Raw genomic sequence first — 72,089 nt, 5'->3', positions numbered from 1 at the left:
CTACCTTTATTTTAAAATTTAAGCTAAAGCAAGCAATGTTTATTGGTATTGATTGTTTCCATGATATTGAAAATTGACAGAAGTCAATTGCAGGATTGTGTCAAGCTTGAATGAAGATTTAACACAGTGAGTAAGCATTTGCAGATGTTGTTTAGTTGGTGTTAAGCCTAGAGAATGAGAGCTGTCTTTGGGTGAAACTGGAGAGGTGAGCCAAACAAGAAGTTGCCAGCTTCTCAAGAGGTCAGGAGCTGGAAAGAAAAGTTGTTCTTTGCCCTTCTGTATATTTCCAAAATACAGTGGAAGGATTCACAAAGTTTTCTATTGCTACCTAGCCAATCATCACAAAGTTAGCAGCTCCAGGTAACATCTGTTTGTGACTAGACAGTTCTGTGGCTCAGAAACCTGGCACGGTATGGGCGCAGGCCTCACAAGTTTAAAGTCCAAGTGTGTTAGCCGAGCTGCATCATTGCCTGGAAGCCTGGGGTCCTCTTCCAAGCTCACATGGATGTGGCAGAATCCATCCCTTGTGGTTGTTGTGGGACTGAGGTCCTGTTGGGGTTTGGCTGTCAGGTCATATAAGCTTCTAGAGCACGTCCACATTTCTTAAGTGGCCCCTCCATCTCCAACCAGCCTGGGCACACTGAGTCTTCCTTCTGATGTTAATCCCTCTGTCTTTTCTGCCACCAGCCAGAAGTAACACTCTGCTTTAGAGGGTCTACTGTAATTAGATTATTCCTCCTTGGAAAATGTTATTTTAAGGGGAACTCTGCCCCATAGCATATATCATCCCAGGGGTGGTAACTCGGCATATACACAGGATCTGGGTTTGGAGTAGGGCATTTGGGGGACCATTGTTGGAATGCAGCCTGCATCTCCAGGTGGATCATCAGTACAAGAAGGAAGACGAACATGGAAACCCAACTGGGAGGCAGAGGCAGCCAGAAAGGAGGATCTGGGGGTTCTCGTCTATTTGTGCATAAACTACCCAGAAGAGGAAGGCTGCTTCTAGCTACCAGGCCTTCCTTTTCTCCAGAGGCCCTTTTCTTTTCTGCTCTTGGGTACAAACCACACTGCTCCCTGAAATGAATTTTTGCACACTTCAGTACATAATTCCTTCTGCATTACATGATACATGACTGTCGTAAATCACCATTTTGTTTCATCATAATATTTGTGGTCAGTGAAGCATAACTGCCAAGAGTATTCTTTAAGGAGCAACCTTTTTATTTTTAAATTTTTTCCTTACAAGGTCCTGGGGATCGAACCTGGGACCTTTTACATGGGAGGCAGGTGCTTAACCACTTGAGCGACATCTGCTCCCCAAGAATAACCGTTTTTATTTTGACAGATGATTAACTTGACCAGCCACCATATTCTCTGTCAAAACGAAAACCTTCTTTTGCTATGTTTTCCTGGGGGGGAATTAGAGAATGATATTGCAGTGATAAGGACAAATTAAGCTTTCATTCATTCAACAGATATTGTTGAGTACCATTTTCTAAATACTTAGATTGCAGTCATTAACCTGTAGACCAAAAATGCCTGCCCTTTCCTATGGAGCTTAAATTCTGGTGGAGAGGCAGGCAGACAAATACACACATCCCAAGACAAGTGGTCAAGATGCGCTGAAGTAAACTAAAACACAACAAGACAGTTGAAACTTGAGGGAAGTGTAGACTTTTTCTTGACATATTGTGTGCCTGTTACAATAGCTGTCACCATTCCCAAGAGAGCTGCTTTCTCAAAGCAGATGGTTGTAGATGAGCCAGAGTTTGAGAACTCCATCTCCAGGAGGAGGCCCCCAGGAGTTCTGGCTCTTTGTTTGTTGTTGTTGTTGTTGTTGCATTCTCCCATAGGTGAAACTGCCGCAGCCATGCATAGTGAAAGTGGGTGTAATCTGTAGTATTGCTGTTAAATGCCCCCTTATCTCTTCCTTTTGTGCACATCAATGTTTTGTAAAAATGTTTGATGTCATAGGGGACCAAGACTTCGGTGAGCTCTGTAGGGGGATATAGAATTGATCTTTAATAAGATCCTCAATTCTGATTGTGATGTTGATGTTATAGATTCATTCAGAAGGGAAGTAAGATTCCAAAGCTCTTGTTTTCCAAACCAATCACTTATAATCTCAGCGCACATGGTACTCTCGATGTGTTTTCCAAAAATCAGGGCAAGAGCTTGTGGATGGGCTGAAGACCTGCTTGTGTGGTCAACACTAATAGTTTTCAACTGGGGCAACCTTCTGCCCTCCCAACCCCCATCCCCAGAGGACACTGGTCCTTGTCTAGAGACTTTCCAAATGTCATGGTTCACAGTTTGGGGTGGGGGTGTGCCTGGTGACTGGCCTCTAGTGCGCAGAGGTCAGGGACGCTGCTAACCCTACAATGCATAGCGCAACCTCCTGCAGCAAAGAATTATCTGGCCCCCAAATGTTGACAGTCCTGTGGTGAGAAGTCCTGGACTAGACTGAAGGTTTAGGCTGTGAAAGACCCTAAGTGCTGTAGTGTCAAAAAGGAGCCTCAAATTTGTTGAAACTACCAATGGTTACTGTTCATTAACACAGGTGTCTGGTTTCTTTTCAGCTGCCATGAAGGCCTGGACTAAGAGCCCTGCCATCTGTTATTATCACGTATTGGTATAGGGTGGGAGATGGGCAGCTTCAAGCATTGCTAGATTATGGAATACCACAGCTCGACCTCCTTAAAACTCGTTGCTAAGTCCTTTGAGTAAGTATCTACATTGCAAAGGGCCACCTTTATGTGTATGTGTGCATGTGTGTATGTGAGATCTGCACTTGAGTCTTTAACATTTCCAAAGCAAAACTAAAAACCAAAATATATATATATTTCCAAAGGAATTCCAAGTGTTAACTATGAGGACCAGGAACTTGACACCAATGGTGGGCTTCAGGCAAGGGGAGGAGAGGAGACCCTACTGCTTTTGACTTTGAGCCCCACACCAGAGTCAGAGGGAAAAAAGGCAGAATTGGAATATTGGAGGAGCAGATATTTCTTTACCTCCAGGGTAAAAATTTTGCCATTTTCAATCTCCATTCCAGCCCTGAAGTAGGAAGGCTTGGTGGCCTCAGATTTCCACAAGATCCATGATGTTAGCCTGGCCAGTGGTTTGCACTCCTCTCCCCTTCACCCAGAGTTTTGCAGTTACCAGGAGGGGGAGCCCTCCCAGCTGGCTTCTCTAGCCCCATCTGTGTGTCTTTTGGCCCTGCAGTCCTGCCTGAATAGCAGGAATAGCTCCTAAGGCTGGAGGAAAGGACCTTTCCCCTGGGGAGTAGGTGGCTGGACCAGAGTAGACACCTTTTTATTTACATCTTGAAATAGACACATGAACCTAAAACAGTGATATTGGGTACCTAGAGTGCTGCTGTCCCCATATGATTATTATCTTTAGGAGGTACTGGGGATTGAATGGAGGACCTTCTATGTGGGAAGCAAGCTCTCACCTATGAGCTACACCCACTCCCTGCAAACTCTTTTAAGAGATCCTATGTATATGATCTTTCACATATTGAATGCTTCCATGATAAGACTGAGTAGACACAGTAGCACTTATCACAGTTTTTTAAAGTACCAAACTAACTGTAATCGTGATGAAGAAATGTATCAACAGATTTTTTGTTGAGTCTCAAGGAAGAATTCAAATTCCACTTCCAGGCATGATTGCCCAGAAGGGAATGATAAGCCCTTTTGTAGTTTTATTTTCATTTTTTAAAGATCTGATTGTATAATTTTCTTAAATTACTTCAGTTTAGCAAAGTCACTTAATTCAAATAACTTCTTCTTAAAAAGTATTTTTGGTTCTTTACACCAATTTGCGCTTATATTATTACTTTTACACTGTGGGTCTTTATTTGGACATAGGAATTGTGCTTGGTGGTCTGGCCGGATTGGTTTCTTAAACTCACTTTCATAGGAGTCTGCGACCCAAAAACATTGTTTTTTTTAGTGGGGCCCTAATTTGTATGTTATGATTATAGGAGAGAGTAAATTGTGTTTTATATTGACACTCCTCAATCATCAAAGTCAGGTCTTAGCAAATATAACCTAAAAATCACAGTATTTAATTAACACACTAAGGAGGTTTATTCTTTTTAAATGTTTTCTTGCATTTCTAGGGGACAACATCTAAACTAAACTAAAGCCCACTTTCTCTTATGTGCAAACCTTCTGCATGTAATACCTATCCCCTCTGAACCGGGGTGATTCAATACCAAAGTAATAGTCACAGTTATTTGGCAACAAAATACAGAGTTTAATTTTTAAAAATCAGGACTGGATAATATGGACATCATGAAATAATTGAAAATGATATTCAGAAATTGCTTTGTCTTTTTTTTGAGGAAGCAACTCTTAGAGGGAAGCTGCAGGCAATACAACATAGGGTTAAACACACAAGTTTCAGGTAAAGTGTTAGAAATAGTTTATATATGTTTGCAAGTGAAACAAGTTACAGGAGAGAAAACACACTTACCCTAATAAAAAGAACTAAACATGAAAAAAATAGTTTATATAAATGAATTTTTAAATGATTATATATATGTATAATGGAACAGAGCATAAGAGAACTGATAAATGTTGAATAGAAAGATAACTTTGTAATTGAATATCTAGCAATGATAAAGATGGTAGAAGTGAGAAAATTAGAAGGGTTAAAGGGCAGATTAGACACAAAAGAACAGAAATAATTAAATGCAAAATCCATTCAAAGAAATTCACAGAACTCAGTGCAGAGTCATGGAGAGATGGAAGGTATGAATACAGATTATCGAAATGTAAAACTAAGTGAGCAGATTTGCTATAGGTTGAGTAGAAGTTCAAAAAGATGGAGCTAGCAGGAAGGGGGTCAATATTAAAGAGAGAATTGCTGAAAACCTGACTCCTTAGATTCAGGAATAATAGAACCTAAGCAAGAACAATTAAAATAAATCCATACCTAGACACATAGTGAAACATCAAAATATCTAAGACAGGAGATTTTAAAATCAGAAGAGGAAAATATATTATTGATAAACAATAAAAATTCCATTCAGCCATAGAAAGCAGAAGACATTGAAATAATATCCTCAATACGCTAACATGTAACTCTCACCCTAAAATTTGGTACCCAGTTAAACTATCATTCAAAGGTGAGGGTGAAATAAAACAAGATTTAGATAATTATACATATTGTATATGTCCATCAGACCCTCACTGAAATATAACTACCTTAAAGTATATATTTAGGGGAAAGGAAAGTGAACAAATAAAGAAGGAATGAGATTCAAGAAGCAATGCTATCAAAAATATTTGGGAGTTTAAAACACTGACCTTATAAATGTCAAATTTGGGCAGTATGTAAGAACTAGGTAGATATAAAATATTGGACATAAACACCATTTGCATGGGAAAATAGGGATCAGGGCTAAAGAATCCAGAGATCCTCAGTTGCTAGGTACAATGGTTAAATTAAAGTTTAAATGATTAACTTTAGACTTGCTAAGTTGACTATGTAAATTAAAATATATGGGAAACCATAAAGTGAAATAAAACTTGACTTCCATCTCAATAGAGTGGGGGGAGGGATAAATGAAAATGAAAGAAAGGCAGAAATATTGATCAATCTAGTAAAAGACAGGAAAGAATTAAGCAAAACACAGATAAACCATAAATTTAAAGAACAAAATAATAGGGTCCACATAAAATAAACCCGATAATTTAAACAGATTAACCTTGCCTCTTAAATCAGAACACAGGTTGGAGAAAAATCAGTAAGTTAGTTGTTCTTTAGAAGAAACACTCCTAATAAATCTTAAAAGTATGATAAAATTGGGGGAAAAAAGGGATGGAAAAATACACCAGAATATTAACCCAAAATTCTGGCCTTGGATATATTGATATAAAGAAATAAGTGAAACTAACAGTTCACCAGAAAGAGAGCAATTCTGAATTTGTAGGTGCTCAACCTAAGCTCCAATCTGGCTATATACTTTAGAGAAAGACTTGCGTTTTGTGCCCAAGAAACCACCCATTAGAATCTTCCTCATGTCTTTAATCTGGAAAAAAAATTAGGAGGAAACTATCAACAAGAGAATGGATAATGAATTTTGAAGCCTGTGTATGATGGGGAATTACTCAACAGGCAACAGAATGGACTAGGAACACTTTATTATGTAATTCTGGATAATAAGATCTATCCAACAGTATGGGTAAATCTTTAAACTAGAGTAAATAAAAGTTCTTTTGACATATACAACATACAGCATATATATATACACACACACAATATAAATATAAATTTTTGAAATGTATGTTGTTGAGAGATAATATGTAGGTAATAGCAAATGTGCTAATTTTATTTTTCTGTCTAGATATCTGTGTATACCTTATTCGTCTAAAGCACCTGACAGTACCATCCCAATGGTTTAAATATCCTTTATGGAGTTGTGTCATTGTTTACCTGTTCAACAGACTGTCATTTAAGGAAACACTTTCTGCTTGGGGAATGCGTTTCTGTTGAGTAACAGACTAAATGTTTTCAGAGCCTCCACTCACTACGTGCTTTTTTTCTACAATGAGCTGATTCTCATATGTTGTATAATTCCAGGTATGGTTTCTTCATTGTGAGTCAGCCTGTGAAACATGGGACTGTTACTCCCACACATTATAATGTCATCTATGACATTGTTTGCTTGACCCCAGACACAGTGAGCATTTGACTTACAAGCTGTGCCACATGTATTATAACTTGCCAGTAAGGATCTTCTGATCCCGGTTTTCCTCCAGATCTGTAAAATGAATGGGTCAAACTTGCATGCCTATGTTTTAATCTGTGATGTGACAAATGTGAAAATGTAAATCTAGAGAAAATAGATGTAAATTAAATTAAAAAAAAAAGAAACTTCCTCTTAGTTTTCTTCCTCCTACAGAGTGTGATTTGTGTTCCTGTGCCTCGCCACTTTGCTCACAAACTGTCTTACCTCGTGGGTCACAGGATTCAGGCACAGCCACACAATTTACTGTCAGAATGTCTCTAATACCTTTGATCTGCCAAAGATTGGGCTTTGTACATTTCAATTTGTAAATTGAAGCTGGACGTTTGCATTATTCTTCTAGATTCATGTTTCAGATTTGACTCATTCTTGATTGGTCATGGGAGAGGCTCAGAGGGATGTATTCTATTTTCAGTAGTATCACTCACTTAAACAAGGCTTTATGCCCCATTTTCCAGGAAGGAAAACCAACAGTGAGAGTTTTGTCTTACAGCTTAGCTTTCCAATATCTTACAAAGTGCATATAATTTAAACAGAGATGAATGCTGCCCTCCAAGAAAAGAGACTCAAATAGAAAATGGTTGACCATTATTCACATGCAAATGGCAATAATGCACATCTATAAACAAATATATTGGAACACTAACATATACATAGTTTCCCAAGTACAATGTATATGTGCATTGCATGAAACACTCATTGCTTTGTGAAATATTTATTTTGCTTTGGAAGGACAGGAAATATGAGATGGTGATGGATTTCTGTTAATATTTTCTATTTTTAAATAAGTGACCTATTACTGATATATTATACATAAAATGTTTATGGTATTCTCTGCACTGGGGTGGGAGTTGAATATATATGTTTGGTATAAAAAGATACCAGTGATTTGAAAGTTGGCAGCTTAGAAACATAAATGCATTTCATCATGTTTTTTTGCAGAGAAGGAAAACTAAGACCTTGATTGGCATCTCTAACTTCATTCTATTGCACATGTGCCAAGTGTGATGATGTTTATTTTGATAGCTGCACCATCATCAGGAGGAAATTTTGGATAATTTGTTTGAATGAAGCCATTTTTCCTCCTGAAAGCAGACACATTTTTTTCCTCTCAATATAAACCAATCTTAAGTAGACTCAGAATTTAATGTGCCTGGTATTTGAGAGTGCCCTATTTTCTGATATTCATAGAGTGGTATATTTTAGGGAGTACTTTGTTTCAAACATGCCAGAAAGTGTTATGTCTGAAATTGATAGAACTACTTCAATCATAAGTTAAGTAAATTTGATTTGATATTTAAGCGAGTCTTAGAAGAAATACAATTAAGCAAGAGTTACTTAAACTTTGCCATCCAGTTAAAATTCTAGTGATCAGTACTGCCAATGGTGATCAATCTATTATAGGAGATTGGCTCATAATGAAAGACAAGCAAAGGCAAAACGCTCTTTTCCGAAGCCATGAATTAGACTTAAGGTGACACATTTCTAGGTATCTACAGAAAAAGAAACAAACTTAAGTTAGTATTGAAACTTTCTGTATGTTCCTATTATGCAATATGTACAAATATAATTTATCCATAACAGTATTCAAATTTGTAAATTTAAGAGATATGTTTCAATAAAAGTATATAAACTAAAATAATTAAATCAGATTTCCTTATTTTAAAAATTCATGTTGGCCTTCATATTCTTCACGTACTGTTTGGAGAAAAAAATTGTTGCTTTTTCAAACCAAACGGATATATTTTCTGGACTAGTGGGGAATCTAAACCTTTAGCCTATAGGCTTTAAAAAAAATTAAGTGAAGGGAGACAGGTATTCGATATTTCTAAGAGAAAACCTATGATCCCAAAGGTCTAGGTAAAGCTTCTGTAATTTACCACCATATATAAGTATCCAATTGCTGGGAGGTATCTAATTAAAGGACAATCAGGAATGCATTTGGCCTAAGTGGAAACATTATATATATAATCGAATACATTTCCTGATTCTGCCAAGATTGTATAAATTATCCATCAAAGTGATAGCAAGGCAAAGAAGAAAACAGCTTCAATATCTGGCAGGTAGCCCTGATATTTGAGACAAATTTTATGTTTCCTTTGAGATGTCTTCTTTGACACATGGGTTTTTTAGAAATGTGTTGTTTAATCCTCAAATATTTTTGGATTTTCTAGTGGTCTTTCTGTTACTGATTTTTACTTTAATTACATTGTGATCTCAGAGCATACTTTACCTTATTTCTATTCTTCTAAATTTGTTCATGTGTTTTATGGATCAGGGTTTGGGCTATCTTTGTGAGTGTTCACTGGATGCTTGAGAAGAATGTGTATCCTGTTGTTTTTGGAGGAAGAATTCCATTAGTGTCAACTAAATCTAGTTGATTGTTGCTGTTCATGTCAAATGTATTCTTCTGGATTTTCTGCCTACTGGAACTGTTTGTAACTGATACAGGGGCACTGAAGTCTCCAGAGAGATTTGTCTTTTCTCCTTGCAGTTCTACCCTTTTTGCTTGACGTAATTGTTGCTTTATTGTTAGGCACAAATACATTCAGAATTGTTGTGTCTTGAAAAATCTGCCCACTTTTTCATTATGTAATGCCACTCTTTATCCCTGATAATTTTCCTTACTGTGAAATCTGCTTTGTCTGAAGTTAACAGAATTATTAAAGCTTTCTATTTGATTAGTGTTTGTGTGGTGCATCTTTTCCCATCCTTTTTACTTTAAATTCATGTTTGTCTTTATATTTAAAATGGGTTTCTTCAGACAACAAAGAGTTGGGTCATCTTTTTATTTTTTTAATCCACGCTGATAGTCTGTTTTTAAATTGCTGTATTTACACGATGCACATTTAAAGCAATTGACATGCTTGGATTAATATATATCATTTTGTAACTATTTTCTATCTGTTGTCCTTGTTCTTTCTTTTACTTCTTTTTTTTCATTTCTTTTTAAAGAAGCTTTAGACTACATTGAAAATATAGATTCCCATATACCCTACCTCCTCCCCCACCACTTTTCTCTATTAACATCTTTTTCTTTCTTTTTATGCCTTCTGTGGTTTTGAGTAAGCATTTTATGATTCCATTTTCTCTCCTCTCCTAGCATAAGAAATATATTTCTTTTAAAATTATTTTACTACTTTCTTTAAAGCTTGAAATAGGAATTTTCAAATCCACCTTCAAATAACACTATGTCCTCACAGGTAGTTAAGGTACTTTATAATGTAGTATTAGCAATCCCTCCCACCTGTCACTTAAAATATTGGCTGGAATATGTGTTCTCCCCCACATGGAAGGATGGGAGGAGCCCAGCGCTGGAGAGGCTCCTGCCAGGCCCTGCTGGAACCGCCAGCTCCCTAATGTGCCCCCAAGACTGTGATGCGGCAAGTTCTCAGCTCAGGGATCCCTGCTCTGTTCTCTGTCCCCTCTTGGAGAGCATGGCCTTCCTGACCATGCAGGGCTCCTGCCCAAGGCCAGGGCTGTTATGACTGCTCCTCCCACAGGGAGCTGAGACCCAAACCTCCTCCTGGCCCTGCCTGGCCCTCGTCTGCCCGAGAAGGGCATTAGCGCAGGGACCATGGCTCAGAGCCCAGCCTTGTAGTGGGTGACCTCGCCCCATCCTGGTTTGATGCTCCCAGGACTGGCTGGGTAACGTCCCTCTAATCATTAAGCCGAGGCGTTGGTGCAGGGCCCGCTCCTTTCCACGCCCGCAGAGCCCATTCTCAGGCACCGAGTCCCCTGCGAGAAGCGGGAGAGGGAGGCTGATGCCAGCCCTGTCCAGGCCAGGGGACAGGAACTCGCGGGGACCACATGAGGGCGGGGCACGGCCTCAGCCTGCAGGCTGTGCATCCTTTAGGCACCTCGGGGATGGACCCCAGGGCCTCTAGATCCCAGCAGAGCGACCTGTGCAGAAACAGGGTGAGGGATACACACGCTTGCTGGCATGCGTTCACCCACACACGTAAAATGTGTGTAAATGGACCCAGTTTCCACACAGAACCTGCAACAGAGCCTGGCAAAGACGCACACAGAATTAAGAGGGCGCATAAACCCTACAAGAAGACCTCGATAACACCCAATTTGGAAATCACACCTGCACACAGCGACTTCAGAATTGTCCCGGCATGCCCAAGACTGCTGTGAGGATCCAGTGGGAGGCGCCCCGTCAAGGCCCCTTCAGGGCCCCCGGCTGGCTCTGTGAGGAGGGGTGCATGCTGCCAGCCTCCCTGCTCCTGTCGCCTTCCCTTCCCGGTCGGCCTCTGGGAAGCCCTCGATCTGCTCCCCTGACTCCCCTGTCACCGGGGCTCAGCCGGTGAGGGACAGGCTCCTCTCTCCTTGTTTCTGGGGTCCAAAAGTCTCCACATCCAGAAGGTTCTGAAGGCATTTCCCACACAAGAGGGCCTTTCTCAGGGCTCGCTTCTCCCGCCCAGAACCCTCCCCGCTTGCTCACAGCCCCCTCAGCCATCCTCCGCAAAGCCTGGGCATGCCATTGGGCAAGGAGATGAATGTAAGCCAGGAGCGCCATTTGGGAGCCATCTGCACCTCACGGGCCTCCCGACCCCCAGCCCCGCCTGGGCGCCTGGTGCTGAGGCAGGAAGGCCCTGCACCCCTGGCTTAGCCGCATCTGAGACAGACTCCGGCCCGGCCTACCCAGGGCAGGGCCCTGCACCCCAACATCTCCAGCCGCGTCCCTTCTCGGTTTCCTGATGCCAAGGCCTCCCGTGAGGACAGAGACAGAGGCTCCCCAACATGTGGAGACAACTCTGGGGGCGCTGACAGCCCCTGGGCCGCCTCCTAACTGCCCCTCCCCCTGTCTGGGCCCTGACAGCAGCTCTGCTGGAGTCACATGACCAGTGGGTCACCAGGAGGGACCCTGACGAGTAGGGGCGCCGGGCAGCTGCCTGGGAGCCCCTCTGTCCTCCGTGCAGGGGCTGTGGGGGTGCGGGCAGCACCCAGAGGGCAGGAGCCTGCAGGAGGAAATGCTGCTGGTTCCCAAGGCTTTCCAGCTTCTGGAGCCCTGGGCCTGGATGCCGGCCGCAGCTCCCCCCGCGGCTCCGCCCCCAGCGGCGCGTGACCCCCAGGCCCCGCCCCAGAGTTCAACCCCAGGCCCCACCCCCTCGGCTCAAACCCAGTCCCCGCCCCCTCAGCCCTGTCCTCTGCTCTGGGGTCTCTGCCTCTGCACAGCCTGGGGCGGGTCAGGCCTGTGCTCTTGGCAGCACCTCTTTGATGTTTCCATGGAAACGCCCCTTGGACAGAAGCACGGAGGGACTCATAGGCTGGGGGCATCTGGAAGTGGCCTGTGGAGAGTTGTGCAGGTTTCTTGGGTCCCTGGAAGCTTCCATGTTAGGCAATAGTGATGCGGGCCATTTTCGGGACTTGGAGTTGTCCTGAACAACATGGCAGGGATGGATGCCAGACATTATATATCCTGCCGTAACCCACTGAATGGGTGGGGGAGAGTGTGACTACAACGTAAACCATTACCCATGCGGGGCAGCAGTGCTCCAAAATGTATTCACCAAGTGCGATGATTGTGCCACGATGATTAAAGAGGTTGTTGATGTGGGAGGAGTGGGGTGCAGGAGCATATGGGAAACTCTTACATTTTTTAATGTAACATTTAAAAATAATAATAAAAAACTATATTAATTTTGAAAAAAAATATTGCAGCCTTGCGAGCTCCTGAAGCCCCCCTCTCACCATGGGGGCTCCCCCTCCCCAGGCTGGTGTCAAAGTCCAGAGGGTCCTACCACGCCCTCCCCTGCAGTGGTCAGGGCTCTTGGAACACCTGGCAGTGGCCTGCTGGCGCCTCCAGCCAGCGGGTCACCACACTCAGGGGTGTAGCTCCCTCCTACCCATATGACGTCAGGACCCTGTGGCCCCTCCTGCCCCTGGGGTGGAGGACGTGCTAGCCAGGTCCTCCGAATGAGTGTCTCCAACAGCCGGCAGTGCAATGTCCTGTTCCTCCTCGTTAGCATTCTCTTATTTATAGAACCAGGAGCTCTTAGTCTTTGTGAAACAAATAAAAAGAAAACAGAAAAAAGAGTTGACTGAGTCAGGCTTCACATCCTGCAGAGAAAGCCAGGAAGTGCGGTGTGGGGAAGCCGCTTGCACAGTTGACCTGGGATCGAGTCTCCAAATGGGGCCTAAACTGACTGCCGAGCCCCTCCCCAGGGCTTTAAGCCCCTCTCCCTCGCTCCTGGCTCTGAGTTGGCCCATTGCTCGGCCTCGCCTTATGCGGCATCTTGTCACAGGAGCAACCTTCTTACCACCAGCTTGGGAGAGGATTTGTTGGCACACAGATGGCCTGGGAGGCGAGTGGGAAATGCTCTCCCCAAGCCCGTCCTGGGAGCTGGCTGGACAGACGGGGACTCGGCTGCACAGGAGGGCGAGGGGCAGGAGGGGGAGAGGGGGCTCCCTGAAGCAGCAGCAATACCAGACAGGAAGGCTTTGAAGGTCAATGGTTATTTGTCCCAGGATAAGCCTGCACACACAACCTGCATACGCAGAAATGGACCCCTCCAGAAAAATTTTTTTTTAAACATGGGAGAAATTATGGTTATTTCTTTCAATCAGTATTGATTAAACACCAAAACCTGTTCTTGCCTTACTCAATTGAAAGTTTCAAGAAGACAGGACTGAGGTGGAGAGTTTAGTTTCCTAACTAGTAAGATCAATAAAGACTGGCTGGGAAGTGGACTTGGCCCAGTGGTTAGGGCATCCGTCTACCACATGGGAGGTCTGCGGTTCAAACCCCAGGCCTCCTTGACCCATGTGGAGCTGGCCCATGCACAGTGCTGATATGCGCAAGGAGTGCCCTGTCACGCAGGGGTGTCCCCAGCATAGGGAAGCCCCATGCACAAGGAGCGCGTCCCGTAAGAAGAGCCGCCCAGGGCAAAAGAAAGTGCAGCCTGCCCAGGAATGGTGCCACAAACACGGAGAGCTGACACAGCAAGATGAAGCAACAAAAAGAAACAGATTCCTGTGCTGCTGACAACAGAAGCGGACAAAGAAGATGCAGCAAATAGACACAGAGAACAACCAGGGTGGGGGGGAAGGGGAGACAAATAAATAATAAATGAGTCTTTAAAAAAATAAATAAATGAAGAATGGCTAACTAGAATATGTCACCAGAGAAGAGAGTGTAGTTATGGAATGGAAAGCTGGGTTTAATCTGAGCAGAATCAGTAAAAAGTAGTTTGGAAATGTTTGGAAATGAATAGAAATGGTGAGAGCACATAAGAGAATTTGTCATCAGAATTGCTAATATATAGGTATGACAGTGGTTTGCTTTTTCTTAAATAATGAAAATGCTCTAAAATTGATAGAAATGATGAATGCCCAATTCTTGATTATACCAATGGATTTTACACTTTAGATAAATTGTAAGGTTTATGAATAAAAAACATAATAAGGTGGGTTGGGGAAAAATACACCAAATGTAAGAAACGGATTGTAGTTAGGAGTAATTCTTTGATGATGCTCTGTTATAGTTTGCTATGCTTCACAACAATGCAAGGTATTAGTGCTGGGGTGATGTGTGGGAGCCCAGTATGATGTGTTGTAAGTGTACAACTTATACTACATACCTATTATTTATGTATGTTCATGTATGAATGATATATTTCAATAAATTTTTTAAATGAAAAAATAATATAATAGAGGATGCCTGGGCGCCCTCAGTCACAGCTGCCCTTGCAGACCCTCCTGAGGGGCTCAGGGACCCCACACCAGGATCCGGGGGCCTGTGGGCCTGGTGATTTCACAGACACAGAGAGACCGTGGGCTGCGCCTGGTGGGAGGATGCTGCTCACTAAAACTCATCCTTCTTGGGCGTGGATTCTCCAGCAGGGGCAGATGGACCCAGATGGGGAGTTGTTTTTCTTCTCTAGTGGAGAGGACACGGTTCAGTGGAATCCTTCTGGGCTTGGGCACAGTTCGGGGCACCTGGACAGAGAAGTCGTGCTTCCAGCTAGTGGCCTTGGGGTCTCCTCACCACCTTCTATGACACGTTCAGAATGTGGGACTCCAAAGTGGGAAACCAGGGACATGGAGAAAGGAGATGAGAAATTCAAAGGCTTCTCTTTGCATGAAGTTAGGGAGGGAGACACAGGACTGGATTCACATGAAACAGGCTCTTTGGGCTTTTTCATGGAGTGGAATTTGGCAGATGGATGAAGACGAGGTGCTGTGAGAGGCACAATCCATGTCCATCCCCACGGGGCCCCGGGATGCGTTATTCTAGCAGGTGGAGCGTACATGCATCTCAGAGAGGACAGAAACTCACCATGTAATAAACTCTTTTAATCATCAGCAACAAATGCCAACATCTTTTTTACTGTAAAACCAAAACTATGTGTCCACCTCAGCAAGTCAACAATCCTGGCCCTTTGGTGCTTTCGCCTTAGGGCTTTGCAGGCAGGGCTCATGGAGGGCAGGCGGCCTGTGCCTGGGAACAGGGCGAGACCAGCGGCAGCATCCAGGAGGACTGAGAATATGCACCGGGGGAATGGCAGCACCCCGGGCACACGGGGAAGGGGACACTCTCACAGTTGGGAGAAAGGCGCAGTCTTGGGTCAGAGATCACCGGTACCCTCCAGGCCCTCATTGGGGTGAAGGCCTTCTCTACCTGTAGGTAGAGAAGAGACAGGAGGTCATGGAGAAGTCATTTGATTTGGGTCCAGAGGCTGCAGTTTCCTTGGCCCCGTGGGCTGGACTCAGGCCCCACCTGGACCTGTAGGGTCCTATATGCTTTTTCTCTCCCTGGAGTGCTGGCATCCAGCCTCTACTCCCACTTGGAGGGTTTGGCTGTCACCCCCTCTATAGAGGCTCCCCTGCCCTCCCCAGGGAGTCTTAGGTGCTCTGGCCTCTGACCTTGGCTGCTGCTCCTCCATGGACTGGGAGACTTGGGAGTGAGGGTGAGGCCTGACTTCCTTCCAGAGCCCCAGAAAGCCCGGGGAATAAATTCCAGAGGTAACACCTTAAATTATTAAAACATCCAGTGTGCAAGTAAAGACTGCAAGGCATATAAAGAGGCAGGAACTGATGGCCCAGTCATAGGAACAAGATAAAACATCAGAAACCATCAACAAATAAAACCAGACTTTGAACATAAAAAGACTTTTAGAAAATGATTTTGAATATGCTCAAGGAGAGAATGGAAAACATGTATAAGGAACTAAAGGACATCAGGAAAATTATATGTGAAAAAAATGAGAATTTCAATAAAGAGAAATTATAAAAGGGAACCCAACAGAAATAGTGGAATTAAAGACCACAATAATGGAATTTAAAATTCCTTGTATGGGTTCAATAGCAGATTGGAGCCGGCAGAAGAAAATATCTGTGAACCTGAAGAGAAGATGATTGAAATTATTTAGGCTGAGGGGCAGAAAGGAAAAAGAATGAAGAAAAGCAAACAGAGAGACCAGGAGACTTGTGGGACATCAAGTTTACCAATATATGCATTATGGGATTCCTAGAAGAAGACAGAGTGAAAGAGACTAAGAGACTATTTGAAGAAATAAAGCAGGCAAACTACCCAAATTTAAGTAAAGAAATGAATATACATATCCAAGAATTATAGTGAACTATGAATAAGATAAACTCAAAGAGATCCGCAACCACCACATTATAATCAAACTATCTAATGCCAAAGACAAACAGAGAATCCTGAAAATTACAGGAGACAACAACACATCATCTTCAAGGGAGCTTCAATAAGAAGTTCCAATTTCTCATCAGAAACCACTGAGGCAAGAAGGCAGGGGGATTGTGTAGCAGTTTGATATTATTGACGAATTCCAAAAAGAAATTGGATTATATTTGTACACTTATCTTTTCCTCTGGGCATATTAGACTATATTGGATTCAGAGGCTTACTTAATTAAGTAATTAGCTAATCTTCTTGTGCCAGTAGGGCATTGAGCCCCCACCCTTGGTGGGTGGGGACTCACAGATAAAAGGCATTGCAAAGGACAGAGTTGGAGGTCTTCTGATGTTGGAGTTTTGATGCTGGAGTTTGATGCTGAAGGCTTAAGCTGGAGTCCCAGGACGTAAGCTCACAGAGGAAAGAGAAGTCAGTCCCAGGAAGAAAGGAACCTTGAATGCAGAGAAAAGCAAGCCCCAGGAACGTAGGAGCCCAGAAAGCCTGAACCCTCACAGACGTTGGCAGCCATCCTGCTCCAAATAGATTTTGGTGAGGGAAGTAACTTATGCTTTATGGCCTGGTATCCATAAGCCCCTACCCCAAATAAATACCCTTTAAAAAACCAACCAATTTCTGGTATTTTGCATCAGCACCCCTTTGGCTGACTAATACAGATGACATATTGAATATGCTGACAGAAAATAAGTGCCAACCAAGAACTTTTATCTTGAGTAACTGTATTTCAAAAATGAGGGAGAGATTAAGAAATTCCAAGATAAATAAAGGCATAAGCATAGGGAGTTCATCATCATTAAACTTGGACTATAAGCAATGCTAAAGGGAGTTCTTCAGATTAAAAGCAAAAGGTCAGTAGATGGTAGAACAAAGCTGCATAAAAGAATAAGGATCTCTGATAAAGGTAAGAGCATGGTTAATTATAAACACCAGTGCTTTCAATTTGTAACTCAGTTTTCACTTCTTATGGGATCTAAAATGCAAATGCATAAAAGTAATGATACACCCATGGGTTGGGACACCCAACCTTTAAAATGTATAAAGATTTAATTTGTGACAAGAACACATAAAGAATGGGGGGCAGAAGGCTATGGAACATAGTTTGTAAATGTTGTTGAAATTAAGCTGGTAATAAATCAAACAAGATTGTTAAAGATTGAAGATGTTGAATTTGTACCCCATGGTAACCACTTTTGTTAAGAGGCTAAATGCATACCCTATGGTACACATTTGTTAAGGTATTAAAATGTGTACTCCATGGTAACCTCAATGTATATCAGAAGAAGGCATGCAGAAATAAATGAGAAAGTGTTCAAAGTGGTTCACTATGAAAGGAAAAAATAATACAAAAGAAGGCAATGATGGGAGAATTGAGGAACAAAAAAGGAATAAGAATTGCAAAATCCAAATAAACTGGCAGAAGGGCCTGTGTTACCAGTAGTCACTTTAAATGTGAATGGGTTAAACTCTCCAGTCAAAAGGCAGAGATTGGCAGAATGGATAAAATAGCATGGTCCAATTTTATGTTGTTAAGAAGAGACTCTCCTTAAATTCAGACACAAGTAGGATTATCAAAAGGGATCCAGTATGGGTATACTTATATACAATATTAATATACTCATATATTATACTAAGATGCTAATACCTAATAAAACAGACAAAGTAAAAAAACTATTATAAGGGACAAAGAAGTATACTACATATTGACAAAAGGGTCAATTTGTTGAGAATGCATATATGCACCTAATAGCAGCACTGCAGAATATATGAAGTAAATATTGAGAGATTGAATGGAAAAGTAGATAGTTCTACATTAATAGTAGGAGACGTCAATGCACCACTTTCCATAATGAATAGAACTTCTAGACCAAAGATCAATAAGGAAAGAAAGACTTAAACAATACTATAAACCAACCAAACCTGATGTATATACAAATACTTCATCCAACAACAGCATAATACACATTCTTCTCAAGTGCATATGGCTCATACTGTAGGATAGACAATAAGTTACACAATGGAATCTTAGACATTATACCACCACCATGAGCAACAAAAGGAAAAACAGTTAAATTGGATTTCATCAAAATTATAAACATTTGTTCATCAAAGGGTATTATCAAGAAAGTGAAAAGACCATCTACATAACTGGAGAAAACATTTGGAAACCATGTATCTGGTAAGGGTTTGATATCGAGAATAAATAAATGAATCCTACAACTTATCAACAAAAAGTTAAACCACCCAACTGAAAAATGGGCAAATAATTTGAATGGACATTTCTCCAAAGAAGATACACAGTTGGCAAATAAGCACATGAAAAGATGTCAACATCACCAACCATTAGGGAAGTGCAAATCCAAACCAGAATGAGATATCACCACACATCCTGAGAATGGCTTTAATTAAAGAAAAAATAAAAATAAAGACCACAAGGCAAAGAGCATGTTAGTGGCCACGTTCAGTCCCCTGGGGCCTATGTGCTCCTGAGCACCACTTCCCAGGGCTGGGGACTCCGTCTGTGGGCAACTGTCACAAGGGAAAAGCACTGTGGGTGACCACCCGCCATGGGGGCAGCACCCCTGCCTGATCACCATGCTCCCCAACGAGGGCCGCATCAGTTGCACAGAGCTGCAGTTCTCCCTAGCAAGAGCACACAGGAGTTCCAGTTTGCCCTGCAAAGGGGACATGGCATGAGGACATGGCATGGTGGGGTGACACTGCCAGAGAGGGTCAGGCACCCCAGCTGAACCCCAAGAACACGCAGAGCTTGGGAGCAGGAGCCTGGCAGCCTGCGTGCCTGCTGGGGTGGTGGTCACTGTGGTCACAGCGTCAGAATCTGGAACAAGACACTCTTTTGGTGTGGGGGTGTCAGTGGTTCATTTAGGGGACAAGTCCACAGGCTGGAGGAGCTACACCAGGAGCCAGGAAAGGTCCCTGAGGGGAGCATTATGGGGGCACAGGGCGCTGGGCAGCAGCCCAAGGAGGGGCAGGGAGGCCTGTGCTCCCAAGGTAGAGGGAGGGGAGGGGCAGGGGGGCAGCCTTGCAGCCCCTGGGGGCATGGGGCCCTCTGCTTTGTGCCCACCCTGGCCCCTGGCACCTAGGGAGAAAGCCAGATGCCCAGGACCCTCGCCACCCCACAAGTGGAGACTTCTGGTTGGACCTCTGCACCTCAAGCTCAGCATGACAGGGGCCCTCCTCACCTCCATTTGGCTCAGACACCCAGTGTCCAGGCAGTCGCAACAAGCAGGCATCACCATGGGCCACGGCAGGCAGCAGCACACTGTCTGTAGGAAGAGAAAGCATCTGCTCCAGGGTGGCACAACCGGGAGGGCTGGTGCTGCCACTCAGCCGATGTTTGTGGGGTGAATAAGGAACAATCGAGTGAGGGACCCCGGATTCCATCAGCAGCACCCACGCCCCCAGGGAGCATCCTCTGGGGCAAACAAGACGGCATCTGGCTCATCCCCAAAGTGCTGCAAAGCTCCCCTGTCCCCTCGCTCCTCTGACGCCCCCATTGGCAGAGCCTCCTTGAGGCTGTGCCCTGTGTGGGGCCTGGACCGAGGGCTCCAGAAGAGAGGGGTTCACGCCTGCAGCCGTGCTCTCTGGGGGGAGCCGTCTGTAACAGGACGTGCCCAGGACGTCACTACTGGATGGGTGGCCACAGAGAAGTGGGGGCTCTGTCCACTCCAGGAGCCTCATGAAGGAGGAAACGTGACTCAGGAGGAGCCTAAAGGCAGAGGACAGAGGGGACCAAGGACAGCACCGTGTGGTCAAGGCACGAGGCCAGCCAAGGACCCTGAGGGCTGCAGTGACTGGCACCAGAACCTGTGGACCCAGGAGAAAGCTGGACTTCTGGCCTCCAGACCAGAGACAGTGACCTCTGGGTTCAAGCCACCCGCGGCATGGCATTTGTCAGAGCAGCCCTGGCAAATGAAGACACCATGTGCTGGGCCAGCCAGGGGTCCACGCATGGGCAGGGGACGCCCCTCAGCCACCAGGCTCCAGCTTTGAAAGCGCAACCACCCCAGGCCCACCTGGTCCCATGGCTGCTGCCCTGAACCTGGCCCTGGGCTCCCCTGGGTGGGTGTCCCTCACAGCTCTGTGCCAGATAAGCTCCCTCGCCCACTCTCAGCCATGCAGGCCCCAAGGGCTGACCTGGCCAGGCCCCTCTGCCCACCAGGAGACCGTGATTAAGACAAGGGCATGGAAGATTCCAGAGCTGGGTCCTTGCAACATGAGGCTCCTTTTCCAGAAGCTTCCCCAAGTCCTGGATAAGTACCATCCTGCCAGCCAGCAGGGGCCAAGTGTCCCACTTGTCTCAGGAGGGTCTGTGGCAGACCCCCCACAGGCTGCCCACACTGCCCCTTTGGTGGGAGCCTGGGAAGGGGGATGCCTGGTTTCCCTAGCAGTCCCCGTCCCCCTACCCCTGCATCCCCCTCCTCCTGCTCTGCAGGCTCTTGGCACAGGCGGTGGAGCTCCTGGGGTGGGAGCGGACCCCTCCATGGGCCGCAGGAGGCTCGGTGCATGGCAGATGAGCTCACAGGAAGTCAGGACGCACTTAGGACTTACCCTACATGGGTCCGGTGGCTTCTTTTTACACTAGAATGTTAAAAAGACATAGCCAAATAAGATTAATAAGAAAAAGAAATAATACTAGCATTTAAAATAACAAGTAACATACAAAAAACTTTAAAAATAAAAATAGTATAAAAATTTTTTAGACATTGTTTCTTTCATCACTGTAAGGTCTGTTGTCTTGTATGTACAGTAATAATTTCTCCTGTATATTCCCCCAGGGTCTTATTTTTTCCACTTTATTTTCAAAGAAGCTTTAGGTTACAGAAATGTGGGAAGAGGTCCACCTGGGGCATGCCTCGAAGGCATATGAATATGTTCAAGCGTTCACTGTCTGGATGGTTGAGGACCCACACAATAACCAAAGAATATTGAACTCCCATGCTGGGGAGGGCTGCTGCATTCTCTAACAGCATGGCAAGAATCTCCCAAGTACAAGGGCAGTGCCTAGTGAAGGAGGAGAGACCATGATGCTAGGCCCTCGATATTGACGACCGTACTTACAGACCTGTCCTTGTGAATTTGAAACTTAGCCTAGTGTTATACATTGCCTAAGAGTTACCTCCTGAAATCCTCCTTGTTGCTGAAATGTGGCCTCTCTGAAAGCCAAACTCAGCATATAAACACACTATCCTTTTCCCAGCATGGGACATGATGCCTGTGGATGAGCCCCCCTGGCACCAAGGGATTAATACCAACACCAACCAACAACCAACAACACATGCAAAGACCTTGACCAAAAGGGGGAAATATTCAATACAAATGAGTTTTTGTGGCTAAGAGATTTCAAAGTGAATCAGAAGGTCATTCCAGAGGTTACACTCTGTGCATCTCAGCAGGCTCAGCAGGATCCCATTGACTGCCACGGTAAACAATGCCTCAAACAGCAGGGCTCCTAAGAGCTAGAGACACCCAAACACCAAAAGCAGCACAGAGCAGCTCAGGAGTTAGGCACCCTATCAGCTGGCCTTACTCTGGAATCTATGCTCCTCAGTGTAACAGACTTAGACTCTTGTATAGTTTCCCTAAACAAGGCTCTTCTGCCCCTTTTATTTGAAATATCATTAGCACTCTACTTATTAAATGTATGTTCCAGAGACTTAAAATCTTTGGTCCATCCATGTGCCAGTTGGGTCCTGAATCTCAGCAGAGTTGCAGCACCTACTCTCCAGTTCATTGGACTCATCCAGCACAACTAACAAGGAGATGATGATGGACAATGCCTATCCAAGGAACAGAGAGTGTCTGCAACTGCAAGCAAGAGAGTGACATCCACCTACCGCCTGGGAAACAGGACCCCTCTCAATCAGAAACTGCACCACCATTGTCAAATCCTCAAGACTGGGGAATGAACACTGGACTAAAGTAGACTTATTACTATTCTATTATAGACATTATTCTAGCAATGGAAGAACTTCTATCATTGATATAAAGGCAGTGGCCACCAGAGGTTCTGAGGGGGGGGGAGGGAAGAAGAGGTGTCACATGAGGGGAATTTCAGGACATTGGAGTCGTCCTCCAGGACAGGGCAATGATGGGTACAGGGCATTATGGATTTTGCCATAACCTATGAAACTGTGCAGGGCAGAGTGTCAACTGTAATGTAAACTAGAGTCCATGGTTAGTAGCAAAGCCTCAATATGTGTTCATCAATTTTAGCACATGTGCCACACTAAGGAAGGTTGTTATTGATGTGGGAAAGTGTGGGAGGGGGAGATGGTGAGGTTTATGGGAATCCCTTATGTATATATTTTTTATGTAGCATTTATGTAATATAAAGCTTCTTTTAAAATAAATATTTTTTAAAAAGACATAACCTGTGCTGGAAGATGCAGTTTGGGCTCAGCCTCAGCCCCTGGGAGAGGTGGGGACCCTGCTCAGAGCCGTGGGGCACAGACTGATGCCTGCAGGGCTGCGGCCAGCACGGCTGCCTCTGAGCCTCAGTTTCCTCCTTTCTCACAGGGACACCGCCCCTCCCTGGAGGGCTGGGGCAGGCCAGGCAGGCTGAGGCCGCCCCAAGCCAAGAGCCCTTCGTGGGATGGTCCCCTCAGGCTTTCCCTCGAGTGCTTCCAGGTCAGGGACCCACCTGCTCCTTCTCTGCCCCCCCCCGCTTTCTCCTCCTCCTCCCTGCAGCCCTCAGGACGGTCCTCCAGCCCCGCAAAGACCCCTCCTTCCTAACCCAGGAGCACTCCTCTCTGTCCTCCTGCTGCCCTGCTGCATGCTGGCCTCTGTTCACCTCTAGAAGGGCTGTGGGCACCAGAGCAGCCTGGCCCAGCATGCACAGCCTCCCCCTGAGCACCCTGTGGCAGGCAGGGCAGGAGGCCAGGGCACCTCTAGGCCCCAGGGGGGGCGGAGCCTGAGCCTTGGTCAGTCTTGGGAGCTGCCACCATAGCAGGGGCACTCACCTGCTTGCTCAGGCAGCAGGGGCACTCACCTGACTGCTCACATAGCAGGGCACTTACCTGCCTGCTCATGTAGCAGGGGCACTCACCTGCCTGCTCAGGCAGCAGGGGCACTCGCCTGCCAACTCAGGTAGCAGGTCACTCACCTGCCTGCTCAGGCAGCAGGGGCACTCACCTGCCTGCTCACATAGCAGGGCAACTCACCTGCCTGCTCAGGCAGCAGGGGCACTCACCTGCCTGCTCAGGCAGCAGGGGTATTCACCTGCCTGCTCATGTAGAAGGTCACTCACCTGCCTGCTCAGGCAGCAGGGGCACTCACCTGCCTGCTCACATAGCAGGGCACTCACCCAACACCACAGGTAGAAGAAGCAGCACAGCAACAGGAGGAAGAGCAGGGCAGCTGCGCCAACCACCACGGGGATCCAGGGGAAGTCGCTGCTGCTGCTGCCGGTGCTGATGAAGCTTTTGACAACTGGTGGTAAGGGTATCTCCAAGCCACGGGGCTCCGCCTCCTCGCCACCGCCCTCAGGGTTCCCCTCCTGCTCAGTGCGCTTATCTCTGCTGTCCACATCACTACTTGGAAAGCGGTACTTGGAAAGCCACTTGAGGGCTCTGGCTGCAAGACGCTTGAAGAGCTTTGCGGGGGGCTTCTGAGGAGGCTTTCCAGGGGCCTGCTCAGGGGCCTTTCCAGGGAGGTTTTTTGGGGCAACCTCCAGGGGCATCTCAGGGGCTTTCTCAGGGGTTTGCTCAATGAGGCGCTGGCTGTTGACCTTGCTTGGGTTCCCTGCCTTGTCCTCGGTGGGTTTGGCAGCAGGATTCTCCCCCTGTGGAAGGGCCACCGTCACCATCCAGCCTTGGCTGCCAGAGAACAGGTGTGGCCGAGGGCTGGGCTGGGGCTGGGTGGCCCCCTCCCAGCTCCCATCTCCTGGCATTCCACCCCCAGCCTCTTCCTCTCCTCAGGTGCTCCACCTTGAGGGACCCCAGGGGGGCCAGGAGTTCATGGACAGATGCTCAGACCACCTCGGCAGAGCCCAGGGTCATGGACACCATGTGTGGCGGAGGCTGCCCCATCCCCCTGCCTGAACCCTGACCTGGAGGGGTGGGCCCTGGGGCCCACACAGCCAGGGGTGCTGCAGGCCTGGACTCTGGTCTTGGTGGACCCCTGCCCCACCCACTTGCCCTGGCTGCCAGCTGCCCCCCAGTGTGTCTGCATCAGGGCTGGGCCGATGGGTCCCGTGATGGGGGTGCCCCCACCCAGTACTCACGCAGTCCTTTCCTCTGAATTTGAGGTTGTTGGCGATGAAGGTTATGCCTTTGTTGAGGCTGATTTCAACGAAGATGGGCCTAAAGCACAGAGGGGGTGGGCCGGTGACAACCAGGTCTCCCCGTGGCTGAACCTTGGCCCCCAGCTCTCCTGGGTGCAGTGACTTTGCCAGCAAGGCACTGGGGAAGTGGAGAGAATGGGCAAGCTCTCCTTCCCCAGAGCACGAGGTTGGCCTGGCTTGGAGGCCCCGAGGGACATGGCCGGTCCCAGGAGCCTGGCATCGTCTGCCCACCGTGTGGCCACGTGCCACGTGAGCGGCAGCCATGGGGGGGCTCCCTCGGCTCCTCCGTGTGGACAGGGCACGTGGGCTCAGCTCCAGCGAGTGGCAGGAGCCCTTTGGAACCAGATGGGCTGAAGCGCGTGCCCCAGAAAAAATCACGTTCACGACCTGCACCCAGTCCTGGGGGGGAACCCATTGTCAGTGGACCTTCTGAGGACATCGTTACACTGCAGTCAGGGGAATGAGACTGCCCTTAGTGCAGTGACTGGGGGCTTTCAAGGGAAAGCCACTTGGAGGAGAAGACGCTGGAAGTCCTTGGGAACCCGGCAGAGAGAGGAGAGCACGTGGCCGTGTGGTGGGGGAGCCACGGGACCCCAGGATTGCCGGCTGCCAGCACCAGAGCGCTGCCCACCCTGTAGGGAGCCAGCTTCCAGCCCCAGCACTGGCAGCCAAGAAATCCCTCTTGTCAAGACAACCCATGGCTTGGTAGATGTCACAGCAGTGGGGAAACTAAGGCAGGCACCCTCCACCTCCTGCTGTCCCCAGCAGAGCCGGGCCACATGGATCCCTGCCCACCTCCAGGACCACCCATCAGGGTAGGTACAGAGGGATCCCCGGGTGCCCCAGCTGAGGGTGTCCTCATCCAGGACCCCTAAGCACTGCCCATCTGGTCTCCTGCCACGAGGGTCCCCAGACCAGGGAACTTACTCTCCAGGTTCCTTCAGTTCTACTCCTGGGCAAGTTATGAATTTCTCTTCCACAGTGATTGCTGTTTCATCTAAAAGGCAAATCCCATGAGCAGGTGAGTGCACTAGCCAGCTCATCCAGCCACCACCTCCTGCGGCCCTCAGCAAGCTGAACTCACGTTGACAATTGGCCTCTCTCTCAGCCTTCATTTCCTTAGAGACACTTGGGGATCCCTGGCCCTGCCCAAGATGCTGGGTAGCTGTGGTATTTGTGAGTTTTCATTTGGTGAAACCCCTTAAAATATTATACCTTGAAATAATCCATTCCTGTGGGTGTGAGACCCTTTCAAGTGCATCACGTGAGTGAGGCCTGACTCAGGTTGGGTCTCCGCCCTCTTTCTGGGTCTTATATAAAAGAGACACAGACAGAGACACACAGGAAAAGGGAGTTCTGCCATTTTGATCCGGCCACATGAGAGAGGACTCGAGGGCCGCTGGCAGCGAAACCCCCAGGGGGCTGGGCCCATGGAGCAGCTCGAGGTTGAGGAGATGGTGAGCCCAGAAGGGAGGGCGGGGACCTCAGCAGGGATGGCCACCATCTTTGCCACGTGGCAGGGTGCTGGGCTCACCAGCGGCTGACTTTGGTGAGAAAGCGTCTCGGAATGTGCCTTGATGTAGATGTTTCATGGCCTCAGAATTGGAAGTTTTATCCCACTAAATTTCCCATTTCAAAAGCCAACCCATTTCTGGTGCTTTTCATCAGCAGCCCTGTGGCAAACTAAGACAGTATTTAACAGAAACAAGGCGGGCAGAGAGCTGTCAAGGGAGGGACATTCTAGGGCCTGGGTAGAGAAACAGACGATCCAACAAAGTGAAATTACAAATGAAATAATTGTCAGAGAGTGCAAAGTGCTGTGACAACAAAAAACTGGGAAGGCATGGAAATTAGAGGTGAAGGGACATCTACTTAGGACGTGTGGACTGCCCTAACTTTTACAGGAACAAGTTCTCTTTTAGAGAAATTAGAATTTTTGCAGATGAATTGAGCGATGTCCGGGATTTGTGTCTGAGGGGGCTGCCTGCCGGGCCCTCTGCTTCCTGAGGCCACTCACCCTCGGCCACATGCCTGGCACCTCAGTGCCACCAAGTAATAGGCTGCTTCTTACATTTTCATGCAATTATTATGCCCTCAAGGGCACCTCCCACTCTCCTTACGAGATCTTGTGACCAGCACGCTCGTGTTACAGGAAAGAAAACAGGCTCAGGAGCCAAGGACCTGGGGCCTGGGCCTCGGACTCTGGAACCCAGGCCTGGCCAGGGCTCCTCATCTCAGCTCAGGATGAGCCACCTTCCCTGCAGGGGTCAGTGGACCAGGCAGGGTGCAGGGCCCAGGCTGGCTGCCCATGCCCTCAGAGCCGCCTGCAGCCTCCGTCCTTGGCCCTGGGGAGGGCACCCTGAGAGGCGGAGCTCAGCCTTGCTCCAGGTGCCCGGGGTCTGTTTCCAGTCAGGGTGGGAGGGGGCCAGGCCCCCAGCCCCCCACTGGCCTGGCCCACCCCCTGCTTGCCCACGCTGCCTCTAACCCCAGTGCAGAGTGGGGCGAGGGCTGGGAAAGGTTGGCTGAGAGGCGACACAGCGTTGTGTGGGGTCCTTTCACTCCAATGAACCAAAGTGGATATTTACCCAAAATGCTGTTGTCAGTGAACTTGAATCTGCAAATAACTGAGCTTTTGTCCCTTGTGTTCTGAAAGCCACTTCCCCGAACCACCACTCGGTATTCGCCTGCAAGGACAACATGACATAGGCGTGTGAGGAAGAGTGCAGGGCTGAGTTCCTTCTAATCTTGCCACTCAAGGTGGGCTTTCCCGAAAACAGACATCCAAGGCTGCTCAGGTAAGGCTGCTGGCACTGTGGGAACCACCCCGTGCAGGTGCATCTTCCACTGGGAGGGGTTGGGCTGGCCCTGTGTCCTCAGGCTCCTTCCACCATCACCCAACCCCAGTGGCAAGTCAGGGACTTCTGACCCCGAAATCCCACGGGGCTCCCTAAAGCCACAGGATGCTGGCAGAGGGTGGAGTCACCCCTTGGGTACAGGTGAGAGCAGAGCTCGGCCCAGGCAGGCCTGAGGCCCCCAGGTTGCCTGAGCTGGGCCCCCAGGCCTGGAGCCATGGGCTTCTGTACACACAGGGGCTGTTCCTTCACCCTGTCCTCTTGGTGCCCAGGGCGGCGGGGAAGTCCCCAGGACCCTGCTCCTCAGAAGCCCTCGTGACAGGGGCAGTCCCGTCCTAGCTCTGGGTGCAGAGCCCTGAGTCAGCTACACCAGCCCCTGCCTCTCCCTGGCAACCAGGGACCACCCCCAGCCCACGCTGGGCTCAGCGTGCACATCCGTCCCTGTGTGAGAAGGGCTGACACGTAGGGGCCGTCCGGGGCCTCGCCCCTGGCAAACATTACAGCAGCCGCAGGGAGGGCAGGGGGTCCCCCGGCCATCGCTGTTCCACGCAGGTCTGTCTGCCTGAAACCCATTCCTCTGCACGGCACTGCCTCCTGACCCAGGCCCGCTAATTCCAGCCCCGAGCTTGAGGGGCTCCAGGGAAGTGAACCTGAGGGCCTTTTCCCCCTGAACCCTGGTGTGACCTTGACCCTGGAAGTTCTGATTCCTTCTGCCTCCCAGAGTTCTGCCCCTCTGTTCCACCCCTCCAGGGCAGAGGGTGCAAACACCGGCAGCAAAGGAAAGAGACTTGTGGGCTCCTGGGCCAAAGCTGGCCTGCTGATGTGTTTGGTAGGTATCGAAGTCTTCAAAATATGGGGGCCCACTTTTAGCAACCCAGACATTTAATCTTTTTTTTTAATAGCAAATTTTTAAAATTGTCCTTTTTTAAAAAAAATACATAGATCACAATCAATGTTATATTAAGAAATATAGGAGTTTCCCATATACCCCACTCCCCACCCTACCCTGACTCCTCCCATATCAACAACCTCTTTCATCATCATGGCACACTGCATTTGGTGAATACATTTTGGAGCACTGCTGCACTGCATGGTTAATAGTTGACATCGTAGTCCATACTCTCTCCCAGTCCATTCAGTGGGTTAATGCAGGATATATAATATCCAGCATCTGTCCCTGTGATATCATTCAGGACAACTCCAAGTCCCAAAAGTGCCCCCATATCGCACCTCTTCTTCCCTCTCCCTGCCCTCAGCAATTCCTGTGGCCACCGTCTCCACATCATGATACAGTTTCTTCCATTGCTAGAGTCACAATAGTTCTATAGTAGGGCACAAGTAAGTCCACTCTAATCCATATTTTATTCCTCCATCCTGTGGACCCTGGGATGGTGATTGGACATTTAATCTTATAATACAGATTTCTGAATTTTTTTAAGATGGGAAGGTCTGGCCTCAGTAGATTTGCATTCATACATTTTTACTATTTCCCAGGGAAGGACGCAGCACTCGCCTTAATGTGGATAGTCAGTCTTCATTGTCTTGGTCTGGCCCACACCACCCTACCCCTACCCATGGAAGTACTCTGTGGCATTGGCCCTGCCTTAGGAAGCTCCTGAGCCATGTGGGTGGCAAGGCCATGTCAGCCTGGTGGCTTGCGCTGAGAAGACCTGTATGCAGGCCCCAGGGATAAGTTGTGTGTCACTCAGCAGTGGCAGTCTTTCCCATCAAGGAAGGGAAGGCACACAGCTTCTTCTGGATCGATGCATCCTGGCTGCATCCCAGCCTCCTAACTCCTACCTTTCCTCAAGGGTCCCTTCACCCCAGTTGTTCACAGGTGCAATCCTTGCCCTGGAGGGAACATTGGGCCTATTTTCCCTGCATAGATCCTTTTTGAAGAGCTGACCCAGGCCAGACTGAGTAGGGATGTGCCCCAGTGTCATGGATGGGTCATTTCCCATTTACATCCTAGGAGTGTTTACTAAAGAGGTAATTTGCAAGGCAGAACCTGAATTTAATAAAGCATGAGTGATTGCAGTTAGCCAGAGAAGGGAAAGTCTAGCTGTCTGAATGCAAATAGATCAGGCTGTAGATGAGGCAAAGGGAGCTAGGTTGAGCCTTCCTGCCCCAAGAGAAATCATAAATGGGCAAACCTCTTACCAGGCCAAGGCCTGTACCTAGCACGTTCATCCAAAATACCATTCCCTACTGACTGAGCACCTCCTATGTGCTGGGCTTTTTGTAAACATTCTCCCTATACCTCCCAACAACACTGTACATCAGGCGTCACTATCTCAGTTTTTTTCAAAGGGAAACCAAGGCTAAGAGACAGTGGTGGCTTTCCAACTGACCAAGAGGGCAGCATAGATGCTCTAGAGTTCTGTTCCCCCACAGGATCTTCAAACAACTTGCAAAAACTGGCAAAACCATCTTCCTCAGAGTTTGGGAAAACAGGTAAACAGTTGTAGTAAATGGGAGTGCACCAAAAACAAGAAAAGGCAACTTAAAAACAGTAGGGGAGGGAAGCAGATTTGGCTTGATGGATAGAGCATCTGCCTACCACATGGGAGGTCCAGGGTTCAAATCCAGGACCTCCTGACCCATGTGGTGCACTGGCCTGCATGCAGTGCTGATGCATGCAGGGAGTGCCATGCCACACAGGAGTGTCCCCCACGTAGGGGAGCCCCACATGCAAGGAGTGTGGCCTGTAAGGAGAGTCACCCAGTGTGATAAATGTACAGACTGCCCAGGAATGGCACCACTGCACACAAGGAGAGCTGACACAGCAAGATGATGCAATAAAAAGAAACAGATTCCTGGTGCCACTGATAAGAATACAAGTGGACACAGAAGAACGCACACCAAATGGACATAGAGAGCAGACAAATGGGGTGGGGGGGGAGAGAAATAAATAAAAAATAAATCTTAAAAAAACAAATAAACAAAAAAAAAGAAGCACAATAGGGGAGTTCCAGGAAGATGGCATTGGAATAGGCAGGGAGGGCTCAACATTCTCATATAAATAGCCAAAACCATCTGAGAGACCTGCTTTGGGGGTCAGCAGACCAGGCAGTTCTGCCCAACTCTCAGGATGGTGAGCGACAGAGAGACAAAGAACCTGAAACAACAAATGTGAGCTAGTAAACCTGGACGGTGGCCAATAGAGCTCTCATTCCCCATGCTTGAGACATTAGGCCTGGATAAAACCCCTGGCACACTGCAGCCTACTGCAAGGGGGGCAGATGTTTTCCTCCCTGTCAGCTGGTACAAGGGATGAGGGAGGGTGAGGCAGAGGGCTGCTCTTCAGTGAATTCAGTCAGCAGATCCTGCTTTGAATCTTGATTCTGGCCAGACCAGAGACATGGAAAAGCAGAGATTGAAACATTTCTGAGGAAAGGTTTCAGCAATGAGTGCCATCTGCTGGCTGGCCAGGATATTGCAAGGAGAAAAACTGCTTTTAGGTCTCCTCCTTTATCCCATCCCTGGAGAAAATCTGCACCCTATTAATTGAGCCCCTGGCCTAAATTTTATAACTTAAGCTGGGCAATTTTAAAGACTTAGAATAAGTTGAACCAAAAAGCAAAAAAAGAGCTGTGAATAAAACACTAGGCAAGAGAAAGGAATTGACCACCAGAGTAAATTCAACAACATATTCAGATGCTTTGACATCAGCAAAAATTTACAAGCCATACTAGGAAAAAGGAAGAGATGAACAGGCCAAAGAAACAAAACAAATATTCTGAAGAGAAACAGTATTTAAGACAACTAATCAATAATAATCAGAAAGCCACTAAATCAACTCAAGAAATTGAAGGAAAATATCAATAAGAAGATAAAAAATAAAGATATTTTGAAAAAAGAAAATGACAGACCATATCTCTAATGAATATAGATGCAAAAATTCTCAACAGAACACCTGCAAACCAAAACCAAAAACACATTAAAAGAATTATACACCATGATCAAGTGGGTTTTATCCCAGGTATGCCAGTGTGGTTCAACACAGGAAAATCAATTAGTGTAATCAATCACATTAATAAATTGAAGAAGAAAAATCACATGATCCTCTTGATTGATGCAGAAAGCTTTTGACAAAATACAGCATCCCTTCTTGATAAGAACAATCCAAAAGATTGGAATAGAAGGAAGCTTTCTCAGTATGGTAAAGTGCAAATATGAAAAGCCTACAGCTGGCACTGTATTCAATGGCGAAAGACTGAAAACCTTTTGTGTAATTTATGTATCTTAAAAAAAAGATAATAAAAAAAATACAACTGCCTTAATAAAAAATTAAAAGACTGAAAACCTTCCCGCTGAGATTAGGAACAAGACAATGATGCCCACTGCCACCATTATTATTCAACATTGTGCTAGAAATTCTACCTAGAGTAATTAGGCTAGATAAAGAAATAAAGGCACCCAAATAGGAAAGGAAGAAGTAAAACTTTCACTATTAGCTGATGATATGATCCAATATTTAGAAATACCTGAAAAATCTACAACAAAGCTACTAGAACTAATAGACAAGTTCAGCAAAGTGGTGGGATACAACATTCACAAGCAAAAATCAATAACATTTCTATACACTACTGATGAGCAATCTGAGGAGGAAATCAGAAAAAAAATTCCATTTATAATAGTAACTAAAAGAACCAAATATTTAGGAATAAACTTAACCAAGGATATAAAGGACCCATGTTCAGAAAACCATAAAACATTGCTAAAAGAAACCAAAGAGATTTAAATAACGGGAAGAACACTCCATTTTCATGGACTGGAAGTGCAAATATCATTAAGATATCAATTCTACCCAGACTGATTTACAAATTCAATGCAATCCCAATAAAATTTCCAACAGCTTTTTTTTTTTTTCAGAAATGGAAAAGGCAATAAGCAAATTTATTTGGAAAGGTAAGGGGTGCTGAATAGCCAAATATGTCTTAAAATATAATGAAGTTGGAGGATTCTCACTTCCTGACTTTAAAGCTTATTACTTAGCTACAGTGGTAAAAACAGCATGATACTGGCATAAAGACTGATAGATTGACCAAAGGAATTGAATTGAGAACTCAGAAATAGACCCTCTCTCCTATGGTCTAGTGATTTTTGACAGGTCTGTCAGGCCCTCCCACCTGCATCAAAATAGTTTATTCAACAAATGGTTTTGAGAGAACTGGATAGCCATATCCAAAAGAAAGAAAGAAGACACTTATCTCACACCTTATGCAAAAATTAACTCAAAATGGATCAAGGACCTAAATGTAAATGCAACAACTATGAAACTCCTAGAAGAAAATGTAGGAAAACATTTTCAAGACACTGTGATAGGTGGTAGTTTCTTAAACCTTACACCCAAAGCACAAGCAACAACAGGAAAAAGTAGAAAAATGGGACCTCCTCAAAATTAAACACTTGTACACCTCAAAAGACCTTGCCAAATGGGTGAAAAAGCAGTCACCTCAACGGGAAAAAATATTTCACAATCACATATCTGATAGGGGTTTAATATCCATGATATATTAATATAAAGAGATACTATAACTTAATCATAAAAAGACAAACTACCCAATTAAAAAATGGCAAAGGAGTTGAATAGATAATTGTCCAAAGAAGAAATAAAAATGGGGAAAATACATGAAAAAAAGGTCAATATCACTAGAGATTAGGGAAATGCCAATCAAAGCTACAGTGAGAGATACTGTTGCACACCTATTAGAACAACCCCTATTAAAAAGACAGAAAACTACAAGTGTTGGAGAGGATGTGGAGAGATAGAAACACTTATTCACTGTTGGTGGGAAATGTAGAATGGTATTGTTACTGTGGAGGACTGTTTGGCAGTTCTTATGGAAGTTGTATATAGGCTTGCCATGTGAACCAGTGATACTGCTACTAGGTATATACCCAGAAGAACTGAGAGAAGTGACACAAACAGCCATCTGCACACCAATGTTCGTAGTGGCATTATTCACAATTGCCAAAAGATGAAAACTATCCAGCTGTCCAGAAACCAAGGGATGGATAAACAAACTTTGATGTATACACATGATGGAATATTATGCAGTGGTAAGAGCATATAACAACAAAGATGAACCTGGAGGACATTATGTTGAGTGACGCAAGCAAGACACAAAAGAACAAATATTGTAGGATTGTGCTATTATGAACTAAATATATTGTGTAAACTCATGGAGTTAATTTGAATATAGGTCACCAGAAAAAGGAATGAGGGTAGAGAATGGAAAGCTATGGACTAACTTTTTCAGAATCGATGAACAGTTTTTTTTTTTTGTAAATCTTTGTAAATGAATGGAAATTATGAGAGCACATCATGGTGTCTGTGATTAGCAGAGCTATTATATAGGTATGACAGTGTTTGAAAGGGAAAGTCTAAGGACATGTATATTTCCAGAAGGAAAGCTAAAAAATATACCATTGGGCTATATAACATAGTGAAACATGTGAAATATGAATATGGGTGATATTGCAGCTATATAACATTGCTTTTACAAAACATAAACACAAATAAACTCGAGAGAAACAGAATAGCAGCTATGTATGGCAGGGGAAGCATAGAGAGAGATTGAGAGGTGATGAGTTTTTATTTGTTTGTTTTTTGTTTATTGGAATAACAAAAAATGTTCTAATAATGATTGAAGTGATGAATGCACAATGTGATTATACCAAATACCATTGATTACACATTTTGGATGGATTTATGCTTTGTTAATAGGTTTCAATAAAATAATAAAAACAGTAGGAAAAGCTGCTGACATCCTCAATAACCCCTCCCCCCACCCACTTCCTGGCTCAGGTTGGAGATAGTCCGTGGTCTCAGTGTGGTTCTCTGTCTCAATTCTGGAAAGGAAATAATGACCTCTATTTGCATATTGGGGTACATGTATGTATATACCAACGTATCAGGTGGCAGCATGAAGAATTGAATCAGGACTCTTTTCTCTGGCTCACTGTCCAAGAACTTGCCCTGCATGCAGAAGCACACAGTGGACAACTAAGTTTAAGAAAAATTATTTTGTGTGATCTATGTATCTTTAAAAAAAAAAGAAGATAAAAAAAGAATAGTTAGGTTTGACTCATTCTGGATCTATAAAAGTCACTCCATTTGAAAGCATTCATCCTTTATGCTTCACTTTGCAATCCTCAGGGCTTAGAGCAATCTACATTGACCAATATACATCAAGCATGGCTATAACTTGTATAATCAAGTCAGTTGAGCTCTTGAACTAATAAGTCTTTTGGCTCTTCAACCTTCTTGGTATGACTTGTTAAGTTTACTTCTGGAATATGCTTTTTATATCATTGGAGCATTAAATATTCCCTTGATTGAAAGTAAACCTGGGGTGAAATATATAATTGATAAGAGAAAAAAAAATTTCCATTCAGTAGGCCAACTTTATGCCAATGCTTATAAAAAGACATGATACTTGAATCTACATGTGCATGTATGTCAAATAATTAAGAAAAATAAAGGATTATGTACACCTGAAAAAACAAACAAACAAACAAAAATCAAACCTCAGCAGCCTGGGGCAAAGGATTACCACCTTCAAGAAATAAATTAGAGTTCCCAGGACTGGAAAGATCATTTCATAGAGAAAAGAGGGGGAATTCCGATCCCTATAAATAGAGGCGTTCCTAAGGCCACAAGCACATGCCCAGTAAAAGATGCATGCTCAGAAAAGTCTGGAGAGACTCCACGCTTTTGCCCTGGGCTATTCTTCACGTTCATCATTCATCCTTAGGAGGACTGATTTCTAAAGGAGAGCACCAACCCACCCAGAGCTAATTTGCAAGGACTGTGAAAGGTGCATTTTGCATTTCTTTGTTTTTGCTAGCTCCTTACATTCAAGGTAATCTGTCATATCAGTAGCACTATACAAACTTGAGAGACAGCTCAGTGACTAAATTCTAGAGGCAACACGTTGAAATATTAAAATTTACAATGTGCAACAAAAGATTACAAGGCATACAAAGAAACAAGATAAAACATCAGAAAACACCAACAAAGAAGACCAGACTTAGAAGATACTAGAATAAGACATCAAAAATGGTCTTAAATATGATCAAAGAGTAAAGGAAAAGGGACCAAGAACTGAAGGATATCAAGAAAACAATATGCAAATGAGAGTTACAGTAAAGAGATAGAAATGATAAAATGGAGCCAAACAGAATATTGGATAGAAGTCAACAATAAGGGTGAAATAAAAATAAAAAAAATAAAAAAAACCCTAGAGGGTTTCAAAAGCAAGGAGTGGCTGGGTTGGGAATGGCACCCGGAGTGAGTTTCAGAAGCTAGCCCAAGAACCACAGGGCTGCCCGTGCCAGGACACAGCCAGTATCAGACAGGAGAGCAAATGCCCAGAGCCCACCTCAAGCACCCTCCAGGGCACACCCAACACACATGGCATGGGTGGGTCCCATGCATGGTGGATGCAGGGAGTAGACTCTAGAGCACAGGCTGCCTGGGGACCCAGGAGGCTCAGACACAGACAACATGTGACAAAATCCCACAGGAGCTGTTCCAGGGGAGGCAGTGAGCTGGGAGGGGCTGTGCCAGATGGTGTTTGCGGGCACACACATGTTTGCCTCTGTTGCCCCCCACTGGTCCACCTAGGGTGTGTGCAGCGCCCACAGGGGCTGTGAGCAACATGGGCCCCGTGGAGCACAGCTGGCCCCAGGCCTGGGGAGAGGAGCAGGCTGGTATCACCCTTGTGACACGCATCACAACCAGGATGGGTGATGGCAGAGCATGCCCATACACACACACACTCACACGTATACACAAAATACAAATATACAAGCGGGCACATGTGAACATGCACACAATCCACAGAACACATATGCACACATCGCCACATTATTGTACACGCAGGCACACAGAAACATGCAGAAATGCACATAAGCACTCACATGTGCACACCACGGGCACACATGTCCTTTCACCCACACACAGGCATTTCCACACACACACCTGTGACCACAGCGGTGACTCCTCAGCTCTTACCTCCCACGCAGGCAACAACAGGATCCAGAGACTTGAGCTCAATACAGCTCTTCTCCCCCAGCTAGAACACAGAGCAGGGTGGAGGGGCAGGCTGAGAGCGGCCCCTCCTCTAGCGCAGCCACTCACGCCCACCTTTCCTCGTGTCCAGCTCCCACAGCCGCTCAAGTCCACCCCTCCTCGTGTCCAGCTCCCACTCACCTTGTCAGTGATGCTCTGCAGGGCCTTGAAACCTCCGAGCACCCCAAACGCATGCTCCTTGGTGTCTGCAAACCCTTCCAGCTATGAGGAGGAGAGGTGGCAGGGACCCACAGCCAGGGGACCGAGAGGGTTGTGGGGTCCACAGGCAACAGACTGCCCATTACCCTTGTACTAGATCCTCTCATCTGCAGCAGAACTCATGGGGGGGCCCGTCCACCCTCAGCTGGGGTGTGCCCAAGCCCACCGTTACCATCCTCTGCAGTGGACAGGGGTGGCCGCGAGTAATTGGAGGGGGTTAGGAAATCATCCCTGGGCTAGCCTGGGAAAGCAGCCTCTGACACCTTCCCCCACCCAGGCTCAAGAGCAGCCCCTGCATTCCAGTTCTGATTACCTGTGATTGCAAAAAGTCTTTTACACCCACAGCATAAACAGTCGCCCCCATATGCCGAGCCTTTCGAGCCTGAGAGAGAGAAGGTGTTAAGTACAATTCATCCAAAGATGTGGAGCAAAATGCACATGACTGTGGCTTGAACTCACTTCAACCTTAGTGTTTGCAAACACGGCTGGCTCTAGCGTCCCATCAGTGAAGGCTATGATCATGCTGGAAACCTTCTTACCTGAGGGACAAGGAAAAAGGGGCCAGATGGGAAAGGCACCTGGGTTGCACCCGGGGGCTGCAGGTGGCAGAACCTCAGGGTTGCCCATGTGGGACACAGCCCAGGGCCCCACACCAAGTCCTCGCAGGCAAGGTGTGGGCAGCTCACAGGGAGGCACATGTGCCAGCCACCCTACTCTGCATGCTTTGCAGCAGACCCCAGAGGGAGAAGGGCCTGAGCCCAGCACCCACCTGGTGCCCCAGGTGCCTGGCTGCCCCACCCACCCCCACCTGATGGTAACACCCGTGCTAGGAAGGGAAACCCGGTTCATACACCTGACAGGTGGAAGACTCCAGAACAGCAAAGAGAGCTGCAGGCTGACCTACCGTAATGGGTAGGCTGCAGGTTTGGGGCAAGGGGACAGTGAACCATCAGGCCTGGGGGTTCCCGCCAGTGTCCTAGGGCCCTGGGGCCAAGGCCTTTGACGGGGGACCATGTGCCCAGCTAAGGGCTCTGCAAACCCCAGTGCATCCTGCTTATGAAGCCTGTGAAGCAGGCTAGTAAGATAAGGAATATCTGGAACCTGGCAGAGTCCACATCAATAGCCCCCAAGATGGCTGCTGGAGGACCCTCCCCAAGATTCTGCCTTTCAGAACAAAGACTTCTTCTGGAAGCCAGGAGAAAGCCAGGATGTTCCCCAAGGACTTTATCATCCGGCCCTCGCAGGGAATTTATGGGTGGGGTAATCAATCAAAAGAGCAAACAGCTGGGACCCCTCCCCTGCCATTAGCAAAGGGGCAGAATAATTAATAGTTCAAAAAGTCAGGTGGGGGGCCTGAGGTGCTCTCACTCTCCACTCTGTTGCCTCTGGACCCGTTCCTGCCCTCTGTGCACCGCTCTCACCGTTTGTCCTCTGCCACGTGGCCACACAAGTAAACGTGGGCATTTATAATCAATAATGGGGAAGTGTAGCTTGTAAATTAGCTCTCTTTATCACTTTTCAGCCCCTTCCTCTATACCCGGGCCCCCTAATCTGTTATTTTCTCCTATTTCTCTTCCCTCCCTACCTGAATAAATTACTAGCCTAACTCACCCGACATGCTCTTGAAATTTATTTCTGCAGCATAGTCAAAGAACCTAGATAAAATCCATTAACATATTTGGCAGAGCCAGTCCTAGAGTTTATTGGTGAGTGAAGCTACAGCCTACAGCTTGCTTAATGCCTTCCTTGGGCTCCCCATTTTAAATGGGTTTGCCTACGAGCCCCCACAGGACATAATCCTTGGAGGGAAGAGACTGGGGCTCTGTCACTGCCACGCACCCAGCCTTGTGCCACCTGACCCCAGCCAGGACGGCTGTGTCATAGGGCAGTGGCTTAAATCATGGCCCTGCCAAGACGGAGGTTCTGGCAGAGCACTGGGTCCTGCAAAGCTTCTTTTTCAAGCCCTTTTAGCAGCCAGAGTCTTTGTCCTCAGGCCTGCCTGCCTTTGCCTTCTCCTGCCCTGTCCCCTAGGAGGTGCATGGCAGTGGCGGAGCAGGGGGCTTGCCCCTCCCAGTGCATCCACAACTTTGCCAACGGCATTCCTATCTGGCCACACCCAGTTACCTGGGGCATGAAGTGGGAAGGCAGTGGGCTGAGCCAAGATGGGCTGAGCCAAGACAGATGCTTTTCCCTTCCCTGGGGGCCACAGGCCAGGATACCCCTGATCTAACCTTTACCCCATGTTTTACCTTTCTACTTCTTGCTAATGAATTTCTCTTTACAGGTTTGTGTTAGAATGCTTTGGAATGTTTTAAAAACAGTAAAAATGGAAAGTGCCTTTGTCTAGCCAGGAAGCTATTGCCCCAGGGCCCCAAAGCCTGTTAGCTAGAGCAATTGATCATCAATCACTTAATGGCCTTTTGATGGCTGGTTTAACTGGGAAACTATCAGACAGTAAAGTCATAGAACTAGGACAGCCTTGAGCTTCTGAAAGGAGAGGAGGAGGAAGCTCTCTTGGGCTTGGAGGGCATCTGATCTATTTGATCTGTCTTCCAAGTCCAGGTGGCCCTGGAAATGTCTGGCATCAGAGCCCCTGATTCCCCGGGTGGTGGGAAGTAACTCTGCATGTCCCCCAAGACTTTTGAAGGCTTGGGTATGTCGAGTGCAGTGGGTCTTGGGCCCTGGAAAGTTGGGGTGCTGAGAACCAGAGCAGGAAACTGAAGGGCCCCCATTCCTTGGGCCCATCCATTCAGAGAGCAGTCAAATATCCCCTGAGACAGATATCTCAGGTGCTTTGATTTGGGGCTGCTGTTCAGTCTCCCACCAACTCGGCTTGGGTGCATTGATTTGATATCTGGAATAAAATATCACCCAGGACCTAGGTCGCCCACAAGGATGCTTGTAGGCCAGGCAGGCTCTGAAAATTGAAATTCTCGAGACACTGAGACAGAGCTTCAGCTCCAAATTATGTGGAGTGGTGAACATTTTAGTCAGACTAGGACTCTGGGATGCCAGAACCGTCGACTAAAAGGTGCTTCTTCATTCTTCCTAGAATAATGGGTGCAGCTGCTAGCATACCAGCAGACTCCCAGTGGGGGGTATTCTCGAGAACTGGACAACCCTACCAACTGAAGGGTGGAAGGAAAAACTGATCTTCTTTTGCTACACTGCGTGGCCACAGTATAGCCTGGAAGGTGGCCAAAATTGGCCTGTAAATGGTGCCCTATATTATGACCATATTTTGCAGACAGACCTCCTGTGTGAGAAGGAAAGAAAGCAGTCAGAGGTTTCATATGTTCAGCTTTTTACGGCTCTATATCAGGACACAAGGTTAAGTGGATCTTGTAAGTTATGTTATGCTCAGAAAGTGAAACCACTCCCTGAAAAGGAGGGTGAGTATCTTAGATGATCCCCTCCTCAGTTTCCCCCTCCAGCCCCTGCTTCCATGCCTCATGTGCCTATAGCTACCCCAGTGGGAGTCACTAGAAGTGGAGCATCTTTCCACCTTAATAGGGGATGCAAAAATGTCCTCTACACAATAAGGGAAGCAGAAACAATTAGAGTCCATACTCCCTTCTCTATGACAGATTTAACTCAGTGTAAGGAACAGTTGGGGTGATTTTCAGAAGACCCAGATGAGTTTACCAAGGAATTCCAGAAGTTAACCCTAAATTTTGAGCTGGCGTGAGGAGACACACATGTCATCCTAGTCTTGTGCTATGTCCCTGCAAAAAACTGCTGAATTTGGGAAGCAGCCCAGGGGCATGCCGATGGGAAGGCTGCCCAGCAGCCCCAGCAATAAGCTATAGGGGTTGTGGCAGTTCCAGAGGCTGATCCTACCTGGAACTACCAAAGAAGGCAAGCAGACATAAGAAAGAGAGACCATGCAATAGCATGCCTACTAGAGGGAATGAAAAAGTACATTGTCAAGTCTGTTAATTATAATAAGCTGCAGGAAATAACCCAGATGGAAAAGGAAAATTCTGCCCTGATTCAAGGGAGACTACTAGAAGCTAGGAGAAAGTATACCCAAGTTAATACAGACTCACTGGAGGGACAGGTTGTATTGGAAACCTATTTTATCGGCTAGGCAACTCCAGATATGAAAAGGAAACTCCAAAAGCTAGCTCTAGGTCCTGGGACCTAAATGAATTCTCTTTTAAAAGTAGCGTTTTCCATCTTTGACAACTGTGACCAGACTTTTGAGGAATTGAGGGCAAAGAGGGACAGGCAGGAGGCTCAGCTACTTGCAGTTACCATAAAGAGCAGCCGACCATCCCAGGGTCACCCCAGCTCAGGCTCCAGACTGTTGAGACCCTGCTTCAATTGTGGAAGACACTGGAAGAAAAGCTGCCCTGAACTACGTAAGGAGCCCCCAGTCCCTGCCCCAGTCTGGGAAAACAGGCATTGGGCTCAGGAGAGCACCGAATCCTGAAGGGGAGGTGGCGCCCAGCCCGGGGCCTAGTGGCACCAGCCCCCCTCCCCACATGGAGGACTGAGGGGGCCCAGGGCAAAGAGCAGCTCCTTGGATGACTCCATGGAACATCGAACTAGAGGAGCCCCAGGTGACCTTCGACATGGCAGGAAAAGAAATTAATTTTTTAATTGATACAGGAGCCACCTATTCAGTTCTGACTTGTTACTCCAAACCTCCCTCCCCCAGAACCTATGCAGTAGCGGGTGTTGACAGTAAAACTAAAATGAGATCTTTCACTGAGCCTCTTCTCTGCCAAATAGGAAACCTAATCATAAGCCATCAATTTTTAATTGTCCCTAAATGTCCCAACCCCTTACCGGGGCAGGATTTGCTTTGTACCCTGGGACCCTGCATTCAACTAGGAGGGATCAATGGAACCTCTAAGGTGCCTACAGCCCAGGGCTCAAAGGAAGAATGTGGAACTGTGTTTAGCCAGGGTTCCCTCATCAAAATCAGGTGTCTCATCAGCAGTTATTCCCCAGGCAATCAAGAGTAAATTCTATTGTCTGGGAAACTGGGATACCCAGAAGGGTTCTTCCAGTTCCCCTAGTTTCCATTTCTTATGATACTAACCAGCCATACCCTCATAGAAAGCAGTACCCCCTCAAGGAGGAGGCTGTTAAAGGCCTCCAGCCCACGGTTAAATTGTTCTTGGGGAATGGCCTAGTAATTCCCTGCCAATCTCCCAGCAACATGCTGATTCTTCCTGTGAAAAAGCCGAACAGTCAATAGCTTTGTAATACCCATTCATCCAGTTGTACCCAACCATTACACTCTACTAAATCAGGTCCCGGAAACTGCAACTGGTGTACAGTAGCCCAGCCGCTGTACAGTGCTATTTAAACCAAAACTAGACAAGGCTAGTCTTGGTTTATCTAGACTTGAAAGATGCCTTTTTCTGCATTCCTCTCCCCCTGGACTCTCAATTTCTTTCTGCCTTTGAATGGCAGGAGTCCAACTCTAGGCCCCCAGGCCAGCTTACATGGCCTGTGTTGCCTCAAGGGTTCCAAGACAGCCCCCATATTTTTGAGAATGCTTAGCTCAGGACCTAGCTGATCTCCACTGGCTGCAGTGTCCTTTTACAATACATGGATGACCTATTGCTTTGCAGTCCAATGAAGGAAGTTTCTGATGTCAACACCTTTTCAGTCCTTCATTTCCTAGCTGATAGAGGCTATAGGAGGTCAGCATCCAAGGCACACATCTCTCAGCAGAAAGTCTCCTATTTAGATTCCTCCTTGCCCCAGGGGAAAGGTCTCTCTCCCCAGAAAGAGTTCAAGCCATCACTAGTACTTCCCCACCTCAAGCAAAGAAACAGCTGAGGACTTTCCTAGAATGGCTCTCTACTGTAGACTGGGGACACCTAAGTTTGGGGAGATAGCCCAGCCACTCACAGTGCTATTACAGAGGCTGATAACCAACACTGAGAGTGGGGAACAAGCCAGGAAGCTGCCTTCTGTGTCCTAACACAAGCCTTAATTGGCCCTCCAGCCCTAGAATTCCTAACCTAAGGAAGCCTTTCTTTCTATACATAACTGAGAAGGGGATGGGTCTAGGAGTGTTAGTCCAGAAACTGGGTGAAATTTCTCCACCAGTAGTTTATTTCTCCAAACTGCTGGACAGTACAGCACAGGGATGGCCACCTTGTCTAAGAGCAATGGGGGCAACAGCCCTTTTAATTAAGAAAGCCACCAAACTAACTTAGGGATAACCTCTCACAGTCTTCACCCCACACCAGGTGAAGGACATGTTTGAGACCCGGAGCCACAAGTGGCTTACAGGTACTTGGTTAATTAAATACCAGGCTCGATTACTAGAGACCCCTAAGGTGCAGATAAGAACAGATCAGACTCTCAACCCAGCCACCCTACTACCAGTAGACGGCCAAAGTCAGATCCTGAGGGGCCCCTTCTCCACTCCTGCCTTGAAACTCTTAACCAAAACTACGCAAGCAGGCCAGATTTAAAAGATGTGCCTCTTGTGAACTCAGACATTGAATGGTTCACAGATGGAAGCAGTTTTATTAAAGAAGGAATTAAAAGGGCAGGCTATGCAGCGGTTTCTCAATTTGAAACCATAGAAGCCAAATCTCTCCCCCCTGGAAATTTAGCCCAGAAAGTAGAGTTGATTGCCCTTACCCAAAGTTTAAAGCTAATAGCTGGGAAACAGGCTAATATTTACAGACTCTAAGTATGCTTTCCTTGTCCTTCATGCTCACTCTACTATATGGTGAGAATGAAGCTGCTTACAAACAGTGGATCACCTATTAAGCACAGGCAAGAAATCCTAGACTTATTGGAAGCCATAGTGTTACCTCAAGAAATAACAGTAATGCACTGTCCAGGGCAGCTAGCCTGGGCTTCACCCTGGAGGCTGATGGGTGGCTTGGTAAGGATACTCAAGTCTACCTGCCAGGAGCAGTGCAGTGGAAAGTCCTTCATGGACTTCACCAAGCCACTCGTCTGGGGAGGGAAGCCCTAACCAGCTTAGCCAAACAGGTTTTCGAAGGACAGGGCCTGGTGAAGACAGTCAAAGAAGTTACCGGGAGTTGCTCCCTGTGTGCAGTTAATAACTCAGACAATGGGAGGCTTCACCATCCTCCCCCCTTAAACCTCCCTGTCCAGGTGCAGGGATCATACCCTGGAGAGGACTGGCAGATAGACTTCTCCCACATGCCATCTTGCAGGGCTTAAGTACCTCTTAGTAGTGGTAGATATTTTTACTGGGTGGGTGGAAGCTTTTCCCACTAGAAGAGAAACAGCAAATGAGGTGCCTAAAGCTCTCATAAGGAAATAGTTCCAGGTTTGGATTTCCTAAGTCCCTCCAAAGTGATAATGGGCTTTACTAGTAAACTAACCCAAAGCCTATCAGCTGTCCTCAGAATTAAATATCATCTCCGTGGCTCCTGGAGGCCCCAATACTCAGGGAAGGCAGAGAGATTTAACTGCACCTTAAAACAGATTCTAGCTAAACTCTGCCAGGAAACGGCATCCCCTTGGGCCACCAGTCTGCCCATGGCCTTCCTAAGGCTATGTTTAGCTCCCAAAGACCCACTTCAGCTTAGCCCCTCTGAGATGGTCTATGGGCAGCCTTTCCTTATCCAGGACCTGGTACTAGATCCAGAAATTCAAGAGCTCACAAAATATTTTATCAACCTAGGGAAAAATCAAAAGTCATCCAGGAGCTTGGAAACAAAATTCTTCCTACCCATGAATTATCTTTACCCAAAGTAAACCTGGAGACCAGGTTCTGATCAAAACCTGGCAAGAAAACAGGCCTCACTCTCAATTAAAGCCTAACTGGAGAGGACCTTAGCTTGTGGTTTTAATCACTCCCACCGCTGTTAAAGTTAAAGGCATTGCCAGCTGGGTACACTTATCCCGAGTGAAGCCAGGGGTCCAAGGACGTACTGACTCACCAGAAGCACCTGATGGGTCATACGAGTGCCAGCCATTGGATGGCCTAAAATACCTCTTCAAGAGACAAAGCTAAGTATCATCTGGGTCTTTAACCCATCACCTTAAGAAAACCCTTGTCTGTTTTCATTTGAAAAAGGCAATGTCTCTTCTCATCTCCCTCTTGGCTGCTTTAGGCATAACCACCTCCATTGAAAACTGGGGTTGGCAATCTATACCAAACCCCATTATCTGTTTTAGTTACTCCCTAGAGCTACCTAACATCATAAATGAAACCAGCTTTGCCTTAGAAGCTCCAAAACAGCAAGCAGACTCTTGCTGCTGTGGTGATGCAAAATCGCAGGGCACTTGACATGCTAACTACAGCACGGGAATAGTATGTCCTTTCCTTAAGGAAGAAAGTCATCTCTATGTTAATTACTCTAAAACAGTCCTAAACAGTATTCAAAACCTGCAAAATAAAACCCACTGCTGTCAGAGAAGTGCAGCCTTTACAGACACCTGGCCTTTTCTACTTCTGTGGTCCAGTGTTCTCTCAGTGAGATCATATATTCTAAAAATTCTAATTAAGTTTATTTCTTCCAGAATCAATATCTTGTTAGCCATATGAGGATTTCATCCAGCTTCATACAGGATGCCAGATCCATCTTCCTCCAACTGAGATAGAAGAGCAAGGGAGTTTTACACTTGTCAGGTAGAGCCTACTGCCCCTAACCAGTAGAATGTAGCTACAGAAAAATGATCATCTCCCTTCAGCACCCCTTTAAGATTGACAGTATAAACTCACTGAAGGGGGTATGAAGCAGGCTCGTAAGATAGGGAATCAATAGATGGGTCTGGAACCTGGCAAGAAGCCCACGTGGACATCAGTAACCCCCAAGACGGCTGCTGGAGGACCCTCCCCAAGATTCTGCCTTTCAGAACAAAGACTTCTTCTGGAAGCCAGGAGAAGCCCCGGATATTCTCCAAGGACTTTGTCATTGGGCGCTCACAGGGGAATTGATTAGTGAGGTAATCAGTCAAAAGAGCAAACAGCTGGAACCCCTCCCCTGCCATTAGCAAAGGGGCAGAATAATTAATAGTTCAAAAAGCCAGGCATGGGGCCTGAATGCATGTTCTCACTCTCTACTCTCCTCTTGGCCCTGGACCTGTTCCTGCCCTCTGGGCACTGATCTCACCATTTTCCCTCTGCCATGTGGCCACACAAGTAAACCTGGGCATTTATAATCTATAATGGGGAAGTGTAGCTTGTAAATTAGCTCTCTTTATCACTTTTCAGCCCCTTCCTCTCTACCTGGAACCCCTAATCTGTTATTTTTCTCCCACTTCTCCTTCCTCCCTACCTGAATAAATTACTAGCCTAACTCCCCTGACATGTTCTTGAAATTTGTTTCTGCAGCATAGTCAAAGAACCTAAATAAAATCCAGTAACACCTGGAAGGACGTCAGTCCTGGTCTGAGGACAGCACCCAGCACCATCAGGGAGGGAGGCACAGGGTGGAAGGAAGAAGAGCCGAAAGCCACAGTGCAGCTCAGAGGCCACAGTGGGCAGCAAAGGGTGGCAATCGAGAAGACGTTCTGTAAACCAAACCCTACGTCTGTGCGGGAACATTGGCTGCTTCCTTTTCTTTTCCCAAATGCAGGTCAGAGAGGGAAGTGGTCTCACCTGGACGCACCTGCAGCCTCTCAAGACCAAAGGTGCAAGCAGGCACTTTAGTTCTCATAAAGGCAAAATGGGTATTAACTTAGCCTCCTTGTCCAGAGGAGGAATCTGTAACTCGGAGACCGTGAGGAACTTCCTCCAGCTCAGAGCTAGAATGTGGGGGAGGGATCGGGACCTGGAATGCGCTGATGCCCAAGCCTGGCCTTGCCCTTGACCCCTGAGACCATGAAGGGCAGGAGGGGGCTTACCTCCAGCGGTGGCTTTTGCAATTTGGTCATTTGCCTGCAATAAATGAAGGAACATTGGGAGAGAGGCATTAGATGATCCAAGGAATAGTCCGAAAACTTAATCAATCTGGAAAAATTCTCTGAGCTCTAGCAGTCTGTACCATTTCAAATCCTTTATCCATGTACATAGCTCCTACAGGTACTACAGCTTTAAGTTCCTTAAGACCTTCCTGGATTTTTTTCCTGAAACAAAACAGAAAAGGCAGTGGAGGTGGGCGTGGCCTCCCACAGTCGCTCTGCGTGGACGTGCAAGGACACGGTGCATCTCACGCAGACAGGGCCCCGCTGTCCCCATGGGCTCAGCCTGGCTTGCTCGGAGCTTGTCCCTGGCCCACGGCCCCCAGTCCCAGGGGGTCTTGCCTTTGACCGTCCCTGCACGTGCAGCTGCAAGTCAGCCTCATGAGGGACTGGTGTTTTCACGAACTCCTGTGGGACCCCGGCAGGCGGCCCATGGGAGGTTTAGTTTGGGAAAGCTCATCCTGCTTCTCGGCCGCCCTCCCCCTCCCATTCCGCAACCCCCTGGGGGGCTCAGCCCCACGAGCTGCCTGTGTAGGCGCTAGAGGAAGTAGCCAACAGGCCAGAGAGGGTTCCTGGGCTGCTGGGGGAGAGAGGCTGAAAGCTGGGAGGAGCGTGGGCTGTGGTGGGGGGGCAGTGGGGGCGGCCTCACAGGCCCACCCAGTCTAGGAGGTGGGGCTGGGACCCCTGGAGGCTGGTGTGCAGGCTCCGCCTCTCTAGGCAAGCCCCTCCTCCTGCAGGTGCCTCTTCCCCTAGGACCCTCTCCCCCTCCCCATCTCACTGTCCTGACAGGCTAGCGGGGGCTGCTCAGCCCCTGTGCTCTGGCCTCTGCCCCCACAGCAGATCCTCCAGGACCCTGCACCTGCTGCCCGTGGCCACACGCTCCCCACACCCCCCAAAGGGGTCGGGCTCCCTCTGCTCCCAGGCCCAGGGACCCTTCAGGCCCCACCCCACCCCTCTGCCCCACCCCTCCTCAGTCCTGTGGGAGCATCAGTCCAGGCTGCCCCAGCTCTGCTGCAGGCCACACGCCCCCAGGGCTGCTGCTTGAGGACTCAGGGCTCCCGGGATGTGTCCCCCCTGCAAGCTCACATCTCCTGCACTCCCCAGCCCCCCATTCCTGTTATACACACACAACCCCTCTCCCCAGAGAGGCAGTGCCAGCCTCCCAGCACGGCTCTCTGCACGCCACCCCCAGGCCCACATGACCCCCAGTCTTTTGGCTCCCCACTCAGCCCAGCTGGGGCTCCAGGCACTGGCATCCCCAAGGGCCCTGAGCCCTGCAGCCCACCAGGTGCCCCGCCAGCCCCACTCCTCCTGCCTCTGCCTGGAGAAGGCAAGGTGCCACTTACCTGTCTGCTGTGAGCGGCAAGAGGGTAGTGCCATGATCGGAGTACAAGATGAAGGATATCCTCAGCTTTGGGCTGTGAGGAAGTGCCCACTCGTGAGAGGTGGCTCACAGCTGGAAGCTGCACACCCAGGCAGCCAGGCCAGGCCCCCAGCCAGCCACCCCCTCCCCACTGCGTCTCACGTCTGGGCCCACTCCCCACCAGGCAGTGCCCACAGCTTCATTCAGTGAAGGACTTGGAGGCTTCACGCAAGAGCAGGTGCCAGGATGGCATTCTGCCCACCCCTAGAGCCCAACACCCCAGAAGATGCATGCGCACAACTGCACACACCTGTGCACACCTGCACACACCTGCACACACCTGCACACACTTGAAAGTGACATCAAGACCTGCACTCACGTCCCTAAGGCGTCTCCCTTCTACTGTGATATTCTTGCAGCTCTGTCCCTCCTTCCCCTCCCCCATCTCCCCTCCTCCCTCCTCCACCAATTAGCCCCTCTGGGGAGCTGGTGACCACCTCCCTGTCCTGGCCGTGGATGGACTTTACTGAGCTCCCCCCCCTTGGCACCACCCCTTGGCCACCACAGGGGACATCAACTGGCATCTGCATCTGTCCATCTGTCCTCTGCTCTGGTTCAGAGCCCTGGGCTCGGGGCTCCCACCCGAGGGATGTGCAGGCCCCTGGAGGCTCCAAGGGATGTGTGCTCTGCCTGGCCGGGGCCAAGCTCCCACAGCCCAAGGGGCCCGCAGCTCGGAGAAGCCGTACTTCTGGAACTTTTTCACTAAATCTTCCACCCAGTAGTAAATGTCCAGCCAGTTGTTGTTCACACTGCCCGACCTGAAAACAAAAAGGCAAGGTCAGGGGACGAGGTACACTGGTTTGGCAAGCAGAGTGTCTATGTGTCCCCCAATTCCAGCAGCTTCTCTAACACTCTCTTCCCTCCCTGGCACAGCCTTGGAGAGCAGCGGCCCTCAGGCACCAAGGCGCATCTGGTGAGCAGGGCAGGGGGTGACCCCTGGTCCATTTGTCCAGGTCAGTGGAGCTTCTTGGACCTGGGCCTTCCCCAAGTCAGTCCCAGGCCAAAGGAGGGGTGGACCCTAGGTGGGGCCGAGAGGCCCAGGAATGGGGGCGATGGATTGGCCAGCAAAGCCCCAGTGGATTCTGAAGGTCCTCCTCTCCTGGGTCCACCCCTACTTGGCAATGGCCATTCCCAGTGTCTGCTTTTTTGCATCAGTCCCATCCAAAGTCCCTTGGAGGACACAGCCCAGCTCAGCAGGTCACGGCACAGTTGATGCAGACGTGCTGCCCTGGACACTCGCATTCTTGGGTTTCAGACTCTCCCCGACCTCCCCCTTACAGAAGACATTCACTCTGGAACCCTTGTTGCAGAAGGGAGGGGGGCAGATTGGACCTTCTTCTCTCCCTTCTTTCTTAGCCACCTGCACAGTGCAGGCACTCCTGGCACGGAAGTTCTCCAGCTGTCAATGCCAGGGGGTGAGCAGGAGGAGACCCAGACAACTGCCTTGCTGCCTCAGGTGCTGCCCAGCAGGGAAAGCCACAGGCCACTCCTGCCCCCACTTTCAGACTCTTTCTCCCACTGAGCAAATGGAGAAGCTTCTCCAGGTTATATTCACTGCCTGGAAGGAGAGTGAGGAGGTTGAAGGAAGTTTTTGGCCAGGTAGGAAGCTGCTCACATCTGTGTTTCTATTCAGGGTTCAAGGTCTTTGCAAGCCCACAGATCTGTCGACCTGCATAGTGCCATGGAGATGGGGTGGTCCCAGGCTTCCTGTGCCCTTCTGGGCTCTCTCTTTGGATCTGTGACTGCTCAAGTCTCTCCTAAGCCACGCATCAGAGGGCCCAACCATCTGGAGGCCCCTCCTCTCTCCTCCAGCAAACACCATACCCATGAACACATGCACCCTTCTGGTGGTTTGGCGCTATGTGTCCCATAAAAACATTCCTTGGGTTATGGCAGTATATATAATGTCCAGCATCTGTCCCTGAGATATCATTTAGGACAACTCCAAGTCCCCAAAATGCCCCCACATCTCATCTCCTCTTCCCTCTCCCTGCCCTCAGTAAATACCATGGCCACTTTCTTCAGATCAATGCTACAGTTTCTTCTATTACTAGTCACAGTAATTCTATAGTAGAATACCAGTAAGTTCTCTCTAATCCATATTTTATTCCTCCATCCTGTGGACCCTGGGATGGTGATGTTCACTCCACCTCTATATCGAGGGGGGCATAGATCCCACAGTGGTGATGGATGTGATTCTCCTGCTCGGAGTTGTAGGCACTCTCAGTTCCCTGGTGTGGTGGTTGACCATCTTCCCCTCCCTGTTAGCTGACCTGTGCAAGTCCAACAAACCAGAGGGTAGGAGCTGCAACTCTGCTGAGGCTCAGGGCCCAGCTGGCACATAGCCAGTCCAGAGATTGAAATCTCCTTAAACTAAATCTGTTCCTCTGGGTTTGAACCCTTGCAAACAGTGCCTTTTGATGAGGTTGCTTCAGGTAGGATGTGGTCCAGTATGGGTCCTAATCTTATTACTGAAGACTTTATAGGTAAGGGCACAGAGAAAAAGCCATAAAGGGAGCAGCCAGAAGGTGGAAGTCAACAGAGCCTAGAAGAGAAGCAGGAGACAGGAGAGGCTGCCATGTGCATTGCATCATGACAGAGGAGCTCAGGATCTAAGATATAAGCAGCCAGTCCCAAAACACCAGCCTTTGGGAAGAAAGCATCATCTTGACTTGGACTTCTCTCAGCCCCAAAATCATTAGCCAATAAACATTCATTGTTTAAGCCAACCTATTGTATGGTATTTGATTTGGCAATGAGGAAACTAAAACAATTCTCAATGTCCTGTTTATATGTGTTGCCATACACCCAAGAGAAACTGTCTCCTCCCCACCCTCTTTACTGCCTCCTCTAGGCTGTATCTAAAACTGCCAGCAGTCAATGAGGAAACTAAGGACATATTATTCTAATTCTATCAGGACTGCCACTAATGTCACTAGTGCTTATGTCCCAGGCACTTTACATGCACAATTTCCAATTCCAAACCAACCCCAGGATCCAAGCAATACTCTCATTTTGCAGATGAGAAAGGTGTGGCTCAGGCAGGTCAGTTCATTTGCTATACTTCCTGGATAAGAACCCATCTCCAGTCACAAAGCACCTGTCCTGCCCGTTGCAGGAGGCACAAACACTCTGGATCTTACCCCAGTATCTGAGAAATAGCAAAGAACTAGTTTCTGAAAACCCACCCACAACATAGATTTTACCCTTGGCAGTCCCTAGTACCATGTATAACACCATTCCTTTTCCTAGCTAATGTTAACACTGTTCACTTAACTTCTCTTTATTCCTCTTCTCTTTTTGCCCTGTGTGAAAAGGACCTCCTAAAGAAGAATAATTAGAAAAAGTATATGAGAAGCAGTAGTCTACAGCTCACCACACCTTGTCTAGTTTCCAGTTTGAGATGATTTGGAAGGAGTGTCTAGGCTCTAGAACAGTGAAGAAAGCAAGTACTCATTGCCCATAGAATGTATCACAGGAAACCCAAAGTCCTGAGAAAGTCCAGCATGGAATACACAAATTATGAAGGGCTCCTGGCACACAGAGCCACAATCTTATTTTAATGCCACATTCTTAGATGACAATGGGTAGACAAAGATCACTAGACACTTGAGGAACACCTCAGCTCTTGGTTGAGAATGCATTCTGCCCCCCCCCCTTTTCTTCCTGGTTTTCCCCTCATATCCTCCTCTAGCACACTGTTTATTTTTCTCATGTATTTAGTATATATTTATTTCTATTTTCTCCCAATAAAATTAAAGCTCGATGAGGACAGGGACTTTTTCTGGTTTTGACACTGCCTTCTCCTTGCTACCTAAATCAGTTATTGACTGATGAGATGTTATACTGAATTATATTGAAAGAGATGTTCAGCAATAATTTGTGAGTCAAGGAATTAACAAATGAACTGACTTGTGTAATCCATGGGCAAAAGGTCCCAGAGCACTTTGGGTGTGCCTGACCTGAGTCCAGGTCCAATTTCCAGCAGGGGCACTATAAACCCTACATCCTGCCTCCTGGTGGCATGTGGGAGGAGGACTGAGCCCAGGAGTCATGGCTGGTTCAGGGGACCCTCCCATTTCCCAAAGTCTGTGTCTCTGCCTCCCTGGCAGTTTGCTCCATATTCACCCTCCAATATTGCATCAGTCACCATGCTAGGTAAACTACCTACAAACCACCTTCATCCTTGGAACAATCTGGCAAGGCAGGTATTTACTGATGGGGACTCTGTGATGCAGAGAGATGAAGCAACTTGCTGAATGCCATGGGGCCAGTCAGCCAGGTCTCTCCATCTCCAGTGCTGGGGCTGCCTTCTAAGTGGTCATAATCCCTCTTTCCTGGAGTAGTGGATAGCACCCCTGGCCACATGCTCATCCAGGCAGCCACAAAAAGGAGGATGCCATTGCCCTCCAAGCACTTCTTCATCCAGTTGGCATCCCATCTTTCATGTCCACCTGGATGAGCACAGGGCCCATGGGCTAAGGAGTCTACCGTGGTCTGCATAAGCCTCCTCTGACCCTCTTTGGCTACAAACAAGCTTGGAGCTTGTGATATCCCTATGCAAGGGCTGTTCTTGGCCAACCTCAGCATGCCCTCCATTTGCAGAATTCAGTAGCAGTCTGTCCTGGTCAGCTGGAATGGCAAATAAGAGGACTAACAATGGGGGGGGGGGGCCTGTAGAGCAGCCTCAATCCTGAGGCCTGATCTTGGGGCACAAGGGACTTGAGTTGCTTCTCCTCTTCCTCTGCCTTCCAAGGGTAGCTAGGGAATCTTATGCTGCCTCTCCACCCTTAAGAAGTCAAGGATGAGTCATTAGGGGCAAAAAAGTAGAATAGTTTACTGATTTCTCTCTCCACCAGTAAAATGAGTAAGCTTGAAAAAGAGAATAGAATTAACTAGATGGTAACCCTGGAACCAGATTGGACACTTAGAATAACCACAGGTGTTAAAGATGAAGGGAAAGCCTACTCTGAGTTCAGCTTTTATAAATGCAAGTTCCAACCAGCCTCCATTCCTCAGCGGACACACTGCTAGCAGAAATGGTGGTGGCTATAAAAACAAAGCCAGGATTCCAGGAGCAGCTGGCTGTGGCCATAGTGGGCAGAGGAAACCTCATCCTCCACAGCTCGGGTTTGTGCTTGAGGTTGATCTAGGGATCCTTGAGAGACCAGCACATATGCCAGCTTTGGTTTTTGTCACCTTAAAAGAACCAGCCTCTAACCTCTCACCAGCATCTATCAGGTCATAAAGAGCCAGTGCACCTTTTTTCTCCTTCCTTTTCTTTTGGCTGGTTACTTCTCTCTCTCTCCTCTCTCCTCTCTCCTCTCTCCTCTCTCTCATTTTCTCTCTCTCTCTGTTTCTTGGTCTGGTGTATCTCCAAGGGACTTGCTAGCCTCATTTTCAGCCCTCTCTCTGGTAGTGATTCTGGTCTTCCAACAGCATCTACTGAGATGAACAGAGACAGGGCCCCTTTATTTTATATTGGTTCCTTTCTCTTTTTTGTTTCTTTGTCTTGTGGATTCCTGAAGAACAAGCAGATTAGCTTAGTTTCAGCTCATGCAACAGCAGGTTCTAGTTTCCTACTGGTATCTACTGAGAGACTTGGAGAAGGAGTAGATTAATTAGGAGGGGGGCTTGTATTAGTCAGTGGTCTGTAGGAAAACAGAACTGACAGGAGAGACATGTAAATAGAAAGAGATTTTATAAAATTCTACCATGCAACTGTGAGAATGCAGAAGTCCAAATTCTGCAGGGCAGGTTAAAACCAGGGGCTCCAATGAAACTCCTTGATGAGTTCCCAGGAGATGGTGGCTGTCCAAAGTAGAGCTGGGAATTCTCTCTCTGAATACTTAAATCATTTCCCCTTTTAAGACCTTCCACTGTCTGGGGAAGATTGTTACTCATGGCTGACAGCAATCTCCTTTATTGATTGTAGATGTAATCAGCCATCTATGCAATCACGTTATTGATCATTAGAGTCCATGAAATGTCATTGTACTACAATTAGCCCAGTGCTTGCTTGACCAAACAACTGGGCATCATTACCTGGCTGAGTTGACACATTAGCCTAACCATCACAGTCCATCACTTGTTAACCTGGCAGCCAAACACATTACCTTAAACCATACTTAAGTCTCTAAATAAAAACAATGGCAGACATATATAGTTCCACCAACAATATTCAATTGCCCTGTGTACAACCAGAAACATACTAATTCCCTCCAGAATAAGGTGCAAGTCCTTGGGTAATATTCACTCTTAAACTTGACATCCTTAAATATTATAACAAGAAACTAATATAACTTATGCCAAATGATGAGGGAAAAGGTCAGGAAAGAGAACCTTTTACATATTCATTTTATGTACATATACAATCATATTCATAACAGAACAAGGAAGAAAGATTCATGACCATTATAGTCCTCATTTCTGTAATTGGCCACATGGTTGAAGTTCATATTTCTCACTACCTTCTTCCACTACCCATTCCATGTTCCCTTCACCCTCAGCAAGCACTTCAACTGGCTGTGGTTCTTTTCCTGATGGGATCACCCGAACTTTTATTCCTGAAGGTTCTGAACTATTTTAGCCCTGCTTGGATTGCATTGTTGCAGTTTTCCATTGACTTTAATCACAGTGTATGGTAGTACTAAGAGACATGCTAAAGGCCCTTCCAGGCAGTCTACCCTGCCTCCATTATTTAGGTGCAGTCCTGTTTCCCCTTGATAGTCAGGATCAACCAACCCAGCCAGTACAGTAATTCCCGTCTTTGCCTGTTGATTCAGAGGAGCCCAAAGTGGCTAGGTGGCAGTCTCAACTTTCAGTTAAGTGGAAATATTATTGTGTTCCCTGGTGGAAGCGCTCCTCCTTTTGGAACTAAGACCTGTAGACCAGCAAAGATTAAGGTTGCAGGGACAGGAAGCAAAAATTTTCCTAGTGCATCACTAGGATTAATAGTGGGCAGTGCCACTCCCACTGTCACCACTTGATTCCCGGACCCATGAATCCTGGCTGTGGGAGAAACAGCACCATAAAGTGATCAGAGAATAAACAGCCTCCTGGAGAACATTGCCCCAGCCCTGCAAGGTATTGCCACCTGGTTGATGCTGTGATTGAGTCTTCAAAAGGTCATTCCACTGTTCTATCAATTCAGCTGCTGCAGGATCATGGGGACCATGGTAAAACCAGTGAATTCCATGAGCACGTGTCCATTCCCCCCACATCATTTGCTGCGAAGTGGGTTCCTTGATCAAAAGCAATGCTGTATGGGATGCCATGACAGTGGATAAGACATTCAGTAAATCCATGGATGGTAGTTTGGGAAGCATTATGTTCAGGGAAAGCAAAGCCATATCTGGAGTATGTATCTATTCCAGTTAGAACAAATCACTGCTCCTTCCATGATGGAAGGGCTCCAATATAATCAACTTGCCACCAGGTAGCAGGCCTATCTCCTCAGGGAATAGTGCCATATCAGGGGCTGAGTGTGGGTCTCTGCTGCTGGCAGACTGAGCACTCGGCAGTGGCTGTAGCCAAGTCAGCCTTGGTGAGAGGAAGTCCATGTAGTTGAGCCCATACATAACCTCCATCCCTACCACCATGGCCACCTTGTTCATGAGTCCATTGGGCAATGACAAAAGTGGCTGGGGAAAGAGGCTGGGTGCTAGGCACAGATCAGGTAATTTTAACCACTTGATTATTAAAATCTTCCTTTGCTGAAGACACCCTCTGGTAAGCATTCATATGGGACACAAATATTTTCATGTTGGTTTGTTTTTGTTTTTGTTTTTGTTTTTTTGCCTATTCAGAAAGATCAATCTACAAACCTCTTCTCCAGATCTCTTTGTCACCAATTTTCCAATCATATTCCTTTCAAATTTCTGACTATCCAGCCAAACCATTGGCAACAGTCCACGAATCAGTGTATAAAGTCACCTTCAGTCATTTCTTCTTCCAAGCAAAATGAACAACCAGGTGCACTGCTCCAAGTTCTGCCCACTGGGAAGATTTACCCTCACTGTGGTCCTTCAGGGACATCTCAGAAAGGGACTGCAGTACTGCAGCTTTTTGGGTGGCACCTGCCTATTGTGCAGAATCATCTGTAAAACAGGCCTGAGTTTTCTCTTCCTCAGTCAACTGATTGTAAGGAACTCCCCAAGAATCCATTGTTGTGGGCTGAGAAAGAGAAGGTAACATGGAAAGAGTGACTGTGGGCATTTGGGCCACTTCCTCATATAACTTACTTGTGTCTTCAGGACCTGCTAGAGCCCTATCTTGTATATACTACTTCCACTTTATGATGGAGTGCTGTTGTGTATGTCTAACTTTATGGTTTGATGGGTCAGACAATATCCAGCTCATGATAGGCAAATCAGGTCTCATGGAAACTTGGTGGCCTATGATTCAGCATTCAGCCTCTACTAAAGTCCAGTAGCAGGCCAAAAGTTGTTTCTGAAAAGGAAAGTAGTTATCTGTAGAGGATGGTAGGGCTTTGCTCCAAAATCCTAAGTGGATGCATGGTGATTCTCTTATAGGGGCCTGCCAAAGGCTCCAGACAGCATGTATATTTGCCACTGTCACTTCTAGCACCATTGGATGTGCTGGATCTTATGGCCCAAGTGGCCGTGCAGCTTGCACAGCAGCCTGGACCTGTCACAGAGGCTCCTCTTATTCTGGTTCCTACTAAGAACTAGCAGCCTTTCTGGCCACTTGGTAAATGGGTGAGAGGAATGTGTTGTCTCCAAAATCCAAAAGTGATCAAATAAGCATTGTGCCTCTTTTTTGGTCATAGGAGGGGCAAGATGCAGCAGCTTATCCTTCACTTTAGAAGGGATATCTTGACAAGCCCCACACCACTGAACACCTAGAAATTTCACCAAGATGGAGGGCCCTGTATTTTTGTTGGATTTATCTCCTATCCTCTGTCATGCTAGTGCTTTACCAATAAGTCTAGACTCATTGCTACTTCCTGCTCAGTAGATCCAATCAACATGATATCGTTAATATAATAGACCAGTGTGATGTCTTGTGGGAGGGAGAGATGATCAAGGTCCGCACGTACAATATTATGACATAGGGCTAGAGAGTTGATATACCCCTGAGGCAGGACAGTGAAGGTATATTAGTGACCTTGACAGCTGCAAGGAGACTGTTTCTGGTGGTCCTTACTAATGACAATTGAGAAAAAAGCATTTGCCAGATCAATAGCTGCATATCAGATTCCAGGTGATGTGTTGATTTGCTCAAGCAATGATATCATATCTGGGACAGTGGCTGCAATTGGAGTCACCACCTGGTTAAGTTTATGGTAATCTACTGTTATCCTCCAAGATCCATCTGTTTTCTGCACAGGCCAAATAGGAGTGTTGAATGGTGAGGTGGTGGAAATCACCACCCCTGAATCCTTCAGATACTTGCTGGTGGCACCAATCTCTATAATCCCTCCAGGAATCTGGTGTTGCTTTTTGATTTACTGTTTTGCTAGATAGGGACAGTTCTAGTGGATTCCACTTGGCCTTTTCTATCATAATAGCCCTTACTCCACAAGTCAGAGATCCAGTGTACCTTCCCCAAGGGCACCTGGTCTTTTCCTCACTCAAGGAACTCTGTGTCTGTAAAGTCTGGGAATTGATTTAGGGGCCATGATTCTCTGCATCTGCAGTTCAAGTTAAGGTTTTGTTCACTCGGCCTAGAACTCTTCTGCTTATACAGATCAAGTAGGAATTTTGTAGACTGCCCGTGTGTTTCACTTCTAGGTATACTTCATGTTCTATTAGCCAACACCACAGCTCTATGTGACTCAGACTCTTTTGATTTCTGCTTTGAGTCTGCCTTTCATTGTGGTAGCCACACCCATCTTGCCTTTGGTGATTAACTGCTGATTCTTGGCTTTCACCAGGCAGAGATCCAATCATCCCCATAATGTTGAAGGATGCTAGTTCCATGACAGCAATTCCCACAGTAATATCTGGGTTAAAGAGAAAAGCAGCCACAGAGTTCTTCAGGGAAGATGAATTATTCTTACAAATTTATTCCTCACAGTCCTGGTTAAAGGTGTGTCCTGGACTTTCCTGGGTGGACAGGTCTTAAATGGTAATCCATTCTAGCATTCCAATCTCTCGAAGCCTCTGAATTCTCTCTTCTACAGTATACCAGGGTAAATCAGACATCTTGACCTTAGACATCCTAGGCCATCTTTTGGTCCATGTTTCATCCAACCACCCAAATAAACTGTTGGATCCCCTCCGAACCCCTCAAGCTACAGTATTGAATCCAGAATTTCTGCTTAGTGGACCCATATCAATATATTCAGCCTGATCCAACTTTATATTCATTCTACCATTATCCCATATCCTTAATATCCATTCCCACACATATTCCCCTGATTTCTGTCTATATGAATTGGAAAACTCAGGTAGTTCTTTTAGAGTATAGCGTACTTCCTCATGGGTCACACTTTGTACTTTGCCTTTGGAGACTTGTTTTGATTTTAGTCTTTTAATAGGTCTTGAAGAGAAGAGGTGTGGTGGGGGGGATAAGAAGAAGGATCAGAAATGTCTTGCAAGCTGTTGACTTCAGGACATTCATTTTCATTTTTGTCTGGTGATACAGGATTAATTTCTTCAGGCAGGGGTTGGATGGCAGACTCTTCAGGGCAGGGTGGAGGTTGGGTAGTGCAGGCTGGAATTTGGTTGGTTTGCCTCAGGGCTGGGAAGAGGTCTGGACTTCCTGGGACAGGCTAGAGGCTGTCTAATACAAGCTTGACACTTAGTGGTCTTCACAGGGCAGACCATTACAGATATATCTGGCAAAGTCTCAGCAGAATTTAGGGTTTCAGTGTCCCCACTGTTACCATAATTATCAACCCATATGTCTCCAACTCAATCCTCAGGATTCCACTCTTTTCCAATCATTGCCCTCAGACACCCTGCGAGGTTGAGATTTAGTTTCCATTGTAACTCAGCACTTGTATGATGAGACTCTGGGTCTGGTTTTCAGAGATCTCAAGTCTGTGGCTGCATGAAATAAGGTTTTCTTTCAGAGCATGCATAGAAACTTTCAAATCATGTTGCAAATTTGAAGCTTTAATCATTCCTTTTTTTTTTCTGTAACTGTATACAGAGTATTTAGGAATGACCAACCAACATCATTGTACCTTTTGACTCCACAAAACTCTGTTACGGTGTTGAAAACACTCTCATCCAGATCCTTGCCTCTTCTAAGCATGGAAATAGCTGAATCCAGTGGTGATATTTTGTATATCTCTATTGCCAACTCTTGCCATGGACTGTCAGTGGCCTCTTGATTATTGGAAAGGGAGTCATTATTGTCCTTGAATCCAATCAGAGTAGAGAGCCAATTGCAAAACTCCCAGAACTACTTTAGAAATCCCATTTTTAAGATTCTGTTCCTCAAGAACCACTCCTGGCACCAAGCTGTATTAGTCAGTGTTCTCTAGGGAAATAGAATGGACAGGAGAGATCTGTAAATAGTGTATGAAATTTTATAAAATTCTCTCACATGACCGTGGGGATTCAAAAGCCCAAATTCTGCAGGGCAGGCTGCAAATCAGGGACTCCAATGAAGCTCCTTGTGAGTTCCCAGGAGATGGTGGCTGTCCAAAGTAGAGCTGGGAATGCTCTCTCTGAATGCTGAAATCACTTCCCTTTTAAGGCCTTCAACTGATTGGATAAGACATCACTCATTGCTGACCTCAATCTCCTTTATTGATTGCAGTAATAATCATCTATCTATGCAATGAACTACTGATGATCAAGGTCAATGAAATGTCTTTGTATTACAATTAGCCCAGTGCTTGCTTGACCAAACAACTGGGCACCATTACGTAGCCGACTTGACACATTAGCCTAACCATCACAGGGTTGTTTTGTTTCTTTGTAGTTTTTTTTCTTTTTCTTTTTCTTTTTCTCTCTTTCCATTCCTTTTTTCCCCTCCTTTTCTTTTCTTTTTCTTGGTCTGGCAGACTGAGGAGTGGAAGAACTAGGTTTCTAGAATGACCACAATATAATACTCAGAATGTCCAGTTATCAAGAAAAATTAAAAAACAAGGAGACAGGAAAGTATGACCCAGTCACAGGAAAAGAGAATTCAACAAAAAATATAACAGAGGAAGTCCAGTTACTGGAAATACTAATCAAAGATTATAGATAACTCAGTTAAACAGATCAATGAAGTAAAGGAAATCATCAAGAAAGAATGAAAGGATTTCAGGGAAACAATATATGAACAAAGTGATCATTTCAATAATGAGATAGTAACTCTAAAGAGGCACCAAATAGAAATTCTGAAGCATAAAAGTACAATAATTCAATTGAACAATTCAAGACAGTGCTTCAACAGCCAATTGATGCATGCAGAAGAAAGGATCAGTAAACTTGAAGATAAGACAACTGAAATTATCCTGTCCGAAGAGCATAAAGATGAAAGAAAAAATGAAAAGAGCCTGAGCAACCTGTGGGACACGTCAATGGAGAAAATAGACCCATCATTGGAGTCCCAGAGAGAGAAGAGTGTGAGAATGGGGGAAAAGATTAGAGAAATGACTGACAGCTCCCCATATCTGATGAGAGATACGAATATACAAGTCTAAGAAGCTCAATGATCTCCAAACAGGAAAAACTCGAAGAGATATACACCAAGACACATTAGAGTGAAATCATCAAAGCCCAAAGACAAAAAGAGTATATTAAAAATAGCAAGAGATTGCTGCTTCTCCATTGGGGAGTGGGACAGAGTTCCCTGGAATGGGAACTCAGCACTCCTTCAGTTTGTGTTTATATGGCTAAGAGACTTCAAAATGAGTCAGGAGGACTTTAGAGGGGTTGTTTTATGAACATCTCAGCAGGATCTCAGTGACAGCTAAAGTAGATACAATCCCAAGTAGTGGTGCTCCTGAGGGCTACTGAGACACCCAGATCCTACGATTGTGACAGATGGCTCTGGAGTCCAGTGCCTTGCCAGTGGGCCGTACTTTGGAATTTGTGCTCCAGAGTGTGATGGAGTTGGACTCAGATGTGACCTCTCTACACATGCCTCTTCTGTCACTTTTACTGAACTTGTGGTTGGCCCTGGGGTTGGTGTATGCTCAGGAGACTTGAATCTCTGGATGGTTCATGTGCCAGCTGGGCCCTGAGCCTCAGCAGAGTAGCAAAACCTACTTTCTGGTTCATTGGACTAACCAGGTCAGCTAACAGGGAGGTGAGTATGGTCAACCACCACACCAGAGAACCGAGAGAGTATACAACTGCAAGCAGGAGAATCCCATCCATCAGCCATGTACTACCTAAGCCCCCTCTTGATTGAGAGGTGGAGTGGACATTGCCATCCCAGGGTCCTCAGGATGGAGGAATAAAATATGGATTAGAGTGGACTTACTGGTATTCTACTATAGAATTATTGTGACTCTAGCAATGGAAGAAACTGTATCATTGATGTGGAGACAGTGGCCACAGGAGTTACTGAGGGCAGGGAGATGGAAGAAGAGGTGTGATACAGGGGCATTTTCAGGACTTCGAGTTGCCCTGAATGATATTGCACAGACAGATGTAGGAAATGATATATCCTGCCATAACCCACTGAATGGACTGGGAGAGACAGTAAACTACAATGTAAACGATAATCCATTATGTGTAGCAGTGTTCCAAAATGTATCCATCAAATGCAATGAATGTGCCACACTGATGAAAGAGGTTGTTGATGTGGGAGGAGTAGGGATGGGGATGGGGGATTGGGGTATATGGGAACCTCTTATATTTTTTAATGTAATATTTTGTGTGATCTATGTATCTTTTAAAAAAAGATAATTAAAAAAATAGCAAGAAAGAAGTGATAGAGCATGCACAAGGGATCCTTAGTGAGATTAAGTTGTGGCTTCTTCTTAGAAACCATGGAAACCAGTAGTTAGTGGGATGACATATTCAAAGTGCTAAAAGAAAAATATTGCCAACCAATAATATGATAAATAGAAAAACAGTCTTTCAAAAATCAGGGAGAAATGAAGATATCTCAGATAAATCACATCTGAGGGAGTCCATTACCAATAGACCTGCCTTTTAATAAATGTTAAAAGGAGTCTTACATATTGAGGGGAGGGAATATAAGACATTAATTGCAAGCTATAAAAAGAAATAAAGGCCTCCATTATAGATACCTACGTGAGTTAATGTAAACGCTAATATTATTTTCCACTTTTTTCATTTGAAATAATGTCTTTTATTTTTTATATAGCTTAAACCCAAGTGCATAAAACAACCACAAATATTTAGGATAATACATTATACATTGAGGATACTGTTTAAAAACATAATTCTCACAAAATAACATCAAATGGAAAGAGGGAAGTGGAGTATATAGGAACAGAGTATATCTAGCTATTGAAGTTAAGTTGATATCAATACAAACTAAATTGTAATAAACTTAGGATATCAGATACAATCCCCATGGCAACCAAAGGCAAAAATACAAAAAATAGCTACAGAAAGGTTTATGAGAGGTCATTCCAAATGGCTCATTGCAATAGAACTTAAAAATGAAAAGGATGGAAATAATGGAGGAAAGGCAGGATATAAAAGGTATATGATATGCAAAAAGCAAAGAGCAAAATGTCCAAAGTAAGTCCTGTCTTTTCAGTTATTACCTTGTGTTAATGTATTAAATACTCCGATAGATAGGCAGATTTGCAAAATGAATCAAGAAGCAAGATCCAAGTGTATGCTGTTTACAAGAGACACATTTTATTTATTTTTTATTTTTTATTTTGTCCAAAATAGTTTTAATTTCATCTAACATTGCTGGAGATAATACTGCTATTTCACACTATTAGATATTTTAATAAGGATAGCAATTATTGGTGTTATAAAATGATAGCAACTGAAGGATAAACTATTATACCTGGGGACAATTATTTTCTAACTCAAATGGATTCAATGTGGGGAAAAAACATTTTTAAAGGAAGATTTAAAATACAAGATGCTTATGAAGATAACGTAATTTACCAGTCATTTACAAATTTATCTGCACTGATCTTTTGCAGAACAGAAATGCAAAAATGAGTGCCCTAGTGCAAACTCCCAAACTGGAAATTTGCAAAACTGGTACCCCAGAAATAGTGTGAAATACTGCTATCAAACTGTCTAGGAACTGTTTTTTCTATCAGTTGTTAAAGAAATGCATTATAAGTACATTGTATGTTTTGGTGCCATTTAAATATTGTTAGTAAACTCCGGTTTTTAGAAGGATAGAATATAACAGAGAAATATGTTTTGAATTTTGGAAGGCTCGTTCTCCCTAAAGCAACTGTCTTTTGAATATGCAGCCTCAAAAAAAAAAAAAAAGCTAAATTGATTCATACATAGTGAAATGTAAGCAGTAGTTTTCCATCATTTGATTAAGTTTTCCTAATGAGGTTGAGTTTTCATTCAATAGCCTCTCTTAATCAAAAGCAATTTTGGCTTCTTTGTAATGTGTTCAGATAAGTTCATTCCACATGTCATTTCTATTCCATCACTTTCTTTAACATATGTCATTGAACTCCAAGCTTTTGCTGAAAGAGATCCCATGCCAGTCTCTTTACTCCTTGTAAAGTCTCCTTGGTTTGTGTCTTCTAATCTTATCTTCTTGGTGTTTTGAAATAACCGAGTCACTGGTTCCAACCTGCTTTCCTCAGTTCCTCGCATGAAGTGATCGTCCACTTTTGAATCGATCCGCATAGCAGATACCTGAGGGCAGATTTACTAAGAGAAAATCCCATTGGGACAGGTGAACAAATATCAACGTGGCTTTCAGGTACTTTTGTAGGTAGGAGAAACGTTTCTTCAACTTGATTGCTGGCAATGCTAGGAATTGTGTCTCTTCAAAGTGTGAGTTTTCTTTTGAAATGCCTAGGCTTATACCCTATCAAGACCATCCGAGAACTGCTGTAAAACACTAGTGTCTATTTCATCGGGACAGGCTGGCTCTGCCCCAGAGAACTGGGGGGCTCCCCCCAAACGCAAGAGAGCGCGCGACCTCCGAGCGCCAACGAGCAGCGCCGGGGAGGAACCGCCTGTCTAAAGGCGGGTCCAGAACCGCGCGCGACCGCGGAGGACAGGGGCGCACCGCGCTGCAGGCGTTTCAGAGCCGAGGGAAGGCGCGACGAGGGACGGCCGTGCGCATGCGCGCTCTGTCGAGGCGCGGCAGACGAGGGAAAGAAGTGGAGAGAGGCGGTCGCCAGGAGACGGGACGCGCGCGGCGGAGCGCGCCTGCGCGGCGCAGGGGCCCGAAAGACGCCTCTCCTCCGCGAGCTGTGGGGAGGCAGGTGGATGTACGAGTCGCTTGGCGCGTGGGGGCGCGCGCACCAAGAGACACATTTTAGATCTAAAGAACCATATAGGTTGAAAGTGAAAAGAAGGGGGAAAAAATAACCTACAAATTGCAAATTATAACCAGAGAGAGCCAGGAAAGCTATACTAATATAAGACAAAATAGACATTAACTCAAAAAATTTTTATAAGAGAGAAATAAGGACATTATTTATGATAAAAGCGTCAATTCGATAAGAAGATGTAACAATTATAAACATATATGCTCCTAACAACAGGGCCCCCAAATACATGAAGCAAACATTGACAGAATTAAGGGGAGAGATAGATACCTCTAGAATAATAGTAGGAAATTTCAATAACCACTTACAGTACTGAGTAGAAGATTGAGGCAGAATATCACCATGGAAATAGAGGACTCAACTCCATAAACCACCTAGATTTAACAAGCATATATAGAACACTTCACTCAACAACAGCAAAACACACATCTTTTTCAAGTGCACAAGGGCATTCATAGCTACAAATTTTCCTCTTAGGATAGCCTTCATTGTATCACGTAAGTTTTGGCATATTGGGTTTTTGTTTTCATTCATATTGAGAGTTTTTTAATTTCACTTTTGAATCATCTTTAAACTATTGGATACTCAAGATTGCTTTTTTCACATGTTTTGTAAATTGTTCAATTTTGCTTTTGTTAATTGATTTCGAGCTAGCTTCATTGCATTGTTCAGAGAGAGTTTACCTGGTATTAGTCTGATTTCAATCTTTTGAAATGTATTAAGACTTTCTTGTGTCCTAACATAGACTCTCACTTATAAAGTCTCAGAATGAATGAAAACAAAAACCCAACATGCCAAAACTTACGTGATACAATGAAGGTAATCCTCAGAGGAAAATCTATAGCTATGAATGCCTTATATAAAAAAGAAAAAGATTGCACATAAAATTGACTCCACATCTTTAAGAACTACAAAGATAGTGAATTAACTCCAAAGTTAGCAGGAAGAAAGCAATAATTAAGATTAGAGTGGAGAAAAAATGAAAAATATCTGAGGGAATCAACAAAATTAAAAGTTGGTGAACTAGGCTAACAAATAAAAAAAGAGAAAAGGAACAAATAACAAAAATAAAAAACAAAAATGGTCTTATCACTACTGAACTTACAGAAATAAAAAGGATTACAAGGGAATGCTATGAACAATTGTACACCAACAAATAATATAATTTAGATTTGGAAAAATTCCTGCAAACTCACAAATTACCTAAACTGACCCAAAAAGAAATAAAAACCTCAACAAATCTACGACAAATACAGACACTGAGTCAATAATAAAAAAATTTCCTCCGAGGAAAAGTCCACCAGCAGATGGCATTACTGGTGAATTCTGCCAAATATTTGAAGAATTAATATCAATTCTTCTATAACTCTTCCGAAAAATTCAAGAGGAGGGGAAACTTCCTAATTCATTCTATGAAGACAACATGACCCTGATAGCAAAGCCTGATAAAAACATCACAAGGAAAGAAAACTATAAGCAATACAGGAAATATAAATTAAAACCAGAAGAAAATACTTCACACCAACAAGGATGGCTATTTTTTTACTAAGGGAAATAAGTGTTGGAGAGGCTATGGAGGAATTAGACTCTAGTACATTGTTGATGGAAATTACAAGGGTATAGCCACTGTGGAAAGCAGTGTGGTGGTTCCCCAACAACTTAAATATAGAAGCACCACACAGTCTATCAATTCCACACCTCGGTATTTAATTTAAAAAAAATGAAAACAGGGCCTCCTCCAGACCCCTGTATACCTGCTCACAGCAGCACAATAGCTAAAAGGTGGAAACAGCTCAAGCGTCCATCAACATATGAATTTATAAACAAAATGTGGTACATACACACAATGGAACATTCTTCAGCCATAAATAAGAATGACACTCTGAGACCTGCTGCAACATGGATGAACCTTGAAAACTCATATAGACTGAGTGGCAGAAGCAGGGAACATAAGAACAGGCGTATATGATGACACTGACATGAAATATCTCAAATAGCAAATTCGTAGAGACAGAAAGCAGATTGGAGGCTACCAGGAGATGGGAAGGGGTGGGGGTTGTTCAGTGGATGGAGACTAAATAAGAATTAAAAAAAAAAACCCAAGAGAATACAGTAGTCATGTGTGGAGAGGGCGGTGGGGACAATCTTGCTCAGCCATCCATTCTTACCCCTTTCTAGTCCCCCATCTTATGGGGAGACAGGATAGGAGAAGATCCTCCACTTTCTGATGAATTATTGCAAACTAGGTTTAGCTGGCCTTGACTTAGCCCCTCCAAGCCTGTTTCATCATCCGAAAAGAGGGGAATTGAAAGCACTCCCTCAGTTGTCAGGGACTAAAGTGTCCAGTACGTTGCTTAGCATGTAGTAAGTGCTCAGTTAATGTGATTTCACACCCCACCGGTGCCAAGCTCCTCCTCCATCGCAGGCTGGGCTGTGCCCCCACTGGGCCAAAGAGCAGAGCCTGGGAGAGCAGTAGGATGGCTGCCCAGCAGTGGGGGACCCTCTGGACTCACTGCCCTTTCTGGAAAGTCTAAACTAGAGAGGCTGTCATCCCCTCCAGATCCAGCCGTCCTTCAACCCTAATCCACTCTCCAAGGGGCCATCAACTAGGCGAGACCTGTCCAGGCTGTGTCAGAAGTCCCCCCACTGGGCAGAGGAAGGGATTCTCTTCCAAGATCTGCCTCCATCACTTGCTCCTGGGTCCCTCACTCACACCTGGGGCCTCACCCCTCCCACCCAGGATTGGATGGACACCCCCCTTTGCTCCTGTCCATTCCAGGGCTGTTTGGAGGATGAAAGAAGACAACCATGGTGAAACTGTAAAGTGCTACAGCGGAATTACCATTGGTTGCACTTCCATTACTCTTCAATGAATGCAAAGTTCACTGCCAACCCAACAGGAGGACCTGAGGGTAGAAGCAAGACAATCTCTCCAAGGCTGACCCTGCACCTCCCTTTCCTTCTTTGGAAGGACCACCTCACAGGGGCCAGGAGGCACCTGAGCCACTGCCCAGGGGCCAAGGCCACAAGCAGACACGCCACCTGCTCCTGAAAGTGACTGTGAAGAAGGAAGCAAAGCCACCAGAAGAAGCAAAGCAAAGGACTTTCCAAGCACCAGCGACACTTAAAATACCCAAAGAAAGCCACGAACCTGCTTCTTTGGGACCCTGTAGAGACAGAAGTCTTCTAGGCTAAAGATCAGCCCACTTGAAGGCCACTTAAAAGGAGGGACAGAAGCTTCAGAAACATTGTGGTGGCTTATGTTCCCTTCCTTATAAAGAACTAAATGAAAACAGAGTTAGACAGCCAAGAGATTTCAAATGGAGTCAGGAGGCCATGCGGGAGGTGACTCTTAGGCAGGTCTCAGGTGTCACAAACCACTGGAGTCTGCAAAGCCTCAGGCACAGGCTCCTCAAAACCTCAGGGGCATCCCGACAGCAAAAAGCAAAGTGCAATGAAAGGACTCAGCTAACTCCTAACACAAGCCCAAATATCCTCCAACCACAGTCAACTTTTGTGCTCGTCTTTTTCTTTGAAATCTCTTGCTTGGAAATGCCACAACACAACACTACTTGGGGTGCTCCCTGAATCTCTGCTCCCCGAATTGCCATTCAAGACCCCAGATGAACGTCTTGGTTGCCTTGCAGCTTAGTCTATTTCTCAGTAGAAACCTCCAAAGGAAAAGCATCTGGACACAAAAGCCTGGAGCATCCTTCTGCCTCGGGAAACGAGGCGTTCCCAGAGCCACCTCTCTTGCGCCTGACCCCTGGACCTCCCGCAGCGCCCACAAGACAGGGGCTCCCCAGGCCCTGGACCCAGGCAGAAACCCCCTGTGGAGCCTGGACCTGCTCCAACGACCCTCACCACCCCCGTCAGTGCACCAGGCGCCCCCAGCAACTTACTTGTCCAGGACGAAATAGAGATCCAAGGAGGGCTGGCAGGTTCCCAAATCCCCTGAATTCTGGAGCCACGCGCCCCTCCCGCTCCGAATGTGATGGGGTCTGCCCCCCACGCTCAACACCTGCAGCTGCAGGAGCAGCAACGGCAGCAGCCATAAGGGCGCTGGCCCGGGCGCCCGGGGCGCGCGGCTCCCCATCCGTCTGGTCTCTCTGGGGGCCTGGAGTCAGGCCAGCAAGTCCACCAACGTCTCTTCCAGGCGCTACCTCCGCCTCTGCGCGTGCTCAGCGGCCGCCGGCCCACGCCTCTAACCTAGACCCGCATGACCTCGCCACGCACCTGCGCAGCGCGCCAAGCAAGACAGCGGCTGGCTCTGGACACTGGCCGCACCTGCCTGCTCGCCCCTGCCTGCTCGCCCCCTTCTGCCGCCCCGGGGCCGGGTTATTATGACGGCCATGAGGCTGACGTGGCCACTTTGTGACCTGCAGCTCTGCGGGGCTGTTCACAACAGGAGGGGTGGGGTGGGGGGGTGGGGTTGAATGGGACCTCATATATATATATTTTTTTAATGTAATGTTATTACAAAGTCAATAAAAAAAAATTTTCAAAACGCAAAAAAAAAAAAAAAACCAGCAAGGGGGAGACACAGGATCTGTGCGGGGTGGGAGGGGCTAAACTAGGCGCCCCTTTCCCCCAGACCCTCACAGGGGGCCTCTAGGACCCTCCAAATCGCTGCGTTTTTGCTTAATAGCTTGTTACCAGAAGGGTCTGGGTGTTCGCGGATGAGGACCCGGCACTCCCTCGCCCCCCACCCGCTCTCCCCACCCCGGCCTGGGAGCAGAGCCTGGAGGCAGAGGCTGGGCTCAGGCATCTCTCTGGTCCTCAGTTACTGCCAACCCTGCGGGGGCCGCAAGTGGAACCCAGAGGGTGCTCCCAGGCCCAGGACGCCTCCCTCTCCTCACCCAGCAGGAGGCGGTCCTCCCCTGACCAGCTCCAGGGGGAAACTGAGGCCCTGCAGGAGGGGCCAGCGCCGAGGGCCTGCAGCAGGCAGTGGGGGAGGCGGGGCCAGGCAAGGGCTCCTGAGGGTCTCCAGACTCTCCCTTGGGGCTGCCTCTGGAGGGGTGGGGGAGGGAAAGCCGGCTCCGGGAGCGGGAGGGGCCCTGGGAGCCCCCATCTGTCCTGAGGGGCCCTTTCTCCTGGAGAGCAGGTCCCGTCCGTCCGGGCTGGTGCAGCCCGCGCCCCGGGGGTCCAGCCGACTCTCATGGCTCGGAGGAGGAGCTGTGGGGACCCGCCTGCTCAGCGCCCCCGGGCCAGGGCCAGGCGCTGACAGGGCCGTGGGGCTACGCTGCGGTCCATGCCGGCAGGGAGGAGGGCCGGGGTCCCTCTGAGTCCACTGGCCTGGAGCTGGCTCTGGGCTGGGGGTGCAGTGACGGGGCACGGGCTCTTCTTTCACATCCATGCGCTCAGCACTGCGACCACCCCCTGCTCTGGTTGCAGGCGACCGGGAAGTGTCCTGTGCGTGGAGGAGGGGAGCCCCGCGCTCAGCCCTTATCAGATCAGGAGCCGCGGGCCCCGGGACCAGCGGTCCCCACACCGTGGAGTCGGATGCCAGCGGCGCTGGGCCTCGTGGAGGCGGTGGTGGGGCCGCCCCTCGGGGCCGGCTGGTCCTTTGGGGTCTTTCTCCTCCATGCAGCTTCCCTGGGGCACACGGGGTTTGTCCAGGGCTGAAGTGTTTGCTGAGGGAGGGAGCGCGAAGCCGGCGTGCAGGGGCTCCGGTGCGAGCACGGGTTGTTGAAGGGAGGGCCTAGGATACCAGCTGCTGGGGGAGAAGGGGCAGGCAGAGGGTGCCTGGAGCCCCTGGGAGAAGGCGTCACTCCATAATTTTACATTATATATTCAGTTCATAATAGCACAATCATACAGTATTTTTTCTTTTGTGTCTGGCTTGCTTCACTCAACATAACGTTCTCCAGGTTCATCCATGTTGTCATGTTTCCACATTTCTTCTTATGGTTGCATACTATTCCATTGGGAGAATACACCGCAATTGGTTTACCCATGCATCAGTTGATGGATACCTGGGTTGTTTCCAACTTTTAACAATCGTGAATAATGATGCTATAAACGTGGGTGTGCAGAAGTCTGTTTGTTCCACTGCTCTCAGTTCTTCTGGGTATATACCTAGTAATGGTATTTCCAGGTCACATGGTAAGTCTATATTCGACATCCTTAGAAACTGCCCAACTGTCCTCCACAGTGGCTGTACCATTCTATATTCTAACCAACAGTGAAGAAGTGTTCCTACCTCCAACACGTACAGTTTTCCAACGTTTACTAGTGGCCAGTCTAATAGGTGTGAAATAATGTCTCGTAGTTTTGATTTGCATTTCCCTAATTGCTAGTGATGTTGAACATTTTTCATGTGTTTCTTCACCATTTGTATTTCTTCTTTGGACAATTGTCTTTTGAATTCTTTTGCCCATTTTTTAATCAGGCAGTTTGACTTTTTATTGTTGAGTTCTATGATCTCTATATATCATGGATATTAAACCCTTATCAGATATGTGATTGCCAAATATTTACTCCCATTGATTCAGCTGCCTTTTCACCCTTTTGACAAAGTCCTATAAGGACAAAGTGTTTAATTTTGAGGAGGTCCCATTTATCAATTTTCTCTTTCATTGTTTGTGCTCTCGGTATAAGATTAAGAAAGTATTACCTACCACAAGATCTTAAAGATGTTTCTCAACGTTTTCTTCTAGGAGTTTTATAGTTGTCTTTTTTATATTTAGGTCCTTGATCCATTTTGTTTTATTTATTTTTACACTTTTTAAATTAAAGTTAATAGATTACAAAGAACATTACATTAAAAAATATTTTAAAAAAACATGAGGTTCCCATATACCCCACTCCCCACCCCCCCACCCCATCATTTTTGTAAATTATATATTTTTGAAGATATACACATCACACAAAAAAAGTTACATTAAAAAATATAAGAGGTTCCCGTATACCCCCCAACTCCTGCACCCCACTCCTCCCACAGCAACAACCTCCTCCATCATTGTGGCACACTCATCGCACTTGGTGAACACATTTTGGAGCACTGCTGCACCACATACATAATAGTTTACCTGTAGTTCACACTCTCCCCCCATACATTCAGTAGGTTATGGCAGGATATATAAAGTCCAGCATCTGATTCTGCAGTATCATTTAGGACAACTCAAAGTCCCCAAAATGCCCCCACATCACATCCCTTCTTCCCTCTCTCTGCCCTCAACAACTACTGTGGTCACATTCTCCACCTCAATGCTACAATTTCTTCTATTACTAGTCACAATAGTTTTATAGTAAAATGTCAGTAAGCCCACTCTAATCCATATTTTATTCCTCCATCCTGTGGACCCTGGGATGGTGATGTCCATTCCACCTCTAGATCAAAAGGGGGCTTAGGTTCTAGGGATGATGAATGCAATTCCTCTGCTTGCAGTTGTTGGCACTTTTGATTCCCTGATGTGGTGTTTACCATCTTCACCTCTCTGTCAGCTGGCCTGGGTAAGTCCAAAGAACCAAAGAGTAGGAGTCCCAACTCTACTGAAGCTCAGGGCCCAGCTGGCACATTGGCAGTCCAGACCC

At 46.6% G+C, this 72,089-nt stretch overlaps 1 protein-coding gene across 1 annotated transcript; it reads right to left on the bottom strand.

Annotated features, from left to right (window-relative positions):
- Window positions 1-15,049: 15,049 nt before the first annotated feature.
- LOC101429401 (anthrax toxin receptor-like) lies at window positions 15,050-48,941 on the bottom strand. Its single transcript, XM_058299286.2, has 15 exons — window positions 48,859-48,941; window positions 48,096-48,167; window positions 46,833-46,914; window positions 46,693-46,726; window positions 37,348-37,427; window positions 37,202-37,270; window positions 36,811-36,891; window positions 36,613-36,673; window positions 27,321-27,419; window positions 25,663-25,732; window positions 24,676-24,754; window positions 23,758-24,234; window positions 21,003-21,032; window positions 19,634-19,717; window positions 15,050-15,395 (listed from the first exon to the last, which is right to left on the bottom strand). Exons 3-15 carry the CDS (start codon window positions 46,857-46,859, stop codon window positions 15,192-15,194), a joined length of 1,395 nt encoding a protein of 464 aa, XP_058155269.1. The 5' UTR covers window positions 46,860-46,914; window positions 48,096-48,167; window positions 48,859-48,941; the 3' UTR covers window positions 15,050-15,191.
- Between the last annotated feature and the right edge of the window lie 23,148 nt (window positions 48,942-72,089).

Source organism: Dasypus novemcinctus, chromosome 6 (assembly GCF_030445035.2).
Source record: "Dasypus novemcinctus isolate mDasNov1 chromosome 6, mDasNov1.1.hap2, whole genome shotgun sequence".
Taxonomy (NCBI): domain Eukaryota; kingdom Metazoa; phylum Chordata; class Mammalia; order Cingulata; family Dasypodidae; genus Dasypus; species Dasypus novemcinctus.
Note: the sequence above shows the minus strand (reverse complement) of the source record. Positions and strands in the feature narration are given on the sequence as shown.

Excerpts from the sequence above, each read along its gene's own strand:
- LOC101429401 (XM_058299286.2), bottom strand. The coding sequence starts at position 46,859 with ATGTACATGGATAAAGGATTTGAAATG. Across the intron at positions 37,428-46,692 it reads TGCAAAAGCCACCGCTGGAG|GTAAGAAGGTTTCCAGCATG; the intron begins GTAAGCCCCCTC and ends CTTGTCCCTCAG. Across the intron at positions 36,892-37,201 it reads AAGACTTTTTGCAATCACAG|CTGGAAGGGTTTGCAGACAC; the intron begins GTAATCAGAACT and ends TCCTCCTCATAG.